The 71327-nt window shown below is 44.9% G+C and overlaps 2 protein-coding genes across 8 annotated transcripts in view; one reads left to right on the top strand and one right to left on the bottom strand.

The window, feature by feature from the left end:
• The window catches only part of TSHZ2 (teashirt zinc finger homeobox 2), a 208440-nt gene extending 191146 nt beyond the window's left edge, over positions 1-17294 (top strand). For 3 of the 4 annotated variants that reach the window (XM_068208062.1, XM_068208063.1, XM_068208059.1), the window contains exon 3: positions 13909-17294. Coding sequence is in view for 1 of the 4 variants with exons in the window: in XM_068208063.1 (XP_068064164.1) it covers positions 13909-13910 (2 nt within the window). In the remaining 3 variants the exon portion in view is untranslated. The remainder of the gene's footprint in view (positions 1-13908) is intronic. The other variant, XR_011004826.1, reaches the window with a different exon arrangement.
• A 14822-nt stretch (positions 17295-32116) lies between these two features.
• Positions 32117-59043, bottom strand: ZNF217 (zinc finger protein 217). 4 transcript variants are annotated; one of them, XM_068208054.1, is made up of 7 exons: positions 58938-58998; positions 45359-45444; positions 43324-45120; positions 41149-41274; positions 38745-40328; positions 35402-35525; positions 32117-34186 (listed from the first exon to the last, which is right to left on the bottom strand). In XM_068208054.1, the coding sequence occupies exons 3-6, from the start codon at positions 44720-44722 to the stop codon at positions 35416-35418; spliced, it is 3219 nt and encodes a 1072-aa protein (XP_068064155.1). In that variant the 5' UTR covers positions 44723-45120; positions 45359-45444; positions 58938-58998; the 3' UTR covers positions 32117-34186; positions 35402-35415. The 4 variants fall into 4 exon arrangements, with proteins under 4 accessions (XP_068064155.1, XP_068064154.1, XP_068064156.1 ...); XM_068208053.1 differs by lacking the exon at positions 45359-45444 and having other exon boundaries at positions 58938-59043; XM_068208055.1 differs by lacking the exons at positions 45359-45444; positions 58938-58998 and adding an exon at positions 58256-58394.
• Between the last annotated feature and the right edge of the window lie 12284 nt (positions 59044-71327).

Here is a 71327-nt window from a genome sequence, read left to right as displayed (position 1 = left end):
GCCCAGGTCCTCTCTGGAGACACATCCCCGCCTCCCTTCCCACCTCTGCCATGCAGGCTTGGTATTTCTGCTTGAAAATGTATTTTGTTATGATAAGCTGTGAGTTAAGGTGAAATTACCCACCCCTAGGTGAGGATCAGAAAGGCTGGTCTGTCCCACCTCTAAAATCAAGTGCCATGATGTCCCAAAGATGAGGCAGTGTGGGGGAGCAGGGCAGTGACAGTCCAGAGGGTGCTGGGTTTGAGCATCCAATGCTCTGCAGAAGAGGCACTCCAGCCCTTTGTGTGCTTCTCATCAGCATTCCCAGAGCTCTCTATCAAGAACTCCTCTAATTAGCACCACTGCAAGGGAGGAAAACAAATAGAAAATACAGTGTTACCCTCTTGTTAGTTCCTTGTCATTTCTTCCAAGTTGTTCAGCTAATGGAGTAATCAGCCTTTCTGTTAAAAAAGAGGGGAAAAAAGCCAAAGGGCGTTAGGTGCACTGATCTGCCAATAGGTGTGAGGCCCCTGCTTCCCTCTGGCACATTTGGAAGGCTCAGTTTCAGTGCAGATTTGCATGCCAGAGACTGTGAGATTGAAAAGGAGTGAGACATGAAAACAAGTTGGGTCAAAGACTGCCTGGAAATGGTGGCTGGTAACTTCCTGAACAGCAGACCCACCTCGAGTGTTGAGCCTCTGTGGGCACTGTGCTGCACTGTGCTATCTCTCACACCATTTTTGTGTATCTGATATCAAGAACTCTCATTTTTACTTAACATTTAGCAGCATTTAAGTAGTGTCTCTGCGTGGAGTGAAAAAACCCTTTGATTAAAGACCTCCAGAAGATTAATGAAAGTCATTATCTTTATATGATAGCTGAGAGGTACTACCCACAGAATAAAAGGAATTTCTGCCTGCACATCTTTTCAGCCCTGGTTCCCCCATCTCTTTTCATACCCTGAAAGAGAAGAAGCAGCATGGGAAGGTGATGAGGGAATAGGACATGACACAAATCCCATTGAGAAGCCTACTGCTGAATCTCTGTTGGTGTTAGAACAAGTCACTGTGCCATTCTCCAGATGAAAATTATTATTTAAGGACAAAAGCCTAGTACTTATCATGAAACCTGAAGACACAGACTAGTTCTTAGGCAGAAAAGCCTTGTCATTGAACTGGTGTTTATGTGAGCAGTCACACATTAGTGTTGCTGCTTTAAGGGGCTTTTCATCAGAGTCTTTATTATTACAGACCTATTGAGCTGTTCCTCAGTTGCTGGGAATCAGCAGAACTCTCCTGAAATTAATGGTGCTACACAGTTTTACATCAGCTGAGGATCTGGCTCTTAATTTCTGACTGTTGAAAATTATTCAGCTGAACTCCTCCAGTACAGGCCAAACCTTCCGAGAAGGATCTGCCCTACAGGCCCAACAGTGAATCCTTGGTCTGTGTCTCCTCAGTCCCCAGCCTGGAAGACCAAGTGGGTGACAGATTAATTTAATTAAGCAGTTTTCAGGTAATGATTTGACTCAGTAGTTTTTGCAATCTCTGCTATGTTACCTGTAGCAGGGCAGGTGTGGGCTCAGGGATCTGGACAGGCTGCTGGCCCGTGTTGTTAAAAGAGAACAAAACATATGAAATACTGGCAAATAATGCCAGTGAGGGGGAAATCTCTGTATCTTCTGTCTGTGTATTTACAGAAATGCAGGTGAGGTTTGGGTTTCTTTGTTTTGCCACTTGCCACAGCCGTCTGTCTGGGCACTGAGCTCCGTGGCTCACACAACCTCGCCATGGCTGATCCTGTCACCGTGCTGCTCCTCCCGCTCACCCTGCAGAGACACAGACTTCAGCTCCTGCATTCAGCTCCCATAAAAACCATCAGCAGACAAAAGGGATCCAGAGGAGAGGTTTGGACAGAGCCATTCAGTGCAGAGACTGTTGAGTAAATGCTCCAGACAGCCCTACAGGGTTGGAGGCGCTCCTTCAGCGAGGAACAATGAGCGCACAGGGATGGAACACAATGCACACTGCCTGGGATGCTCCGTTTGCCATTCCCATCCTGCTGCTCCTGAGCAGAGCCAAGGGAGCAGTGCTGGGAGCACTGGCCCCATTTCCAGGGGCATTTCTGCCTCACTGCTGTGCCCTGAGGAGGAGGAACTCTGCTTAAACCTGGGAATTGACTCTGGTGTAGAACAGGAGCGAGCACGGCAGGCTCTTCCCCAAAATGTGAGCTCAAACTCACATTGCTGCCTCCCAAATACAGCAAGTATTTCCTAATTATCCACACGGGATCCTGGCTCACCTGAGGCTCAGGTTTGCAGCCCTGTTTCTCCTCCCTGCCTGGATTCAAAGAGCAGGAGCAGTGGCGTGCCCACCGCCCTCCCTTTATTTCTCCCATGGAATTGTTTCGGCGCTAGCTTGGTGTGTCAGATTGTAAGTCTATAAAACAGTTCTCTACCAGCTGGAAATCCAACATGCTACATGAATACATAACAGTGCCTAACCAAGAAGGTTTGTAATTCAGTAATTAGCTGTAATTAATGAACACAAAGTGAAGACTCATTTACAGTTTAAATTATCACATTAGCTCCTGTCACCCTCTATGTACACAAAACAGCAGGAATTCAATTATTTTTATTCTTCAAAGCTAATTTAAAATTTAAGGAATGCCATTACATGAAATAATAGGTAGGAAATGTAATAGAAATCGCTGAGAACAGTTGGCCATCCTTAGAATGGGAGGAAAAAAATGCTATCAGTGATGATTTGGAAATGTTATTTCGTCTGTGAGCAGATGAAGGATTGAAATCTACACTCTTTTCAGTGTATTTAAAAAGAAAACGAGTTTGGTGGTTGCTAAGTCTTTGTGCAGGAAGAGCATAATTGTGCATTGTGCATAATTGTAGAAGCAGTTGATACTGATAATGCTGTTGATAGCAACACGATGACAGCATGGAAATGCTCACACCATTATCTTTAATGGGGCTGAGCCGACTGCAGCAGCATCGAGCCCCTGGAATCCTCACCAATCTTACTTGGGAAACTTCAGCCTAGCAGGCCTTAAGTAATTGTCACTTTGCAATCTGCCTCCAGTTCATATGTGTACGTGGGGCTGTGTAAAACACTTTCATTGTGCTTTTAAACCCACCACGATGCTGCTCTCTGCAGCTGCCACTGATTATTTTTCCCTCATACAGTTCAATAGCAAGAGAATTCCAAACCCATCCGATGCCACATATCTGCATTCCCACTCTTCTTCTTTTTTTTCCTTTTTTTTTTGTTCTTTATTTCTTCTTCAACTCCCTTTTCATTTTAAATAGGCCACTGGAAGCTCCGGCGTCTAATTTTTCATAGGTGATCGACTGCTGAGTTGTGGGTTTATGTAGACAGAGGGAAGGTAGCGATAAGCCAAGAGAGAGGATTCTATTAGGGAAATGCAGCAGTAACTAATGAATCCTGCCAGTAATTGGGAAGGTGTAAGCCTCTGTAATATCCTAATGATAGTCATCCGTTGTGCGCATCCCCCGGCAGCGGCAGCGATCCCTCATCGGCTCCGTGATCTCAGACACTTAGCCATGCAAATCTTCCTGACAGGACTCTATGTCTTTGTCTCCCTAATTGGACAGTATAGAGTTGTTTATGGATATTGCAGACATTTAGACCTCAGTTGGAGGTTGTTCAAAAATCGTTAGCAAAGTTGCCTTAACAGCGTTGTCAAATATTTATTCCCCTGTTTCAATATCTGTTTTTAACTCAGGCATGGTTGGAGAGAGAATTAACATTTTGAAGATAGAGCGTCTCCTTCCAGCCTCTGGTTGAGATTTTTATTAAGCCATTTTCTTGCAGAAAGAGAGAACAACAACAACAACAAAAAAAATCTACCAAAAGTCCTCATTTCTTAAGGATAAAACATGAGATTGAAGGGCAAATGTGCTGATTTTTAATACCATTTCCATGGGGAAATATTAGGAATGCTGACAAAGGCAGTTCCTTATACTTACAAGAAATTACAGGAAGCTTATGGGGCAAAAATTCCAGTTTAGTGTAAGCCAAAATAAATGGAGAATATTCCCATTCATTACACCACTTCAAGTGAGTGCAGCTTCAGGGCCTGGCTCAGATATATTAGAAAAAACATGGTTTTTCCTTGGTCAAGAGTTGAGGGGTTTAATTCTTGTCTCTAATCATCTCTTGGTAGTAGGTGAAAAGTAAGATATAATAAATACATCCAATGCTGTGCTTTACCAAAAGGAATTATTTTTTTCTTCTAAAAATTTGATACTAGGGAGATTTTACATTTTTGTGCATAACACATTTCTTGTAGAGGGTTTGGGTTTTTCTGAGCACAAGGCAAAGTCTTACAGGCACTTCCTGGGGCCACGAACACAAGGAGGAAAGCTGAGTTTAGGAGAGCAGGCTGGGGATCAGAGACAGAGTCTGGAGTAGCCATAAATATTGGAATTTGTGAGGAAGAGCTGGACCAGGCAGCTGAATTTTACTCAGGTTGTCCCACAAACCAAGGGGATTATTTGCTTCAATGGAAGCAGTCAGATCCCTCCTTTTTGTAACTACTAAATTAATCCTACAAAGAGTTAACTCCATATGGACTTCCATTGCCATCTTGTCTCCCAAGGCTTCTTATTCTAAACTGCATATATTTTATAAATATTAGATAGAAATATATATAAAACCAGAAAAAAATATATGCAAGAATTTGCCTAAAATAATCATTTGGCTTTTTTTTTTTTTTTTTTTTGAGCCAACTCTTTACACAAATAGAGGGTGTGAAAGCTTCTGTTCATGGGAATATTTCTAGGAACAATTTCTGAAAGTATTAATTTGCGCCTGTCTGGCAACTATCTTGAAAGCTGTTTGTAGTTTTGGAAATTATTCAGCCAGGGAGCAGTAGAAATGACACATTATATCGTTGATTAATGTAGTAAAAAGCAAATTACTGAAGGGGGAATAATCAAAGCCATAGTTGCAGCAAATAGTTCCCTTATCCAATTTCTCTCAGGTTAGCCCAAAGTTTTTTTAGGTACTTCCCACAATCAGACCCAAAAGATAAAGAAAGAAATTAAAGGGGAACTATTTGTAAAACAAGGGAAGAAATAGAGTGGTTTTTTTTTTTCCTTTTTGTGAAAAAATTCTGCATATTTGTTACAGTTCTTTAAGTAAGCTCCCATTTTTTCAGTTTTTAGGTCTTTTTGTACAAAACTCCCTGTTCTCCTAAAGCACTACTGACACCATCTGTAAACCCATCAGCTTTCAGCCCTCTCCCTAAACTGCTGCGGAAAAAGTTGTGACTACAGAAAAAATTCCATCCAGTGAAGGTCAGAGAAGGCAGAGAACTGCCTGGATACAGAGCTGAATTCATGGAATCCTGGAATCATTTCGGTTGGAAAAGCCCCCTCAGAGCTTGGAGTGCAACCATTCCCTGTCACTGCCAAGGCCACCACGTCCCCAGGTGCCACAAGCACGTGGCTGTTAAATCCCTGCAGGGATGGGGATTGCAGCCCTGCCAGAGCTGAGCAACCCTTTGGGGAAGAAATTTTTCCTAATATCCAACCTAAACCTCCCCTGGCACAGCTTGGGGCCGTTTCCCCTTGTTCCTCCCCCAATTCCTGACCCATCCAAGCTCAGGATTTGCCATTCCTGAGCTCACTGAGGGGACAGGGGCTGGAGGAAGGTTGTCCCAGCTCTCAGATATCCCTTTTTTTGAAAATATCCCTGTTTCCCACAGATCTGATGGACTCTTGGCTGCAGGGAACATCCCAGTCTCATCCCATTAGAGCCACTCAGCCTCTGAGGTCACCAGGTTTCCACTCCCACTGGTCCAAGGTGGCCCAGCAGGACCAGGATCAGCCTCTCTTTTCCCTGTGGAAGCCATCCTAAGGGCAAACAGGCTCTGGATGTGTTTGCTAGAACCTTCTTCTCCAGAAAATGAATGTATTGGCATTTAGGGTTCTTTTTATAGACACACACTCACGTATATATATTTAAAACCCCAGCTTTACAAACTTATATTGGTGCAGCAGCCCATGACACTGAATACAAGCTGCTGTGCAAAGCAATTGCCAAATGTTTACTAAAACACATAAATAAGAGAAATAAATTCATTTTCATTATTCATATTTTCTGCTCTTTCTTCTCCTTTTTATTTATGCCTTAGACAATGGCTCCTGTAAATATTCTGATTAAAAAAACACCTGCAGTGGACAGAAAGATGATCAAAAAGCCCTGATAGAGAGCAATTCATGTTTCTTCTTTACAATCACTAACGAATCTTAACTTGAACCATGTTATGTTCCCAAGTGAGTGATAAGCAATGATTTATTATGAAGTGTCAGGAAATCAGAATGCCATACAGTGAGACATGAGCTAGTGGAAAATGTGTTCCCTGTTTCCCAGCCTCATTACTCAAAGATGCAGTGTCCCTTTCTCCAAGTCTAATTTACCTGGCTTTCCAAGGCACTCTGAGAGCAAAGGAAACGGCTCCAGGAGGGAAATACCTGATCCAGGCTGTGCCTCCACCTTCCAGCACCGCCAAACACCGCCGAGTGACCCGGGAAAAGGGTCTGGAAATGCAGAGCTCTCGCTGTACCAAACACTTCCAGCCCTAATGATGCTCCCCCCAAAAACAATCGCTCAGGATTACAGCATCCTTTGCCTCATCAATGCTGTCAGCGCCCGAAGAGGAAATAAAACAGGCGGCGCTGAGGAGACAAACGGATAAGTTTTCTTTATGTGTTAGAGTTCCTTCTACTCTCTAATGATTCCCTTCTCCCCGTGATCCTAATTCAAGTAACTGGCATGTGATATATTTTGTAGACAAATCAGCAGCAGAAGAGCATGTGCAGCTCTGGCACCACAGAGCCCGTGATTTACTCGCAGCTCGCGCCCGTTCGCCTTTTAAGGTGGGAATTTGTGTTTTAAGAGCTTCCTCACAAAGAAAGGAGAAAGCAGCAGATCCCACACTAATTCACAGCAGCAGCCTCCACTCCGACCCACTAATGCTCTCTGCAGAAAGGAACCCAAACAGGCAGAGTCTTAAAATTGAAACATATTTCTGGATGCCTCTTTAAAGGCCCCAATCCTGGAGGGGTTTGGGCTCAGTCAGATGTGGATGGAGGAAGGTGCAGGTCCCCAGGGAAAAGCAGGGGTGAGTGTGGTTCTGTTCTGCAGCAGCAGATGTGGAAGTGGGAGCCTTCCCAAGGAGGTTTGGCTTGGATGGTCTGGGCACAACACAGAGCCATCAGAGGCACTAACACCTGAAATGATGAGCAATATCTTGTTGGAAAGGCAAAGCCTTTATTTAAACAATATTTTAAAATAATATTTAAATAATATTTCTTAAATATTTAATATATTTTTAAAGTAATCTTATTATCCAAAAGCACAGGTTTAATCAAGCAGGTTTGACCAAGCAGATTGGTCAAAAAGCTACCAATGGTAGCATTTTCTATTTCAAAACATGATCCCCTTCTACTGTGATAAAATGGGAGAGAAGACCAACAAGTTAAACCAAAGAGGATAAACTTAAGAACAAGGAATTTATGTCCTGCAAATTCTTTCACATGAAAAAAAAAGAATCTCTTATCTAGGCATGTTACAACTAGTTCAGTCTGTCTTAAGGCAATGGTAGCTGTTGTTTTTCCTTGCAGAAAACGTGGAAATCATCAGAAAAAAATTAACCAGAACTCATCCTTGTCTGAAAGGCTGAGAGACTCACAAATTTCAAAAATGTCTTTTTTTTTTCCTCTATAGAAATGCTTTATAGAGAATCTTTGTGAAGTACAAACCAGAGAGTGGTTGTCTCCCAGCACTGACAATGTCTGCTGTTCCAGACGAGACAGTGTGTGATGTACCATCCTGAAATATTGTCAGCAAGCCTGCAAATATGAAGGCATTTTCATAGCAAGGCAGGGATGAAAGGGAAGAGCTTTGGGTTTGCTTTTTTGTTTTGCTTTGCTTCTTAGTCCTAATAAAATCTACCAGTGTGCTCTTAACTTCTCCCCTCCCGTTTTGTTCCGAGGAGAAAGGGAACATCATTCTCCTGTGAAAGTGCTCTGGAGAGAGGGAGGAGGTAAAAAATTCCCTGCTGGAGGGGTTTGCTGTGGCCAGGACTAGGTTTGTGTGATATTTAAGTAACTCAGAGTGCAGAGACAAATCAGCATCTCTCCACTGTCAAGAGGCCTTTGCTGCTCACAGTGAATTGAGATATTTCAGTGTCATAGCTCAGAGGTGGGGTTGAGGAAAAACCCACCCACAGCAGCCTCGGGTTTGGTGATTTAGAAATTCTTTTCAGGGTTTAAAAAATGTGGAGTTTACTCTTAGGGGGAATTGCACTCCAATGAAAACAGGGAGGCAATTGTGGATTATGCAACAGTTGAGTGAACTCTTGCAGATAATTTTTAAGCACCTTTTAAGCCTTTTTAAGCACCCAGATGAATGGAGGGATGTACCTTTGAGAGACCCCCGAGTTCCTCCTGACCTCCATCCCTGTGCACCTGGGTCTGGAACACACAGCCCTTGTCCAGATGGTTGGTCCATAATTGCTTTGTCTTACGTGCTGTAAATTCACATTTTGCAAGGTGTGTTCCAAAGGCTGTTTCTCGGCTGGGATCCTTACAGGTGGCACTTTAAAATGTAGCAAGCACCCAGTCCTACAGAACCTGCTTGTCACAGAAAATGGCACAGTTTGCATGTGACCTGTAATGACAGTTGCTAGTTGAAAAGAAACCAGAAATTCAGTTTTATCTTCCACACTTTGGTTGCAGCTGCCATCAACTAAATCTCTCTCCAAGGGCAGATGGTGCCCTGTACAATGAACAATTTAATCTTTAGGAAACTTTGCCAAAAAAATCCACTTTTTTTTCCCCTCGCCAAGAATAGGCTGTCAATAAGATGTGCTCCCAAATACATTGTGATTTGATGGCTATACTTTATTTACAGGAAGAAATAGAAGTTAAATGCTCCCTGTATTTTGTTTCTCTTTCCAATCTGTGATTCTTCCAGACACCCCTGTACTGGGGTGCAGGAGCAAGTGGGGGGACCAGTGAATGCCACCCCTTTGTGCTCTGTGTCACCTCGAGGCTCATACTGGGCTCAGGGGTGAAATCCTGGCCTCTCTCTACACAAGTGGCACAAATCCTGCTGTTTCCAGCAGCCCAGGATTCCATCGGGTCTCCCTGGAGCCACGGGGAGCTGCAGCCCCAGTTTTGTTCTGACCCCTCTGCAGCTTCTCTGGGCCACCTGTGGCAGCACCTCCCCACCCTCACAGGGAAGAATATTTTCCCAATATCCAATCTAATCCCCCTCTCTGTCAGTTGGAAGCCATTCCCCCTTGTCCCGTCACTCCAGGCCTTTGGAAATTGTCTCTTCCCATCTTCCTGTTTGGCTCCCTTCAGGACTGAGCTCCTTGTCCCTCCTGCACCATTGCTGCCCCAGCTCCCTGCGAAGCTCCAAACAATGGGGATAAAAGCATCATCCCAGGCAAGGTCTCTAAATTCTTCCAGCTGGTGTTGCAGCAGTTAACTGTGTTCAGGCAGAAACAGCTGAGTTAGAGCCCACATTTCCTTCCTCTTGCCCCACACTCTCACAAGCTCAGATCAGAAATGTTTTCCACACTTCCCTCTCCGTGTGGCTGAGGATGAATATACAAAGACTGGTGGCTTCTGCAGGGACATGAGTGGCTCAGGGAGCTGCTGGTGACATTGGTGGACTGTGGGACCCTTCAGTGCGCAGGACATGAGGGATTGTCCCTGCTGGCATCACGTGGAGCCTCTGCCTGCCTTTGGGTGGGTGCTGCACCCCCAGCAAGGTGAGAACTGAAAGATTTGGTTTTCTTGAGGGTTATTCCCACCTCTCCCAAAATGTTTTCCCATCCTATTAGAGTGTGTTTGCTGAAGCAAATATGTTCTGTTTATTTATTTAATGTGCTGTTAAATGACCTTCTGGAAAGCTATTCCTGCCACGAGGCTTTAAAATGGATGGGCAGGCAGAACTCCAGGGAGCATGCTCCTCCCAATCAGGATGAATCATTCCTGTAGTTACTGTTTAGATTGATATAATTTTAGTTATAATTATGGGTAACGAGAAGACGTTTAGAGCCTGTAACATTGTAATTCATGGTGAGAGGAGTCCTAAATGAAACAAAATATATCCAGATTTGCTGTTTCCCCCTTTCTAGGTACTGTGCACGTGGCATGGTTCTTTAAGGAACAGATTTTGTGCTGCTGCAAAAATCTAGCAAAAGTAGGTCAGAAATGACATCTAGAGATAACATGTTTGGTAACCACAAAGGGCCTGTCTGTGTCTTTCTATGTGGCCTTTAAAGAGTCCTGCAATTTATTGTGATAGGTGCAGCTGCAGCCTGGAAAAGTTTTGATCCATAGGCTCCCATGGACTGTGGTGGGTGGATCACAGAGGAATATTGTCATTTTTGTTATCCCATTGCATAAATAGGAGCTGGTAAAATGATATTAGCAAAGATATGGAAATAGAGAGAAGACATTATAAATGCATGAAGCTGCTGTCATCTGCCTGGCTCTGGAGTTTCATCCCACCTCAGCCTGGGCCACTGAAGAGGTGGCAGAGCCCAAAAATCAAATGGTGACAGCAATCCCCAAGAAAAGGACTTCAGATTCTGGAAGGGCCTCACAGCACCTTCCAGGATCTGAGAGGGCCTACCGGGAGGTTGGAAGGGCTCTTCAGCAGGAACTGGAGTGACAGGACAAGGGAGAATGGCTTCAAACTGAAAGAGGGGACATTTAGGTGAGATGTCAGGAAGAAATCCCTCCCTTTGAGGGTGGCAGGCCCTGGCACAGGTGCTCAGAGAAGCTGTGGCTGCTTCTGGATCCTTGGCAGTGCCCAAGGCCAGGCTGGATGGGGTTTGGAGCACCCTGAGTCTGTGGAAGGGTGGAACAAGGTGAGATTTAAGGTCCCTCCAACTCAAACCATTCTGGGATTCCATGACCTGAGAGCCACCCCATGATGGGCACCCCCGAGGAGGCCGTGTCACTCCGTTGGTGTGGCCTTTGGCCGAGGGGAAAAGGGGACACTGGAGAGAGCAGAGGAGCCCTGGGGTGTGGGAGGCGAGCCGGGCACTGCTGTGTGAGCCCAGCTCAGCTGAGCCCAGCTCAGCCGAGCCCGGCTCAGCCCTGGGAGCTCCAGGAGCCCAGCCCAGCCCGCGGTGCCGCTGCCACCGCCGGAGCCTGGCGTGCCACGAGCTGCTGACACACACTTGACAGTTGTCTGGGGCTGCAGACGTGTTTGAGAGCTCCCGTTTCAGAGGTTTCACAGCTGTGTTTTTCTGGCAGTGCTGGGATGAGGAGAGGGAAGCTGTGCCATGGACAAGGAGAGGGAAGGAGGCTGTTAGGAGGAATGCTGAGGCCTGACACATCCGCGTTAAAATAGATACGGCTTTTTACATCTGTTGATGGCTCGATAATTAGTGTTAAATAAAAGCAAAGCTTCAGTATCTGCAACTGATATTTCACATATGCTGTACAAGACACCAGTATAATGAACACCCTCAGCCACATTTTCAGAACATGATTTAAATGATGGAGTTTTCTTTATGGCACAAGGTGAGCTACATTTCAGCACATGCCCAGGAAGCACCAGACTCTGCCCGTCACATGCTGTTGGAATGTGCAGGCTGCTCTGCCCTGACTGCAGGTGACAAGCTCTCCACAAACTCCCTGAATCTCTTACAGACTTGATAATTAAATACATGAACTATGACCCTTATTGATCAGCGCTTGCACTAATTAATTTCCCAAAGTCCTATCCCAGCCTGCAGTGGTATCAATAAGAAAAAAAAAAAAAAAAAACCTTAACAAAACCCACAAGGATGGAGACTTCAGTTGGCCAAAGGACCTTAGGGGTGAAGTACTTATCCCATGGAAATCAATGCCAAGTCCCAATTGATTTGACTTGTGCATAGATGTTACCATTAGTCAAGTACGTGGACACTGAGCCTCAAAAGTTTATTTGTTGCCAGAAGAGTTTCTCATGGACCTTCCCTCTGATCAATGTGCCTCTGAAGTGTCTGCCCAGGCCTAACAGTGTCCTCAATGATGTTCTGTGACAGGGAAGTGACCAGGGATATTGCTATGCTGATTCAAAAGTCTCAGGGCCTTCCTCACAATGGCACAAAAAGAAAAGGAGGCAGGAGTTTGGCTTTTCATTTTTCCAATCCAAGCTTTTATAAATATTTCCCACTGGCAGGGAACCAGTGCTCTGCAGTAACTCCAAGATTCCTTCCCAGATTTAGCACTTGCAGTGACACTAATTTGGCTTAATTATCCTAATGATATTCTGCAGGCAGGGCTGACCTAGTGAAGAGTCACCAGTCCTGCTCTCCTGCTCTCACCACTGTCCCTCACCACAGCCATGGTGCCTGTGTCCCACCTCGGTGAGGGAGGCAGATGCTGCAGGGCCTGGTATGATCCAAGGCAGGACTCAGCTGGGATGTCACAGGGACTTTTCCATCCTGGAAACCTCTTGGAAAGGTAAAGCCCAGTGCCTCTTCCATGCCCAGTCTCCCTTGGATCATTCGCAGAGGTGATCCCACAGTGAGAATTTGGCTGCAGCGTTTGCTGTGTGTCAGCTCCAGGCCCTACAATAGCAATGCTTCTGGATTTCTTTAAGATTTAAGCAGGGTATAAACTGGCACACCTCTGCCCTTTTGCAGTGAAAAATAATAGCTTTGCAAAGTGAGAATTGCTCTGGAGCGTTACCTCTGAAATCTAAAGGCAACATCTTAAAGTGTCAACATGGATTGCTTTTAATATATTTTAAGTGGGAATAATGATCCAAGGTATTCACCACAATTTCAAACTGACTTCCATGCATCCTCAGTTGCCAAAAGTCTCTACATTCAGCTGCCAAAACCTCCTGTTCCCTTCCAACAGTTTCTCCACAGCAGGTCTGGGTTGCCAATGCAAAACTCAGCATCACTGTGAAAACTGAAAAGGTGAAGATATTGTAAACCAAACCAAATTATAAACTAACTAGCATGAAGTCAATGGACTTTTTTGTTTTCATATGGAATTTTTTGAAAAGCTGAGTTTATTTTACTTTAAATAAAGCTGCTACTGAATTTCCAGTTGATTTAGCCAGAACACAGAGAACACACTGCAGGATTTGAGTTGTGTTTGCTGAAATATCCATGGCCTTGAACAGATAATATATTTCTCTGTAACATATTTCTCTGCCCACTGCAGCTCTTTTTTTCCTCTGTGCTCTCTCCAGATTGCCTTTCACTCTACTTATTGCCTGCCTCATTTCTCACCCTATTTTTCCAGTTGGTTTTTTTCCTACTGCTTTCCTCAGTATCTTTCTCCCAGGTTATAAGCAAAGCAGAACCCAACTTTGGGCTGAACTTTTAAACCCGTATCTTGAAATTAAATAAAACAAGCCCCTTCTGTCTCTGTATAGCAGTAGCTTCACAACTTGAGTCACTTAGCACTTTTAGCAGCTGCAGGATGGAAAAGGTCCATTGGAAGATGGCTTTTAATGCTGGGGGAGTGCCACAGCAAGTAGGAATAATTCAGGAATATGGGGAATAGACACTGTGTGGGTACCAAGATGTCCAACTCTCCATGAGGATTTTAGAGCGTGTTCTTGGCTGGCTGCAGGAAGGAACTCCAAGTTTAAGGAACGTGGGGGAGAAGCAGACTGAGGGGCTCAGTGACCAGGCAGAGCCTCAGCACCAGCAGGAGCTCACCCGGTGATCCCTGCATGGCTGTGGAACCAGGGTTCCAGCCACACTTGAGTGTCCTGGCTTGTTGTGAGCCTGTGGGTGCACAAAATAAAGCAGAGCTCATTTGCAGGCATTTCCATGGCTGGAAGTGCCAGGTCGGTGGTGTGGCTGTGGGCAGACCGTGTAACTGTGGCTGTGTTGTTGTTGTTGTGCTTGCAGGACCAATGCCTTAGTCCAGCTCTCCAGCCCCGCTCCGCGCCCGGCCCCGCTCGCCACCGCGGCCCTGACATTGAACTCACAGCAACCCGGACCGAGGAGGCTGCCAAAAAACTCCTGCTATTCTTCTTCATCCTCACTAACAATTTGGTAATGAAGTATTGATTTCCACTCCCCTGCTTATGGACGATATTAGATTTTCATTGATAAACTGCACTGGGGCTGTCTGGTCTCCACTGTCCCTTTTTGCTGTCACTAAAACAAAGTGCCACTGAAGTAAGATAATGACTGAGAACATTGATGTACTTATTTCGTCAATTTGTAACACTTGACAGGAAAAAAAAATTCTTCATAGTTTAATGTCCAAGTGTGCTACACAAGATGCAGTCACATTGGAAGCTTTACTTTTCATGGTAATGTCCATTTCCTATTTATAACCCCTTTGGGATAGTTTGTCTAAAGGAAATGTTTCTATTCTGTGCAGCTATTACTGTTGCACCTGGGTTGCCCAATCCAGTCATTGCACTAGGGATCAATACATCACAGTAAGTACAAGAATTATTAAGTTAAAACAGATTCTGAGCCAAAAAACCTCTGAACAATGTTAATCTTCTGTGCAAGTTGTTCAAATAGTTATGCTTAACCATGTTGCTGCCAAAGATTTGTTTGAAATGGATTATTTTCAGTTTGTTTTATTCCTCAGATATATATATATATTTAAATCTCCATTACGGTTTATGACGAGACACATGGGATGGAGGGATTTTTAAACAAAAGTACTATTGTTAGATTATTGAACACTATATAAATATAGATATATCTATATATAAATATCACAATGTAAATATCTATATATAGATATAAAAGAATAAAAGTAGAATTCCTTTCTCAGTTAGGTGAGTGCAAATCTGAAACTCTGTTGTGGTCAACAGAGTGGCTTTGGATTTGTGCCACCAAAACTGGGATCAGAATCTAGTGTCTGAGCTCTGTCCGGCCCGGCCAGCACGGCCGGCCGTGCCTTCAAACCCACCCCGACCTGGGAGAAGGGGGCTACAAAAATGGCAATTTCAAATTTGTGCTTGTAACTTTTTTCATTAAAACTTCGAGGGCCCAATTTTAATTTGTGGAATATTCACGTTAATAATGAGATCTAATTAAGACATCCATTAAAAGCCCGTTAAAGTTAATTTAACGTAAAAATTCCAATAGAACTGTATTAGATTTTCTCCATTAAATTAACGTTATGGATTTTTAACGGATGTCTTAATTATACATTATTATTAACGGGAATACTGTATTACACAGATTAAAATCGGGTCCCAAGTCAACTCCCAGAACCTTCCAGGATATGCCAATGTCACGAGTCCCACTGTTCCTAGTGCACTGCTTGGAAATCCAGGCGCAGCCCTGCTTGCTCTCGCTCAGAGAAAACAACCTCCAGCAGACAAATCCATCTCTGCATTTAACGATGAACTTCCCCTAGTCTCCAAGGAAAAATAAGTCTGGATCAAGTTGTAAATCGCTATTCCGTGGCAAATGAAATATTCAAAGTATGCGAGGCACAAGTGGAGAAGAGGCTCTTTCTCAAATCAGAAAGGGCTTTGGAGTGTCTTTTCCTGTTGTTTTGTTCGTGATGTTCAAGGATATAACTGAAGTGCAGCAGTCACAAAATCAGACTAAATACGTTCCCTGCATTCCCTGTGGCCTGTGCAGAAGGGCCTGTTTTGGCACTGCTCGGGAAATTTTGACATGATCCCTAAACTCCACATGGAGGAGAAAAAAAGGCCCTTCTTATTTACCTCCTAGGGAAAGTGTTGCCCTTATGCCACATATAATCGCAAATTGCTTTTTTTATGGCATGCATAACCTAGATGGGAAAAAATATGGCGCTTGAGGGAAGGAGGGAAAAAGTAAATGAAGTTCCAGGAATGTCATTCTGAAGTAATGAGGCATGGACAGAAAATATACCCCTCACATCATCGGATTGAGATGGCAGTCGAAATAGCTTCATTGAAGTGTCAGCACTCATCCATCAATCAATCATCCACAAGGAAAAATAGCGACAGTACAACGGGGCGGCTTTTATGGGATTTACTCATGGGCATAGGGAATAGCAGCTCAAATGTAGTTCTGACATGAAAAGCAAGGTGCTGATATTATTTTTTATGATGGGAGGATCATAAAGTGAATTGAGAACAGTGAGGTCTGTCTTTGCTTAACCTATTCAACTGGAAATGAACGGAGCTCAACTGGAAACGAGCAGAGCCTTCAGATGGGTTAAGATTGAAGCCTGCACCGTGCTGAGCACTGGCCATCGACAACAAAATTCTATTAAAGCAAAATCAATGCATTAGCATCGAGCTCCTCAGAAGCTGTTAAATTGCACAGCCCAGGCCGGAGTTATGAGGTGAAGTTGCACAAGGTGGGGCCTCTGGTGCCGACCCAAAGGCCACGAGCACTGCAGAAAATCACCCAGGGGAGGAACAGCATGTGTGGCTCCTTTCCCCAAGCTTTTGGGTGCAGGGAGAAAATATTGGGCTGCTCGCAGCATCTGACAGGTGAAGCTCCCAGCCTTGATGCTCTCATGGCTGGAAGTTTGGCTGGTTTTTAATAGATTCTCCATGCAGGGTTTGTGCCTGTGGCAATGCCAAGCTGTAGGAATTCCCACACGGGGAGCTCTCAGGAGCCTCTTCCTACAAAAAGGAGGACTGGGGTCCCCAGCCAGCCCACAGCACCCAGAGCTGGGGCTATTTGGGGCAGCAGCTGCTCAGTTTTGGCAGGAGACAAGCCTTTACGGTGCCTCAGGGTGACCATAGGGTTCACAGCCCCACCCGGGACCCCAGAGCTGCAAGTTTGGGGAGATTTTGGAAAGGCCAAACCCCCTGAGGGAGGTCAGGTTTTGCTCAGGAGTTTTCACTGTGTGGGAGCAGCTACTCTGTTTAAAAATCTGGCCACAAACCTTTATCACACGGTGCTAAAGCTTGATCATTTTGCCTGCATCACTGTCCTCGGGGAACGTTTTAGGCACATTTGAATTAAGTGATTTTTGTTTTTTTTTTTTACAATAAGATATAAAAAAGGGAAAATGTACGTCTCTCCTCTCTTTTCTCTGTACGAAACTGGATGAGTTGATAGTTTTTCTGTCATATAAATCAGGTAGCACAAAAAATCATTGTATCTTTTCTCTGTCGTTGCTACTCGATATCTATCGTTCTGACTTTTATTCTTATTGGAGATCATCAAAACATTAATTAAAAGCCTGGTGATCAAACAGCAGAATATTTATGATTCACGCCCTTGCTTATTAACAAGTGGCATATTGATACACCACATATCCAAGCTGTTTATGCTCTTGCACTGAAATAAAGCAGGAAGAATTGTTACCCTTACACACTGCTTTGAAAGATTTATTCAGAAACCAGAGTTCCCTTCCCGCCACCATCCATGTCAAAATAAGCCATATCACCTGAAAAAAAAATGTTCTATTTTAAAACAGGGAGATGTAATTAGCATCCCTTTGGGGCCTAATATATAAGAATTTCAGTGGATCAGTCTCAGGTGTTTTTTCCAGGTTTTTGTTACTTAAGCTGAGAGGGAGAAGGACACTTAACTTTAAAAATGGCTGTCACATGTACAATAATAATTGTTGGGTTTAAAGAATATCTTTGAGAATCTGCTAACAAACCTGCCCAGTAATTACTTGTCAATGCAAGTTATTATGGGTTTTATTACCTACTTGTAAAAGTATTTACAAGACTGACCTCCCTAGCTTTTTTAGAGATCAGGGAGGATATAAAAAGTCATTTTAAAAATCAATAATTATATATTAGCACGTTAGGGGGTGAAGCCTTCCAAGCCAGTTTTACAGGCTGTGGAGTCAACTCTCATGCATTCAAATGGCAGGATTGTTTCCCTAATTTTTGGCTTCTTTTTCTTTCCTTAATCATGTTTTGATAAAGTGCCATATTTATTGATTTCTTCATACCCACAGTTCAGCTCCTAAACCAGAAGGGGATATTCCCACTGGGAAGCACCCGTGCAGGATTTGCGTGGAAAATGAGCTGCCCCTGGTGACCAGGAAAAAGAAATATTGGGGTTTTGGGTGGGAGCTGCTGAGGGGACCCTGGCTCGGTGCTGGTTCCCCACGGCCTGATCCGGGCTCATCCCAGACACTCAGGGTCGTGCTGGGGGTGTTCTTTTGGGATCCAACCTGTTAAGGACACAAGGGAATGAGGAAGGCAGCCTGATTTTTGGCAGAGATTGAAGTGGTGGCTCTGTCCCCTGTCCCCTCTCCATATTCCACTGTCACTCTGGGGCTGGCGGAGAGGGATCTCCATCACACAGGGCTTTTGTCCTCACCAACAGATATACGATGCAATTTATATTTAAAATTCTCTCTATAAAGACAGTATTGATCACAGATTCCAGATCAATACGTTGCAATTACAGCAGGCTTTAAAGGCCATCTGTCCCCAAGCAGGAGCACCAATAGAGCCACTTCCATAGACTGTCAGCAAGTGCTACTGGTATGTGTGCCCATCTTCTCCCAGCACAGCCTGACATGTCATTTCTGCTCCTAGGAAGTTGGGTTAGGAATTATGGAGCTGTAACACCTGGACATTGACCACCCCAGAGCCCCCAGACCAGCTTCTCGTTGGGTTTCACAGCAGGGTCATTGGCACTGGGGTTTTCCTCACCTGGGTTTTCTGCTCCCCATCACAATTTGTCCCACAGTCACAGTTTTTCTTGTCCTCAGCTGGAAATGGTCAGCAAGAGGTTTCTGAATTCACTAGAACTAAGAACATTTCCCTAATGGTGCTGAAAGGTTTCAGTTGGACATTGTGGGTGCAAACAGAGCCTTTTTTATGTCACAGAATCATTTAGGTTGGGAAAGATCTCCAAGATCATCGAGCCCAGCCTTTGACCATTTGTGTCAGTTTGGACCACAGCAAGTGTAATTTTTTAAAACATAACAAAAGACTAAAGAGCATGCATCTAAAGGCAGATTTCAATGACATTTCATCAATGAGGTCTTCATTTGTCAGCACCTGAACTCAAGATCAGCCTGTTGGTTGATCGCCCTGGGTGAGCCACTGGGTGGTTATTCCAGAAATGCTTCCTGGGTTTTCTTTTTTTCTTCATTACTTCCTGCAGTAGAAAGCACACAGAATTTAGAATTCCTATCCTCCAGTTGTCTTCTGAAGGAAAGTGAAAGAATAAAATAATAAAAGTAATGGGTTTGCAGTGCTACTGGAAGCTGACTCACCTTTGCAGCCCACACGTGCTGTAACCACCTCCCTCCCATTTCAGTCCAGTGGCTGAAAAGCAGAGGCCAGATTCTGGATGCATTTATTCCTGTGTAAATCCAGAGCCACCCTCTCAAATCCAGCAGATTTACCCTCTGTCTACCCAGCTCCAACCGCCATCCTCGTGGTCCCAACCTCAGATTCTGAAGATATTTAGGCATTTTTGAAAACAACTCCAGCAAACTTTAGTCCCTAGCTCCTGGAAAACTAAATCTCCTGCACTTGAGAAGGTTTTTAGTTATGTCAGGGAGGTGATTGCAAAATCTTGATATCGATGTGACTATGCTTGTAAAAATAACACCAGTTGTATCACTATAAAGCACTTTATACTGGTACAGCTCCTTTTGCTCTGCTGGACCACTTTTATACCAGTGCAAGCATTTTCATCCCAGTATCCTTCAGCCTAGTGGTGGATTTTTTGCTCTCATTCTGCCAGAAGAGATGTGATGAGTAGATGAAGTTTCAGATGACACTTATTTCTTGTACCAAAATGTTTGCACAGTATTTACTTGGAGAGTAATTTTAAAAGTGAACTCGCAGTACCGCTGGACTTAACTGCAGAGTAATAAACTTCCAGTTCATCATCCCTCTCAGCTCATGAAATGTCTTTAGGCCTTTGTAAAAAGCCCTGTTTGAGACAACAGATTAAACACTAATCCTGGCGGATCGCACAGCTCCAGTTCACACCATCGAGCTGAGCAAACTTTTTTTTTTTTCCTTTCCTTTTTTGATCTAAGTAAAGGCAACAAATTCTTTCATTAGATTCCTTAGATGAGATAGCAGGGGGAAAAACGATCAGTATTTCATGAAGAAAATGAAAATAACATCTTGCAAAAGTGCAGCTACGTTAAAGTCAGGGAATGCTTTCCCCATCCCCACACGGCATCACACATCCTCCCAGCTGCCTGAAATGTGGGAGATCTCTGTGGGCAATATTTTCACTTAGAAGCTGGCCCAGGTAACATTTAAGAATGGCATATCTGTGTGTATCCAGGAGGATATGCAGGTGCACGCAGACATTTCCCACAGCACCCAGCAGGCACGGGCACACAGGGGGGTGTGTGTTTGTGCATCCCGTCAGGAGCAGGCAGCGGCTCCGGGGCTGAGGCAGCAGCTGGGCACTGCTGGCAGCAGGAACCTGCAGGATGGGCAGGGCAGGATCTTGGCTCTACCCCGCAGCAGATGCTGGAATGTGCAATACAGGTTGCAAAAGCTGACAAGCTCAACAGATCTTATTTGGCTCAGGGTACTTCTCTGTCCTATGTCTCTGGTACAATGCGCCCTTTTGTCCTGTGCTCAGGCACCTCTTCTTAATCCTTTGTTGGTCTTTTACTCTGTGTGTTTGTTTTGGGTTTTATTACCTGGAACATGTCGGCACGAACCAGGAGGGACCCAGCCCCATCGCAGTCACGGAGCACAGTTGGCCACACTGGTGAATTTGGATGGGTTTGCTCTGCCCCAGCGCTGGTGGTTCGTCTGTTTGTTGTTGGCAGCATCCTCAGGTTACATCTGTGACCCGTGCTGTTAGGATCCTGTTTCAAAAACAATAAGGAAAATAAAGAATCAAAAGCTCATTTCTCTTAAAAAAAAAAACCCAATGTATATACTCCAAATGGCAAAAAAAGGCAAGATTAAACCCATTTTTTATATGAACAACGCAGACGGGACTCCCTGGCGAGAGGCCTCGTGGTGACTTTCCCTGGCGAATGTCTCGGTGCTCCTGCACTCATTTTGTAACCAGTGCATGCTGTACAGAACATATTGCCTGTAACTTAGAGAGGAGGGGGCCAAGCTGCTCTTCCTCGGGCACTGCAGCTTGTTTGGATGAAAAGTTGCGCCTTTGATGCATTTTTATACTGTACATATTTGTATATATTAACTATATTGCCATGTTATGAACACAGATTTTGTTATATTTGCTTGTTTCGGTTTCCTACAAAAAAAAAAAAAAGGTCCATAATGGGGGATATTATTTTTTTTTCCATAGAAAATACGCTTGTAATTTTTGTTTGTTTGTTTTCTTGGTCATCATCTTTTAATGGCTCATAAAGGTATTAAAGAGGAGTTTTTGGAGGAACTCGGAGAAGCAAGTCTGTGTTTGCATGAGACCTGCCCAGTTGCTGGCTAGAAAGGGGGGCGGGGGGAAGAGGGGAAATCTAAGTCAAGTTTTGCTTTTAAAGCATGCTGTGTCCCATGGGAAACTCATACATGTACAATTATTCCCTTTGTATTTTATCTAATAGTGCCTGAATTTTTTTTTTTTAATGTCTTCTTGGAGGAACAATTCATAATTGTCAAAATTTGAAACATTAGCTTAATTTTGTTTTCATGACCTCTCATTTCTTCTCCTTATTTATTTTGTTGCTGTTTGTAATGGGCCCCAAGGCCATCTCTGACATTGCAGTGTTCTTCTTCCACATTAAGGATGTTTTTAAAATTACCGAGATTATTGAGCCAACAGGCTGCTTTAATCAAAACCATGTTTCACTTGGTTTGGATGATTATGAATGGTCCTGGCATGGCAAAAGCCCTTTCTGCTGGGAGGACCATACCATCTAGTGGCCCCAGAGCTTCATCACACACAGGCATCTTCCCAATATTCCCTTTCTCCAAGCCTGCCTGGCAATTTGGCTTCCAATTATTTGCTTATTATAACTAACTTCAGCTAAACAAATTGATAATGTTAATGGCTTCCCCCCCTTCCCCCCTTCGGTTGATTGCTAAATAAATTCGTATAATTTATACTAGAGGAGATTATTGCTTTTATTGTTTTGGGTTCCCCCAAACCAATTATTAACAATCAGGACTATGTATCTCATTAAATTTAAATCAGGTCAAACCTATTTATCTAAGGCCTTTTCTGATTTACAGGAAGATGACTGCATTCCAGAGCATTTAAGATGTATTCTGTGTATGATTTTGTAGCATTGAAATCTATAAACGGTGATTTTTTTGTTCTGTATTTTCACCATGATTAATACATTGTATTAAAAAAAAATCCCTCAACTTTCCCACCGAAAACATTACTTTTTATGCCCAGGGACTTTTTTTTTTTAATAAAATCACTGCAGTTTTAGAACTGTAATTAAAGCCCTGAATAATAGATCACACATCTTTATCTGTTGTGTTTAAAAGGAAAAAAAAAATAGCCCAAACTGTTCACATAATCCTGAATACCTCATTTCCATAAAAAAGGTTTCTATACATATATTATTTACATTTTTAAACATGGTAATTCTTCCCTTTGTGGCATAAAATGTCTCTTTTCCACTGCAGCTACTGGAAAGCGACTGCTCACATCTGAAATGTTATCGTAATTTGCATCAGGAAACCCAACTGCAGACATTAAGGACTTGGGTGTGTTCAATTATGATTTTGCTGGAGGCTGTCCCTCATTTTAATGCTGCACTCATTGAACTACCTTTCTGAAATCTAGCTGATACGGCTCACCACAGACATGCTTCACAACATCATTAGCTTTGCAAATGGCTTCATTTCAGTCAATGCAGACTTCAGTTTTTTTGGCCAATTGTAAAATGGAAATTTGAAAAGGGGAAAAAAAAGAAAAAAAAAAAGGAAAAAAAAAACAGATGCACTTAAAACATGAAAAGAATTATTTATATGATAAAAATATATTTAGATTTTCAAAGCACAAGACTGAACAGAAGTGCTCTTTTTATGCTTTCTGAAGATGTTACTGTTAAAAGTCTTTCTACATCAGGCTTAATAAATCTGTAATGACATTTGATGGATTGATTTTTGTGTGGGTTTTTCTTTTCTCTCGTTCTTTTTTTTTTTGCCTTTCTTTCTCTGCAGAGAAAGAAAAAGACTGACCTGGAGAGGCTGTGGGAGTGAAAAAACCACAGGAATGTGCCTGTTTCAGTAAAACTCACGCAGGATTTCTACAAGCTCATTTTCCCTTTAATAATAATAATTTAAAGTGAGAAAAAGAGGCGGGGGGGGGAAGCAACACCACCACCCTGTGTCGGTTTGTCCCAATCTTTCCCTTTCCCTTCTCTGGCTCTGGGGTTATTTATGGGGTGGGGGGACACACCCATCCCATCCCCGTGCTGAACACACCCCACGGTGCCTCCGATCCTGCAACACCGACCTCTTCTCTTTTTTTTTTTTTTTTTAAAGTGATTAAAAAAAAAAAGGGGGGGAATATATTGCACACATTTCAAGAAACCCCTCTAGGGTAAAATAAAAAATATATAGAGATGGCTAAAATAACAAATGAATCATAAAACTTCGAGATGGAAAAGGACTATTAGATCATCCAATTTATCTTGCTGTCTGCCAATACAGGTTTGCTCCGTTCCCCTGGGCTTTGTCTCGCCTCTCTGGCTGAACTCCAGCTCTGGGTCCTCTGCCCCTTCCCTGGAAGGGCCCTTAATGGCTCGGGAATGTTTTATAGGGACGGGGCCAAACCCTGCCTGGAGGGAGGGACGCTCACCTGCAGCTCCGACCCCAAAGATTTCGGTGCCCCACAAAGCCGGAGTTTGCTGGGCTGGGAGGGGCTGTCACCCGCCTATGGCCCCCCCGGGCTGTGGGGCTGGGATTGGGATCCACTGGGATCAGCAGAGATCCCCAGAGATCCACAGTTATCCACGGAGATCCACTGAGATCCACGGGGATCCACTGAGATCCATAGGGATCCACTGGGATCAGCAGAGATCCCCAGAGATCCACAGTTATCCACAGAGATCCACTGCGATCCACAGGGATCCACTGAGTTCCACAGGGATCCACTGGGATCAGCAGAGATCCCCAGAGATCCACAGTTATCCACTGAGATCCACTGAGATCCACAGGGATCCACTGAGATCCATATGGATCCTGTGAGGTCCACTGGGATCCACTTAGAGCCATATGGATCCACGGGGATCAGCAGAGATCCACTGGGATCCACAAATATCCACAGGGATCCACTGAGATCCATAGGGAGCCGTCAAGATCCACAGGGATCAGCAGAGATCCACGGGGATCCACAAATATCCACGGGGATCCACTGAGATCCATAGGGAGCCGTCAAGATCCACAGGGATCAGCAGAGATCCACAGGGATCCATCGAGATCCACTGGGATCCACCGAGATGCCCAGAAATCTCCAGAGATCCACAGGGATCAGCAGAGATCCCCAGGGATCCCCAGGGATCCACGTCCCCCCTGTGCCAGAGCCCTGCTGCCCCCAGCCCAGCATTCCCAAATCCTGGAGACCCCAAAGCAGCTGGAGGCAGCTCCCAGCAGCCTGAAGAGACGGCTCTGATTTATTCCAAGGGTTTGAACTCGCTCGTCTCGCTTTTTTTGTTGTTGTTGTTTTTTTAATTATTGGTGATTCACTCCAGCAGAAGAACAAACAAACAAACAAACAAATAAAAACAACCCTTCAGCTTCTCAGATGGATGTTTTGGCTACAGGGCAGCTTTGAAAGCTGGTTCAGTTTTTTTTTTGCTTTCATTTTTTTTCGCTGCTCCTCAAAAACTGTCTTGATTTAACAAAAGTTAAATGTTTTCATAGGAAAATCAGGCTGGGTGGTTTGTGATTCTTTTATGTACGACACGAATATTACATTATTCAACAATTGAGGAATAAATTTAATTCTGCCTATCTTTGCCGACTGTTTTACAGTTGAAATGGTCTGGCAGAGGGGCCGGCGCTGAGGAGGGACCCAGGGGCTGCAGGAGGGCACCGGGCTCAGGGCACGAGGGCTCGGGGGGACAGCACCGGGAACGGGGCTGGGAGAGGGCAGAGCCTGGCACCAGGGTGGGGACACAGCTCAGGAGCATGAGGTGACACCTTCCTGAGACCAGGAACGGGCGGGCGAGACAACAGAGAGGGCATCCCATCCATCCACGGACAAATGTCCAAGCAGTGGCGGGAGGCGTGCCAGCCTCTTCCCAGGGGTGCCCAGGAACACCTGGGCATGAGGAACAGGGGTGGGGCATGAGGGATGGAACAGAGTGGGACGAGGGACAAGGAACATAAACTAAACCAAACAGGTTCCACCTCAGCATCAGGACGAACTCTCCGTGGAGGGGAGCAGAGCTCGGGAACAGCTCCAGGCAGGGCGTGGCTCTCCCCCTGCAGAGACACCCCAAACCCACGCGCATGAGTTCCTGTTCCAGGTGGGTGAGCCCATCCCGATCCCATCCTGTGCCTGTGTGAGCCACGGTTTGCTCTGCAGTCTCCAAGCACAGGAGGGCCCCTGGAGCTGGTGGCCCTGCACACACGGCCCCTGTCCCTGTCCCCTCTGCGGGTGGGGCTGTCCCTGGCCCAGGACATCTCCAGGTGGCCCTGGCTGAGCTTTCCTGGGAGCTGCAGCCCCGCACTGCTGAGCTGGGCTGGGACACCACAGCCAGCACAGGGGCTCTGTCACTCGGGGAGGTCCTCGGGCAGATTTCTGCCTGGGAAGACGAATGTTGGGAGGAACAAACCCCTCAGCATCTGTTCCCAGCTCACAGGGACTGCTCAGCCCCGCTCAGGTGCAGCTCTGGAGCAAACCAAGCTGTTCCCTGGGCTCCACACCTCAGGCTGCCCTCAGGGAAAGAGCAGCAACAAACATCACAAAGAACCAATCCAAAATTCAGCGTTAATATCAGGCTGCATCCAGTTTCTCCCTACCACTGGGAAGATCTTTGTTCAGGGAAGGAGTCGAGCCCTGAGGATGAGGATGATGAAGGGGATTCTCCTGGGGTGCAGCACACACAGGGCACTGGGCTGGGACTCGTCCCCCTCCATCCACAGATCCAGGGCTGTGTCCCAGCAGGGACAAACAGCCAAATAGAAACATCCCAAATTCATCTGCAGGCACACGAGGCTGACAGGGCCCTGTCTGCTCCTGTCCCCTGGCTCTGGTGATCTGCAGCGCACCTGGCACCACCAAGGAGTACAAAAAGGGATGTGCTCCTGTAGGATTCCATCCTTTGGGGGATAAAAAGCTCTCGGGGTGTCCCCACCTCCCCACGGCCCCGGTACCCTTAACCCCAGCCCTGTGCCCGTGAGCAGTTTTAACCAAGCTGTGCCTGGGGCAAACACCCTTCACATCCTGCCTTTGTTTCCTCTCAGCACTCCAGACCATGCCAGGCTCATGGAGCAAGGTCCAGACCTTGTAATTTTGTACAGTTTGGGCCTTTGGCAGAGTCTTCTGCAGCCTGAGTGGTAACCTGGGCTAAGGCCTCTGCCGCCTCTTCTGGCTGTCTACAAAATACCCCAGAAACCCTGAAACGTGAACTCTTGCCTGTCTGGGGGCCCTGGTGCTCGGCAGGCAGAGCAGGGTGCACCACTGGGGCTGGGCATTTCAGCTGGCACTGCACCACGGAAGCATTAAATTACATGAAAGACAGATTTCCCAGAGAAATCCACCTTCAATACATTTCTTTACTTAGAAATGGGTGCCAGCTTTAAGTTAATACTCAACTTTAATTTATAACGATGCAAGTACAGCTACAGCTCCTTGGTTACCAGTCATGGCCTTCCACCAAAAAGTGCTTTTTGCTGTCCAGCTATCACTAATTTCTACTTTTAAAGCATTCACAACCAAATTCACTGAATCTGGCTTTCTGAGCCTGCAGGCCAGTGGTGTGGGGCAGCTCAGGAGAGATTGAGGTGTCCTGAGACCGGGCTCTATAAATCCAGTGCCAAAAATCATTAACAAATCTTCACAAAAAATAAAAATCCAAAGTATTTCGTGCACCAGTATATTCAATATTCCCCTTTGACTGACAAAAGCTGAACGGTTAAAGCGTTAAAGAATTTTGTTTGCTTGTTTTTCCAAGCTAATAAAACACCAATAGCTCTGGCTAAACTCATCCAGAACATATTGAGGTTAAATTAACAAAAGGAGAAGCCCCTGAGCCCTGGCAAACAGCAATAATGCCTGGTTGGAGAAGGGGGAAATCACATTTTTATATGAAAAGTCCATCTGTAAGCAATTGTGCTAATGCTTTAAAGATGATCCACTCAGGCTTTTGGAGTCAAACAGGAAAACAACCCAAAATCTTATCAAGAAAGAGATTTTTCAACCTGAAAACAGATTCTGTCAAAATGTCAAAGGCCCAGATTTAGGTTCTGCCAAAAGAGACTTTAACAAGACCCACTTTGAAGAGATGCTGAGTTCAATTACCTTTGAACCTCATGGAACGGCTGGAGGGAGAGCAGAAATCCAACCCCAAACACAGCACTGCAGGGGAACCTAAAGGAAACTGAAATGAAAGAATGCCAAGTCTCATCCTCAGCCCCTCCGTGAGCACACGGAGTGAACCCAACACCAGCACGGGGCAGGTGCTCCACAAAGGTGGAAAAACCCCAAAAACGAGTCTGGAACTGTTCCCTGGACAATCCAGAGCTGTCAGCTGAGAGCAGGAGCCATCCCAGAGGTAGGAAATATCCTGGCCTGCTGCTGGAAAGCTGGGAATTTTCAGGAGGTTCTGGTGGGAGTGAGCTGTAAAGAAACAGAAGGCAAAAAAAATCAAGTTTGGTGAAAATGTATTTCAGCGTTAATTATCATTTCACTCAGTTCTGATCTTCTCTTTTCCCAAACTATTTATGCTCAACTTTGACATTAAAATTTCATTGGGTTTGCTCAGATCTACTTTATTTAGCACTGCTTAATTAGACTTTTGAGAGCATACATATATATATTAAAAATTCAGAACTACCCTAAACTGAAATAATATTTCATGACAAAATGTGGGTTTTTTTGTTTTTGTTTTGGTTTTTGGTTTTTTTTGTTTTTTTTTTTTTTTTGCTTTAAGTGCAAGCTCTTTCCTGATTTTCCACAATTATCAGTAAGCCAAGGAGCCTGTGGTTTCCTTGGCTTACATGGACAGCTCAGGCTCTGCCCGTTCACTCTTTCCCACTCGTCCCACTGAAGGGATGAAATCATGGCAAAGTTCTTTGTAATTACGCAACAACACAAAAAAATCAGTAATTAGGTCATGACTTTCAGAGAGGATTAATGAAAACGTTCTACATGAGCAAAATGAGTTTCAAATGCCAGTGTGCCCCACAATGATTTATCTGGCTGAATTTGCTCATGCAGAAGGTTCTGTCCTGGTGAAGTGTCCCACGTTACCACCACATCCCTTCATTAATTGTAGGATCTCCAGCAGGCACAAATAATGTTTGCCAGCAGCAACACATTTCAGGAAATATCGATGGGGAGAGGAGGGAAAATCAGGGATAACCTTTCAGCATGGACGGGTTTCCTCGTGTTCATCTCCCTGTCCCTGGGGCTCCCGGTGATGCCGCGATTCCCGATTATTGAACGGGTCAGCGCCTTTCTCCTGCGGGGCTGCGCTGGGTTTATTGGCCGCTTTTGTGCAATTTCGGATTAATTGGGGAATTTACAGGGACCGGGCGCTTGGGACGCGCCGCGGCCCCGGCTCCGCTGCTTGGCCGACACCGCCACCTAACGCTGGGCACGGCGCTCCGGGAGCCGGGCAGCGCGGAGCCAGCCCCAGCCCTGGCACCGGGAAGGCATCGGGAACGGTGTTCCCAGAGCCCTGGCACCGGGAAGGCATCGGGAACGGTGTTCCCAGAGCCCTGGCACCGGGAAGGCATCGGGAGCGGTGTTCCCAGAGCCCTGGCACCGGGAAGGCATCGGGAACGGTGTTCCCAGAGCCCTGGCACCGGGAAGGCATCGGGAACGGTGTTCCCAGAGCCCTGGCACCGGGAAGGCATCGGGAACGGTGTTCCCAGAGCCCTGGCACCGGGAAGGCATCGGGAACGGTGTTCCCAGAGCCCTGGCACCGGGAAGGCATCGGGAGCGGTGTTCCCAGAGCCCTGGCACCGGGAAGGCATCGGGAACGGTGTTCTCAGAGCCCTGGCACCGGGAAGGCATCGGGAACGGTGTTCTCAGAGCCCTGGCACCGGGAAGGCATCGGGAACGGTGTTCCCAGAGCCCTGGCATGGGAATGCTGCTCTAGATCCCTGCCCTGGCACGGGGAATGCTGCTCTAGATCCCTGCCCTGGCACCGGGAATGCTGCTCCAGAGCACTGCCCGCAGCATCCCCTGGCACCAGGAATGCTGTTCCCAGAGCCTTGGCACCGGGAAGGGTGTTCCTAGAGCCCTGGCATAGGAATAGGTCCCTGCCCTGGCACCGGCCACGGTGTCCCCAGAGCCCCGGCATCGGGAATTGGTGTCCCCAGAGCCCTGGCACCAGGAATGGTGTCCCCAGAACCCCGGCACCGGGAATGGTGTCCCCAGAGCCCCGGTACCGGGAATGCTGCTCTCGGAGCCCCGGCACCGGGAATGGTGTCCCCAGAGCCCCGGGAATGGTGTCCCCAGAGTCCCGGCACCGGGAATGGTGTCCCCAGAGCCCCGGCACCGGGAATGCTGCTCTCGGAGCCCCGGCACCGGGAATGGTGTCCCCAGAGCCCCGGGAATGGTGTCCCCAGAGTCCCGGCACCGGGAATGGTGTCCCCAGAGCCCCGGCACCGGGAATGCTGCTCTCGGAGCCCCGGCACCGGGAATGGTGTCCCCAGAGCCCCGGGAATAGTGTCCCCAGAGCCCCGGGAATGCTGCTCTCGGAGCCCCGGCACCGGGAATGCTGCTCTCGGAGCCCCGGCACCGGGAATGCTGCTCTCGGAGCCCCGGCACCGGGAATGCTGCTCTCGGAGCCCGTCCCCGCCCCTGGAGCAGCCGGTGCCCCCCGAGCGCTGGGATTCTTTGGGGATGCAGCACACACGGAGCGCAGGGAACCTCTCCGCATCTCCCGGAGGCTCAGGGACATTGAGAGGTGTTAAAACAACCCAGGTGAGCTCCTGGAGGCTGCAGGGTGGAGTTCTGGGTGTGGGGAGAGGGTTAAACGGAGGGGAAGCAAAGGGGGAAAACTTCTGGAGAGGGAATATTATTCCCAAAATGCAGATTTCCTGTCCTGCAGAAAGGGCTGGAGTGGATCGGGGTGCTTTGATTTCACACACGCACACAGGAGGATAAAAAGCTGCTGGGGCTGCCTGGGACAGCCCAGACAGAACTGATCCCACAGTGAGGCATGGTCTGGGAGAACACCTCACCTTCCCCTCCGGATCCTTCAGGAAGGAGAGCCTGGGGCAGGAGGAGAAGCCTGAAACCAGAGCATTTTGTGTTTTGCAGTGCCACGCTCATCCCAGCAGCCTCCTCCATGGAATTCTGCTCCAGCTGCTCCCCTAACTCCTGATCTTGGCCGTATTTCACACACCTGACCCAGTCCTGGACTCACAACAAAGAACTCCGAACGACATAAAACTTATCACACACCTGACCCTCGTCCCAGATACCACGCGTCAAAATGGGCATTCTTGCAATTAACACGTGATTACTCAATCTGCATAATTACACGTGGTAATCACGCTGGAGCCCGTTTGGAACTGCCAGCTCTCGTTTTCCCCAGTAATCCTGGATCACATGAATATCTTCAGTAGGAACTACTACTTTAGATGTTATGAATTAATATTAAGATGAAATTGAATTAAATGTACTGATTTTAATGTCATGAATGCACTCATAACTATTTTTTTCCCCTGAGAACCATCTGCAATTTAGAGACATGCTAATCCTAATTAAATGCACTTTTCTCAAGTGTGTGCAAATGAACAGAGAAATCTGCTCGGGAAAGCACTTGCATATTTTCCTCTTTCACAAAGGGGGAGAAGAAGCTGATTGCTGGTTTAATATTAGCTCTTCCTCCTCAGTGAGAACAAGCTGCTTGCAATTTCAGGACACAGAGCAGCCAGAGATGGATCTAAGGGGTCATTTGCTAAAAGCAGGGGAGGAAGAGCCCTCAAACAAGTGTTGGCGATGCTCTGAACATTCACTCTGGAGTTTAGCTGTGCCTTCCATCGTTTTGGACAGTGCTTCAAACCCAAAATTCTGCTTGGAGGCAGCAAACAGAGCCTGGCACCCACAGGTACCAAGCACCCAGAAAATTCTGTCCTGGGTCTTACCTTCAGCATCTGCTTCTCAGTCAGCACTGGAGCTGCTCCTTGGTTTGAGTTCTGATCACGAGCAGAGCTCACAGACCTCAGCCCTGGGACCACCAGGTCTGTGTGGCTGATCTGAAAGCACCCTCAGCCTGGGGACAGGCACCGAGGGCTCAGGATGGCTGCAGAGCTCACAGCCATGCCTGGACACCCCGGTGTCCCCTGCAGCCAGTGCCACCCAGCCCCTGTGACCCACACCAGAGGCACTCCAGACCCCACTTGTGCCCCACAGGCGCAGGCAGGACTCACCATTTCATTTCCACTTCGATCTGGCCGGCGGCTCCCACATTTGGAAGGCTTCACCCTCCCCAGCAGCGCTGCTTTTGTGAAATCAAGCACATGGCCCAGCCTATTCCTGCAGAGCAGCCCAGCCTGGACATGCAAGAGGCTGTGCCCCCTCGTTAGTGCCCCCAGACGGGGCTGGCTCACACTGGGGCTCTCTCCCAAGGATGAGTTGCCTTGGACCAGCCTCCCCCAGGTGCCTGCCAAGCTGGAAATTTCAGTTTTGAGATGTGGTCAGAGGTGCTGGTGAGGTCTGGCACCTCAGGAGAGTTCCAAGAACACAACAGACCTAGAAAATTTCGCAGAACATACGTGGTTTAAAAAAACTTAATTTAATACCAATTATGCAGTCTCACAATAAAAAAAAAACACAATTAATGTTCCTCTCAATGTTATTATCACAAAAACTGCATTTAATAACTCAGCTTCCTTTCTTGAAGGAAAATAACTACAAGAGAAGAAAGCAAAAGTTTCTTCCTCACTTCAAGACAGATTTTCTGGGGAGTGAGTCATTATTTTCATGCAACTGAAAATGAATTTGGATTTGGTTATTGGCAGCTTCCCCCTCTCCCAAGCAATGCGAGGATGGTGAAAGGTCAAGTGAACATGAAATTCCAGGCAACTCCTTTTGAGCCTTAAAAGCAAGACACAGAAACCAGTTTTGCAAAACACCAAGTCTATATTTACATCCACATGTAATAATATACTCAACTAAAGTGAAATACATCATAAATTAAATGAGTAATGTGTGCCTGCTGCTTGCCGACTTCCGGTTCCAACAATTAAAATAGAACAAAATGGAATGAAATAAATACATTTAAAAAAGAAAAAAGGAAAAAAAAATCAACAATTTGTACCTCTACATATGCACTGTTATTTCCAAAGGAACATACAAAACCAGTAGTATCCCAATAGTTAATACTGATGGGCAAAGTGTGGGGATGCTGCCATGGAATGGAGTCTTCAGGTCCATTTTTCCATTCCAACCCTAAAAAAAGCTTTGAGGGAAACTGTACCAGCATGAAGGGAGATAAAAAACAAACAAGCAAACAAAGGTCTGTTTGCTGCAACACGTTTAAAAGCAGCCCTGCCCCGTGTGGCACAGGCAGAGCAGCTCCAGCCCTGCACCTCCGGGACAGGGAGAGATCACACACAAAAATAGATTAACCCTTTTCCAAGTGAATTCATCTTCAAAAAATAGGCTATAAAAGTGCAAAACTAGGAAAACAAAAATCTAGATTATGTACATATGGCTCAGCTTATGAACAGGAAAACAGGTCAATAGTGTACAATTTCCTGATACACAGCACTTCATTCCATTGCCAGTTTACAGAGACATTAAAAACCAGTCCCATTTACAGGAACTAAGACAACTGGAACATCTCAAGTTGCATATTGAAAAAACAAAGAGTTTCTAGTTTTTTTGCTATTTTACATTTGCTGTAAGAGGAAAGAGAGAAAAACAAACAGTGCAAAATATTTAATTGTTTTGTTTTACTAAAATATATGGAAGTCAAAGCCAGGTACAGAAGGAATTAACTCTTAACTACAACTTCATGAGAAGAAACGAGGAAGGCAAGTTAAAATATGCAACAGTTCTGCTTTACTGGCTGGTAACTGGCCATCTTCCCTTTACAAAAATTAAACTGCATGTGCATTAGAAAAAAATCTTGTTGTCTTCACAAAAAAATAAAAGGAGATATTCTCCCATTTACAGGTTATTTCTCACTCATTTTAAACACCCAGTAGATGCTAAAACCTGACATCAAGAAGCTTCCAAGCACAGTCAAGTAGGCTCCATCACAGCCACATCCCTTTTGAAGTCTGCAGAACCCAAATTCATATTTCAAGGCTCTTGTTTGAGACTTTACAGCTTTGGACAAAGGTGCAAAGGAGTTTTTTCTGTTGAAATGTGACTGCGTGGAGTTTAGTACAGAACCAAACATTTGAAACATGGAGATTATTATTGTTTCTCAAGCAAGTCCCAGGGATTTTCTGTTTGGATGGTGGCAGAGGGATTTTTAAGAGGCTTCTCTGAAGAAGAGCAACCAAGGCCAAGAGAAGAATCCAGCCACATTTCAGGAAATCCAAAATGTCAAGTATTGCCTCATGCTTGCATTTAAAACCATGCTGGAAAGAACCCCCGAGCAGCAGAGCCCTCCAGCACGTCCTGGTCCTCACCCAGCCAAGGCAGATCAATGTCAGCACCGTTGCTTTAATGTTCACAACATTTATAAACCGGACAGTTTCAGACAGTTTATTTGGAACTTTTAAAAAACTAACATAGTTCAACAGGAAAAAAACCAACAGATGAGAAACTTTCACTTTTATGAAAAAGGAGCATTACGCCAACAGGATTTTCAACTTCAGTATTTACAGTTTACCTGAGGTGCAACGATATATATTCTTTCCAAGAGAAACTCTTCAGCAGCGCTCAAGTATGTAAAAATAGAACTCCTACCTAATATTTGGTCAATTAATTCTAATGAAAAATACTCAAAAGTCAAGGTCAAGATATACATTCTCCACACACCTTCATAACCCAACTGTTTAGACTACTTTTGTATGGCTATTTGGTACAAAATGTTAAAAGAACCAATATTATAAAACTGTAGTGTTTCTATATACAGTACAATCACAGCTTAGTTCAGTAGCTTTCACCATTTTCTCTTCCTCAGGGGATGAACTGCAGGTATAACTCCATGGAATATGCACTTGTGTCCTTAGACCTGGAGGGGAAAAAAAGAGGAGTAAGTATTAAGTTTGTGGTATACAGCTCCAAAACAGTACAGCACAGTTCTTGTTGTAAGGAGTGTCTTTATAACGAAGGGAATTCCTTCCACATCCTTGCTAAAGAATTGATACCGCCATGGAAGTTGGGATTGCCAGCTTTTATCTGGCAAATGAAGTCTACTTTGGAAGATGCTCTGCCCCAAGAAGGATCTCAGGCATGAAATCAAGTTAATAACACAACCAGACACATCTGTGCTTAGTAGGGGGACAATACGAGCACTAAGATTAGAAGAATACCAAGAAATAAAGTCTTTTAAAAGCTGTCAACTCAATGTCAGACAGCTCTGCTCCCAACACCTTTCCATAAAATCATGTGTGCTGGCCCAGGTGCTACAGCATTCCAGAAATATTCCTTAAGGATTCCCCTTAAGAGGGAAATCATCTGTAGCTCTGGGTTAGAAAATGGCAAACAGATCTATTTATTTCTAGTCCTGCAGAGCACTTCTGTCCTGAGCAGTGAAGGGTGTTGCAAGGCCAAGGGTGTTGAGGTCTCAGATCCAGCTGCAGCACTGAGGAGATGAACTCACAGCACCAAGGGCACAGCTTTCACCCGACCTCCTTCCCCAGGAGGGCACGCCCTCCCCTCGGCTGAACAGGGAAACCCATCTGGGATAACCTCTGGATGACAGAGAGAAGCTGCCCAGGAGCTGTCAGGAAGGCTTCTCCTTCCCTCTGGACTCAGCCACCCTGGAGCTGTGGTCTGAGGAGCCCTGGGTGCTCTGCAGGGGCAGGATGAGCAGGGTCTGCACCTTCAGGAGGGCCCAACCAACAAAGCCCCAGCACCCACAACTGTGTCACAGGCACTGCCTCTCACTTCTGCTCCTCCACCCTCAAGGACTGACTGAACTTCGACTTCCTGACTTTCACAGAGAACACTTCCCACTGGAACTGTAACTAATCAATGTATTTATCTAGTGTTACCCTGCAAATTCTCTTCAAAAAGGAGCATCCTGTACCTATCAAAGCAGCCATTACCACTACTCCAGCCATCAGTGCTGCCACCCCAGCAGCTGGTGATTTTATAAGGAGGAAATTTTTATCTTTTCAGGCTCAGACTTTCACGAGTTCTCCTCATGCTGTGCAGGAACCTTTGATGCCACCAGCACCCCATGCAACGTTTAAGCAACAATTAGTTCAGAAGGTTTGTGTACCATTCTTGAGTGATTCAGTTCTTCTTGTCACTGGGTCTGAAGGGTGTGCTCCCCACAAAGGGCTCGTAACTTCTCTTCTGCAGCAGGTTACTGGGTAAGTGTTGGTATGACACTGATCTCTTCCCTGGAAAAAAAAGTCATTTAAGGGAGTTAGCATTATTTCCTGCTCCTCTCAGGTCCACCTCAGCATCCAGAATCCAAAATACCTTGACAAATCATCTCACAATCAGGCCTCAAAAATCTAGATATTCCTATTATAGCAAATTCAGGATCCAGAATAAATACAAGGGGAATGAAAAGATAATTTAACAACTTTGTGTTAAGTTTTATCCAAGTGATGTCTTTGCTTAACTCATCCCACAGCAGATGCCCCACCTAAGGAGGTCTAAGTGCTGCATCCTTAATGCCTAATTCAGTTCCTGTATTTGTCTGAAAACTGCATTTTTCAATGAGTATTTGAGAGAGAAACTGGGGATACTTCATTGCTGCCATCAAGGATTACATGGAACTCGTGCCACTTAAAAGTGTGTTAATACACATTTACTTGCAGACCTTTGTTAAGCAATTTTCAGTCTAGTATACAGGTAGTTTTGTGTTTATCTGAGACCATTAATTCACATTTATAGATGTGAAATCAATGCCTGTTCCATATTAAGTCTTACTAGCTTAGGCAAGCAGTCAAAAACACTTCATAAAATTAAGGCAAGAAGTCCAGAATCATTACTCCCACAGGATCCAAAAAGCCCAACTGCCATCCATATTCCATGACCGCTTCCAGTGGAGCACTGAAAAAACCTTCCCGATCTTTAATTAAATTAAAATGGCACAGCCAAATTAATATTTCAACAGAATCCACGGAGCCATTGGAGTGTGTCACGAGCAATTGTCTTTAATTTGCAGCCTCTGCCAAATCAATCAGCCAACAGGTTATCCCTGATAACATGTTGCCATTGCAAAGGCAACTAATTTGAGAATAACACAAACTGAGTGGTTTCAGAATGTTTCTGTCTCTTCAGGGCAACACGGGATGGCAAAGCTTACAAGCAATAAGGGAAGGCATCATGCTTTAATCAAGTTTGCCAAGTGGAACATATTCTCCTGACAACTTGATCCAGCATTTAACATGCGACAGAACACGTTCGGGGCACCACGAGGATGCTGCCACAAGGCACACGGGCCCTTCGAAAAAGGTTTTGGCATTGTGGTTTATAAAATCAGCAGGGCTCAAGAGGAAGAGAGGTCAGAAAGCTGCAGGTCTGCACCTGCACAGCACTGCAGATGGCATCACACAGCTGAAGTCTAGAGAAATCGTTGTGTTTCAGATTTTAACAAAAAATGACAAGAATTTAAAGGAACTTTTATCTCTGCTCTCCACCCACAATAAAATTCTGACTCTGAGAGGTTGCTTGGCTGTTACCCTTCACCCTTCTCAATAAATATCAAGGTTTGGGTTGGGTACTTCTAAGCAAATTGGTTGAAAAACCAAGAAATTATCCTTCCAAAGCTACATCTTCCAGCCCAGGGCTTTTATGGACGTTGCTACAAACACCCAGTAGAGGGGGGCTTGTTTCAGAGTCTTTCCAACTGAGGTAACAGCCATAAAAAGTTGCTTTTCTTGCCCTGAGCCAGCACCGGGTAATGAACAATGAAATCCTCATTTCCATGACAACAATGCTGTCAAATTAGCTGCAGCCAGAGTTCTGAGCTCTAAATAACAGAACCGGTGCAAAGTTCTTGACTGCAGGGCAGTGTCTCCAGGCTGCCACCAGGGCAGAGGAAGCAAAGCCCAGCCTGGACACTTCCCTGGCACAGGTGGAGCTTCCAAAGAAGAACCAGGTGGATCCCAGTGAAGTCACTGTTTAACAATAGAGCTGCTCCTGCAGCAGGCTGCCCTGGCTCACACTGCTCACACCTCCCCATCCCTGCACACACTGTGATCCCCCTGTGCAGCTCATCCTCCCACAACCCCAGGACAGCAGCTTCTGTGCTCCTGGCCACCCCTGTGCAGAAGCCAGTGCCCACTGTGCATTTCTCACAGCAGTTCAGGGTACACACAAAAGCAGGAATTAACCCCATCTCCTCACCCCTCCAGTGACCCAGCCGTGGTGCTTTTCCTGCTCCACTCCCTGCCCAGCCTGGGCACACAACGGTGACACCTTCTCTCACCTTTCCCTATAACCTACTAGGAAAGCCTGCATATTTATATATAAATACAAATTTACATGTGATATATTTTTGAAGCCCACAACCTTAAAACAAACAAACAAAAACCAGAACAGAGTGAGCAAATACTTTTTTTTTTTGCCTCATAACTAAATGTGGATTCGGTATTTGCAGTTTGCTCTGACCTGAGGGAACACACCCCTGCTTGTTACCATCCCAGACTACTTCAGAGGAGCAACTTTACTGCTGGCAGAGAATGGGAGCATTCAGAGTTCAGCAACTTCACAGACTTTCAGACTACACAGCCCACACAGGCTATTCATTTTTATAATGGGATCTTCGTCTCAAAATTCAAAGTCCTGTATTTGTAGCTAAGTCCATGCTGAGCTCAGCTTCAAGTCATAAATACCACCTTCTACAAATAGTCAGACAACTGCTTAAATGTCACCCAGCACCTTTTAATCTTGGCCTCCTGCTGACTTTTTGAAAATGTTGACCAAGGACAAAAACACAAAAAGCACAGTATGTATTTTGTACAAGTACCAGAGTTCTCCCAATACATCACAAATCATCTATCTCTGCTAGGCCCAGAAGTTTCCACAGAGCATTGCTACACCATAATTAGAATAGCAGAAATCTGTTGTCTTGATTTAACAAAGTATTCTGTTCCTACCAGAAGTTAAACATTTAAAAAAAACCCACTGAAGAGCAGAAGCCTAAAATTTACATCAGTTTTATGATCTGCAATACATCCTTTTCTGCTCTTGAAGGGAACAATTGTCCATGGCAGCTTTTTTTTTTCTTTTTGGTAAAAGGTTTTATTAATATTCCAGATGGTCCAAAACTTCTGGCACATCAAGCACAAAGTCTCATTCCATATCCTGGATTAGTCAACATGTCTGGAGTGGTCTGATGAGTAAACAATACATGTTTGCCATCAGAAACCCATGGCAGGGGAAGGGGGAACTTGAGAGACTCCTCTTGAAAATTCTGCCCTTCCACACCTAATTCCCCAAGCCAGGAATTTGCTGAACCTGAATTTTAAGTTTGACATCAAAGCACTGAGTGAACTTGGTGAAATGCTAAGTACAGGCGTATTTTCAATGTTTCAAGGCGGGCACACACTCATTTATATCTCATTCCCTCCCTGTTGTGTAAGAGGGGGAAGGAGGGACTGTACCTTCTCCTGTCGAGCTGGTGACTTGGCCGTTGCTAGATCCACAAGAACCATAAAGTGATCCAGAGCTGTATGGCTCGTAAGGTTTGAGAGCAGTCAATCCATTGGGAGGATCAGCATCATCTGCACTGAGGAGCCCTTGTTTGGCTGGCAGAACAGAGGGCGTGGGTTTGGTGCGAGGGTATTCCTGAGGTAGCAGATTTGCATATCTGTTTCCAACACGAAATCTGCTCATTTCGTATCTCCTGTAATTAGCCAGTGGAGAGTCCAGGTGCTCCACAGCTACCACAGAGGGTTTCATCCGTTTGGAAGAGGTTTCTCCATAGTCCAGAGTTGCATTGCTCCCAGATTTACTACAGAGATAGTCTCTCCCTCGCTGGCAAGCCCAGCCAGGTTCACTGAGGTGAGACTCGAGAACCCCATTCATGCTGCTGCTGACCAGACCAGACTGAGTCACTGGGGCACCCAGAACTTTGATTTTATATTCAGATTTTTTTACTCTGTCCAGTACTGGAGAGATCCTGAAACTGGAGTGCACTTCTTCTTGCTGAGGTTGTCTGTAGTTGTTTGCCTGAGCTCCAATGTTACTTTGCTGTTTATGAAACTTGAGGTTACTGGGGGCTGTACTGCTCGACTCGCTCACAGAGAAGAGAGGGGCTTTGTTCTGAGGAGGGGCACACTGCTTGGCTTTCCCTGTCTGCAGTGGTTTTTGCTGTGGATTTGTGGAAGCCTTGTTTTTATTGGGATGGAGAGGCAGAGGAGGCACATCCTTGCCCAGCAGGGCCGGGGGGCAGCCTGTGCGCCGGGCCTTGGCCAGCGCCTTGCTCCTGTAGCCGTTCTTGTTCACGGTGTCAGGGTTGTACTTGTGCATCAGCCTCTGGTGCATCATGAGGACCTCGGGGTAAAATGTCCTGTAGGTACAGAAGGGGCAGGTGCTGGGGGCCAGCAGGCCTCTGCTTGCAATCACTGAACACTCCTGGGAAGTCTTACTGGACAAGTCCAAGGGCTGCTCGTGACAGTCCACGACAGGTCTGCGTTTGTAGTTCTCAGTGCATTCTTGCATATTGTTCACATTTTTCCCACCAATAAAAGCACAGATATACTGCACATCATCTTCTTCTGATGCCACAGAAGCCTTTCTCTCTCTTTTGTGCTGAGCCTCCTTGGTTTCCTTCTCAGCCTTTAGCTTCTCCGGGTAAGGAGCGGGCACGTTCTCAGGTACTTGATTCAAACTGCTACAAACAGAACCTTTGTTCGATTCCCTGGAATTGTTCTTTACTTTTAAAAAGACTGTGCTGCCTATTGCATTGCTCAAGGACAGAACTTCCTTTTGCTGCTTGGCAGGTGGGCAGCTCTCAGCATCTTTGGCACCATCAAAAAGCCTCTTTAGATTTTTGGTTTCTGGAGCAGCATCAGCAGCCAGTGACAGCGCTGTCTCCTGACCCCGCAGGGAACCTTTGCTGTCACCCTTCCCATCAGCTGCACTGTCACCGTGCCTGTCCTTGTGGTGTCTCTCTAAATGATACCTCAGGGAAGTTTTCTGTGCTGCTGCATACTCACAGAATTCACATTTGTACGGCTTTTCACCTGCAACACAGATTTATCAGTAAATCAGTCTGAGATTTGAAGCCATGATCACAAACGCAAGGGAACACTGTGGACTCCAACACTGAAACTGATTTCCTCTCCCACACACTCCCAAGTCCCAGACTCATGTAAAACATTTAAACAACTGTATCTTAATGCTTTTACTAACTACAGTGACATCTTCTGGCTGCGCTGGGATGTTTCCACACGCTGGCTATGGATGGAGATGGGAGCTGACAACATGTTTGGCAGAGATAAGCAAGCAGTGGAACTCTGGGTCAACCCCAGCAAGCTGCAGCCCTTGATCATCCCACAAGTGTCCTGTTCCCAACAGAAACGAGACAGCTCAGCTGCAAACAGAGCTGCCTCCCAAGAACACACAGGCAGCAGTAGGAAGGGCTTCTCTGGCTATGCAAAACAAGGAGCTGAGTTGAAAAAGAGACTCAGCTTTTCCCCAGGTAGCAGCAGCTGGCAGACAACCAACTTCACACTTGAGATATTGGTTGGTTTTTAAATTAAAACCAAACCCCAAACTTTTGCTACACCTCTAAACATAGAAGAAATTAAAACTTTAAAATATATGGTTTTAACAATACTTAATGCATTTAGCATTATTCAAAACCATTTATACTTATGTAAATAATTCAAATAAATTTTAATGGTCATTATTATTTAGTTTTGTTTAGAATTAGAGAAAACTGTTCTTAACATCAGCAATTTTGAAGGCAGTTTCTGTTTTTCATAAGCAAAATCAAACATTCTATCCAAGTGGATTCAGCAGATTTCCCTCCCCTCCCCAAAATGTGTAGCCCCCATTTACCTGTATGAGTTCTGAGATGAATATTGAGGTAATAATTGGACCGAAAATACTTTCCACAGTAGCTGCATTCTCTGGAGGTTCCAAGGGTTTTAACTTTTGTTCTTTCCAAACTGTCTTCATTTTTATCTTTGGGAGAAAATACAGGCATATTATGAAGAGCAAATGCAAGTTTGCAGTCTTGTTAAAAACAGTAACTTTTTAAATTATAAACATAAAATTCTGAACTGCAGTCAAATCTTACACTCTGCAAGTAACTTTTGCTGTGTTTTGCTGCACTCTTGAGTAACAAGAGCACAAGACATTAAAGAGATTTCTGTCCACAACACTGTGGTTGGGGACAGTGACCAAGGAGCCCAGAAAACAAACAAGATTTCAAACAAGATTCAAAGAAGAAAAAACTTCTCTTTATTGACCTACAGAACCTTGACAGAGAACGGCCCATCTCAAATACTCACACAGGTTATAAACTGTATGATTTTATTAAAGGGGATGCTTGAGTTAGTCTGAGTGGGATGATTCAGACTAAAAATGTGCTCTGTACCCAACAGCCAAACACAGAGAGGTGGGGAAGGAAGGCAAATATGCTTTTTCTTTTAAATTAATTCTAACAACGGTATTATTATTTATGTGCTAATCAATGGAATGTCTGTAGAGACACTCCTAGGATTCGATGAGGAGTATTTCACTGTATTAATAAGGATGTATTGTGCCAGGGTGTCCCAGTGGGTGCCCCAGGTATTCCAGGAACAAATCCAGGGATGAGCAAGCAGTTGCACTCCAGTGCAGAGGCAGGAGGTGCCACAGGAGGGCGGCAGGGACAGCGGGATGGCAGAGAATTCACCCGAACCCCACCAGCAGCCACAGCGACTGCAGCTCCCATTGAAAATCCACACCACTCCACTCAACCCCCAAGGCAAGGCTGACTGGAAACCTTGGGAGGAAGGAGACCTTCGGCGTGACTAAGTCGGATATATAATAGACTTGAAAGAGTTCTCTGAGGTTCCTGCCTGCTGGAAAGTTTCTCTCCTGGAAATGCTGCGCATGGCTCAGCGCTGGCGAGTTAAACAAACAGCTCGTGTCTCCAGAGGTGTGACTCAGCAGCTCACACCGAAATCTGCTCTGCTTTAGGATAAAGCGCTGAGAAACAAAATAAGCAACTTCACATTAGGTAATCATTTCATTCCTTTGTTCCCGCAGGCAAAATAAAGGGCTGCACATTACCAGAAATGGCAAAGTCAGGCCTGTGTGGGTGCCAGGACATTCTGTACGCCGTGTCTTGCCCTGAGATTATGCAAGTGTCTGTTCTTTAAAGCCGGCTGGGAGCATGTCACACACAGAACCACAGATTAGCTGGAGACTTTCTGCCAGGCCTTTTGTCCCCTGACATGCAATCTTTTTCAATTAAGGAATCATTCAGTATCACTTGCTTTTCTAAGACACCGTGACATGCAGAATTAATCCTGGGTAATGTACAGATGGAGTCCATCCACGCTGTCAGCAATCCTTCCAGGCACAGGAGTTAAATATACACCTCTCTTACATACAGGTCCTCATAGTAACAGCCTGTGTCCTTACACAAAATTATTCAAACATGCTGGTTCTGACATTTGGGCTTTCAAATTACTGTTCAAAACAAACAGTGAACTTGCAGGTAGACAGAAAAAAAAATTTAAATTATTCTTTACTTCTCAGAGTCTCAAAAACTGCTGGTGCTGAGCACTGAACATTTTTTGCCCTTACAAGATAAAAGGGGAAGAAAGTGAAACTGCAATTATTTCTCATAAAATACTTTTTGTAGAAAACACATGCTGGATGAGAAGGGTTATGGAACACTCCAAAGCATCCAGTAAAGTTGGAGATAAGGGATGATTAAACAGAGACTTTTTCCACTTGTTAAACTCATTGCTATGAAATCTACTTCAATGACTGCAGGAACTGCAAGAAGCCCCAACACAACTTCAAAGACATCAAAATGGCAGCATCCAAACCTTCCTTACCTTATTTTTCTCTGCTCCCTTTCCCCCACCATAACATTCCCTATCTAGTTTTCTAACATTTCCTATCACGTCCTGCAAAGATAACGGAAAAGCACGACACATTCTTTGGCTCTAAGGAATTCCTAAACAACTCTCAGTAACAGCCACTTCAAACTGAAGTGCTCCCAGTGCTACTCACCTAAATTAATTGTTTCTGGAAGCCCATCCTCAGAGCCATCCTCAGAGCCTCCCTCCATCCTCTCTGCTGCCCCGTTCTCCTCCAGGTTCCCAATGATGTCGGCACAGTAGGTCCTGGCAGCAGTGGAAGTCTCTCCATCACCCCGCCGGTCCCTCTTGTGCACTCTGGAGTGAAGGACCAGCTGGTGGTATGTCCTGAAGGCTTTCCCACACTCAGAGCAGTGGGTTGGCTTCTCTTTGTTCTGGGATGATTTAGAATCCATCTCCATAGAAGGCACTTCACCAGCGGGATGTTTCAGTTTGTCCTGGGTTAAGTTACCATTCCCTGTGAAACTGCTGTTTTTATTTACCTTTGACTTCCCTGTAGTTTCAGCCTGGCTACCTTTATTTGCATTCCAAATTTCACAGAGTTCTTCTTTATCTGAAGATGACTCATCGTTGTCTGTACTTCCTTCTTGCCCTGGCTCTTTAATCTGCCCGTGGCCAACTGCAATTTTACCTTTGGTAGCCAGCTGCCATGCTTGGTACGTGGTGAAAGGATCCAGCTCAGCGATCCACTTCGCAAGCTTCTGCAGTTTGTCCTTTTCTGGAACTGAATTTGGTCTTAAGTTCAAGAATTGGAAAAATTCCTGGTTTTGAGATGTTTCTTCTGCATTGACTTCAGCAGTCACTTGGGGGCTTTCACCATTGGGAACTGATTCTTTGGTATGCACTTTACTGTGCTCAATTAGAGTCTCTTTATTGTGAAATAAGAAACCACAAACCATACAGATTTTGTAAGGTGACGTGACATTTTCAGTTACGTGCTCCTGCACCACCTCATTTATTGTTATAGGGCCTTCGGAACCCTGCTGATGCTTGTTTCTAGAACCCGGTTTTCCAGTGTGTGTTCTCATATGATTTTTGAGGAACCAAGGCTCTTTAAATCTTCGCCCACAAACATTACACCAATATGTGAAAGAATCTTTGTGCTTTTTCATGTGCGCCTCAATGTCAAAAGCTTTATCAAACGTTTGCCCACAAACTTTGCAGCTCAGTTCCTCGCTGTCCTGCTCGTTGCTCGGTGAAGGTGAGCTGGTTCTTACCTGACACTTATCCAGAGGGCTGAGATACTCTGCCTCCACCCTGAGCACAGCCGGTTCGCACAGCGTGGGCCTGTGCTGCGTTAACACGTGCTTCCCCAACTCCTCTGGGTGCTTGAAAGTCTCGTCACAGAACATGCAGTCCAGGGGCATGCAGCCCTCGGCCTGCAGCAGGAACTTCTCCTGCAGGCTTTTGTAGGAGATGGTGTTTGTTCCTTTGATGGTCATGGAGGCATCGCTGGTCTCCATCTGGGCTCCCACGGCGCTGGCTATTCCCTCGGGTCCGTCCATGTATGCCAGGAGGGGCTGCGTGGGCATCTTTCCTCCCTTCTGCTCCCTTTTACATCTCTTAGTGGCAGCCTGCACTTCTCCGGGGGTGCTCCCTGATCACAGTAAGGACACTTGTAGAGTTCTCCAACATGTGCTCAAAACTCTGCTCAGATGGAAAACCTCTGCCAGGAAAATTATTTTTTTTTTCCCCCACCAGCAGAAAATTGTTTCTTCTTCAGCTTTATGTGCTTTCACACATCCCAGCAAAAGTATCCAAAGATTCGCTCAGTGACGGGATGAGGTGTTTTTCGGATTGCTTCTTCAGATTTTTCAAGTCTACAGATACAGTCAGTTGCACTTAGGTTTGTTGCACAAACTTTTCAAATAGTTGCATTGGGTAAAATACACTCAAGGCCAAGTTCAGTGCCACAACAAAACTCCAGCACCTGGGAAAGAGAGAAAAGAGTGAGTCAGAACTCTCAAAAGAGAAGTATTGTCTCCCAGATAATGAAAACATTAGGGCTGAGAACCACAAAGCATATTTCTAAGAGCCAACAAGGGATAGGCAGAAGGCACCTGGGTCACTTTTCTACCTGCCACAGCTGAAATAGTTGGAACATCCCTCTGTTTACAAGTGTTATTTCTCTGCAAGACTTTGTCTGTCCTTTCTAAACCTGCACTTACCCAGTTATATAAAGCTGCTGAAACCGTATTTCAGGGCACTCCTGAACTCCTAGCAATGCAGTAGCCCAAGTAACCTTTCCTTGAACCTGTAAAACCACAGCAGAACTTCACTTGTTTGTCCTCTAAAGGCTGTTAAGCAAAAAGCTTTTTTTTTTTTTTATTTTTTTTTAAGACTAGATAGCTTGGCATCAGCTTTTATAGTTCTGGTACACAGGGAGTGTCAGCATAAATCTGTGTATTAAGAAACATTCACCAGTCCCACTACTCAAAGCTTTCCCTATCACCCACAAATTTACAGTATCTGTGACAATTTTAGGTTGGTACAGTAAGAACATCTCAACATTTTGTATGAACTAATGATACTGTTTCTTGAATAGTATTTAAATCATCCAAGAGGCCAACTATTACATTATAAAACCAAAGTTCTTCTACTTTCAAAGTGGCACAAAACAAAAAATTATTTATTGATTATACTCACAAAGGAAGGTTTAAGATTCCACAAGATTAAAAAGGGTTATAATATAATTAATCACAACTCCAATTTAAATCTCTAGGTCTACTGAGTTATAATGCCTCCTAGCAGCAACTCATGGGCCACAGCTTTGGGCTGACAAATTATAGTTTTGTGGAGTTCAGGACTCCAGCTGATGAAATTTCTGGGTAAAGGAAAAGTCTAGCAAACTAATACAAGACTAATATAAACTGCAGAAGAATCATTCAGAGACATTTCCAAATAAAGTAATAACTAATGAAAAGAATTCATACAAAATCTGACTCAAACTTTGGCAAATTATTTCCTAAGAGCCAGCTGGCCAGTGACCACATGACTTGAATTAATATGGCCAAAAACATATTATGCTCTATAACTCTTAGAGCAGAAAACAGCATGGACACAGTTGGGGTTTAAAATTCACCTCAATTTCCACCTCTGCCTTGCTTTTACTTGGAAAAAAATGAAGCATTTTGTTTTATTTGACCCAAAGAAAGGACAATAATTCAACCACAGCCCTGCAATAATAGTTCAGGCTGTCAGCTTTCCACGATAAAGATGATTATCATTTGACTCTCAGCTATTTCTGATCAGAGCTGGTTGGACAGAAAAAGTGGTCTTGAGCCATTAAATGTTAAACTATTTCAGCAGGAATCAGCCCAGGCAAGAGAAGCAGCTGGGGAAGGAAGCCTCAGCACACACTGGCAGGAGTCATAGATCCAGCATCTCCAACACTTCATCCACTTCCTGCAGCCTTGCCCTGAGAACACTCCTTGCTTTTAATTTGAAAACTCAGCACCTCCTTTCCCATCATGCAGACCACAAGATCCTGGGGCCTAATGAACATGGGTAAAAATAGAAAATAAAATAGAAAATAAAACACCACCACACCAGAATGCCAGTAACAGGAGAAAATTATTGTTGCCAGCTACTTGTTTTTTATTTTTTTCTGTTTCTCCAAAGCTTAAACTCTCTTCACTGCCCAGTCCTCTAACCCAGGTTTACACAATCAACACAATATCAAGAATTTTCTAGAGGTTTTTTTATCCCAAGTTTTTTCAGGCCTGGGCCAAAGACTTATCCCAAGTTAAACACAAGTGCAGGATCTTGCAGAGTAAGGTGGAGTGTAAGAGGGAACAGATCACTGCTGATGGCGACAGAACCTGCATTTTCTGCAGCCAAAGTCTCTTTTCTAACTACGCCCTTTATCCCCATTTTCAGTTTCATCACTGCCATGATTAACACTTCCTCTCTGCAGAATGAATCAAAAATCTCCTGAAACAGGCAGGTTCACTTCAGTGTGGGGTGACACTTCTGCTTTGCCTTTCTCCCTTCCCCACTCAGCTCAGACCTTCCCTCACTCCCTACAGGCAGGTGAAGGAGCCAGAACCAAAGTTTGAAGTTCAATTATTCAAAAAAACGTTTTTCCTTTTGTAAAACATCAGGAGAAAACATATCAAAGGCTGCTGGTTAGCATGTTTTATGCTTCGTGTTTCAACTTGCCTTTTTGTTCTATTTCTACTGGAGTTTTAAAAGGTATTTTTTACCCAACATGCTACAGCAAAGCTCAGTGAGTATCTGCCTGAAAATAAGTTTCAGATTTCAAAAAAAATATCCAGTCAAGATTAAAAAAGTGGAACAAACTTAAGAGTTGAGTGCATTTGCTTTCAGAGCCATAGAGAAGTGCTCTGCAGGAAGAAGTGTGAAAATCCTGCTCCAGAGAGGCCAGAGGCATTTCTGGGGCATGAAGGCAGATCCAAAGGGCAGTGCCTGCAGTCCCACAAAGTGAACTGCTGGGATTCAGCAGCCACTACTTCCTCGCTCATGTCTACAAACAGAAAAAGCCAATTAAGGCTCCTTACACTCCCACTTTGTGCCACTACAACAAATACACGACAGAGCAACAAGAATTAAGTCACTGGAGAAAGGAAACAGATGAGAAGCAGCAAAATCCACCCTCAGTGCCCTGTGCTTCATGGCATTCTGGGTGAGGTGAGGGAGAAGAGAGCGCCTTCTAACATGGGCCACCACACATAGCCCTACCCAAACCCAGCCTAGGACAAAGCCAACACTGTGACAGCCACAGCTCCAGGAAGTTTTAGAATTTAAGCGACAGGCAAAGATCACACCTAAGGAATGCCCCGGGCTGGTCAGTGATGGGTGAAAAATCCACCTGAATCAATCAATAACATTGGAAACAGGGCTGCTTCAATCCCATCTCAGCTGTCTGGCAAACAAAACCTGTCCTCACAACCACACAGTGTACAACCAACACCGGAGTCACGAGAGGAGCTCAACAGGAGCTTGGGGCCAATTGTGGTGGCTATCAATAGGTTTGAAGCTCTTTGGAGACTTCATCAGAGCACTCTGCACCCTCCACCAAGCTGTGCTGGCTGCTCAGTGCTCTCACTGCTTTTCATGGAGGTTCTGAACAGTCCTAAGAAGCAGCCACAGCTCATCCTCTAGGCAGCCATGCAAACAGAGCAAGATATTCCTGTTTCAGGAATCTGAAATGCCTCTTTGCAGCTCTTGCTCTTGGATACACAGGAGAGAGCAGCTACAGACTGGGAAAAAAACTGCAGGTAGCATTTCAGAAGGAAGTGTAGATACAACTAGACAAGAATGTATTTAAAGTGAGAAGAAGAAAGAATACAAGTACTAGAGTCAGAAGGTGAGATAGAAAGCTCTAGTCTTACTCCGTATCTGGTGATTACACACTTCACTCTGATTAGATCCATGCCTTTTACAAGTAGGCAGGATTTTTATGCTGTCCCTGTTCAGACAAGCCAACACATGCCAGAACTACAACCCAAATATCCCCACCAGGATTTTATCCATTAGTAACAAACCTTTCTTCCTACTGAAGATAATATGCCTTGGATTTGAGGACCAAAAACGCTGATTAAATTACATTCCTGTCATTCAAAACCCTGTAGGCAGCAGGAAAACTGTCCAGAGCTGCCTCAATTCTGCTGCTTCCTTGGAAAATTGGACAACCTGCAACACTGTGACTACGGCCGAAGGTCTGTGCAGGAGCTCAACAAATAAAGTACAGTACCTGCATTTCTTGTACCTTCTTTCACTTTCAGAAGACAAAAGGACACACCAGTATCAGAGATACTGAGTAGAGGAACAGAACAAAACAGGAAATCCTTCCTTCCAACAGCTGAAAAACGATAAACTCGCTACAGATGAACTCAAGGTTGAAAATAAAAAATTACTTATCCCCCTCACAAAGCAAGTCAAGAATTGCCACTTGTGACTTCCCTGCCCACCTGCAAACGCCCCCCTGTCCCTCCTGCCCTGCCCAGGGCCCACAGCTTCCAGGGGCTGCTCCGAGGGGAATGAGCAGGGCAGGAGGAACCTGCACAGCTCCCCTGGACTCTTCCAGGAGTCACCAATTATCTCAGTTCCAGGGTGCCACCTACTGCACTTGCTGCAACTAGAAATATATTTCAGCTGAGAAGACAGAATAAAACTACTGGAAAAGTTTTAGCCTGAGCATTTAGCACACTTCAGCTCACAAGTGAGTCATCCCTGGCTGAGTATTTCAGCAGGTTCCCAGCGATACCCATTATATTTATAAACACCACAAAACACCCATAAAGATTCCACTGGACAGATGAGAACATTCTGTTTTCATTGCACTTGCCACACAACCTAAGAACCACACCAAAACCCTGCTGCATATAAATGGATTATTAAAACAGAGAAAAGTTTAATTAAGTGCCTGTAGAGAAATTTAATTTATTTTTATTAAATTACACAACCCAAGACAACATATTACATAGTCTTGAAGATTTCTTTGGGAAATGACCTATCAGGAGTAATTTTATTGCATTTCTACTTCCTGCATTTCAAAATTTCCATAAATATGTAACAAAAACTCTAGACACACCTTTCAGAGACTAGCACAGCCTAACCATTGAATTTCCCATTTTAAATGCATTACAGAGGCACTGGAAATAAAAGTTGCATGGCAAGTCTCAGGATAAACAACTATTCTTTGCTAATTCTGAGCTGCAAAACTATTGTTAAACTGTTAAAAGCAACCTGGAACAATTACAGAAGTTAAAGTAGTTGCTGCAACACTTTCTGAAAAAGAGAAGTGAGAAAACTTGAAGAGTTACAGACAAATCCAGGACACTGAAGTTACTTTTCTTCTCTGGCAGATAAAAACTCAGACACAACTACGTCAACAAATCCAGATTCTTAAATTCAAGGCCAGCAGCAAAATTATCACTGCTTAGCTGACCAGCTTCTCCCAGCTGCTGCAAATCAACCACTTTAATTTTTACTGGGTCTATTGGACTTGAGAAACTTCCATGCAACTCTCATTTCCACTTTAAAAAAACCTAAAAAAAAAGTTTTCCTCGTGCTTCAAGAAGTTTCAGGATATTAAGAGTCATTTTACATGAACTGTTCTTTCCTCTTGGTGTGTTTATGTCCCAGAACAGATTACTGATAAATAGATTTTACACTGCTGGTTGCATATTGGAAATTACAAGTTTAACACCTTTTTTTATTTCCAATTTCAAAGATTTACACTAGTTGTTCCAGTCCTACCTAAGGACCACAGATAAAACAGACCAGTTAACATCACTTTTAACAACACCTCACTGGGACCACAAATAAAAACTACCTTATGTATGTTATCTATTTTATCTGGGCACAGCTGTGTTCAGGTGCAACACTGATCACAGGCAGAGCAGCTCTTGCATAAATAAATACACCTTCAAATCCTCCAATAAAACCTGCGCTGAGGCTGAACTTAAACTTATTTAGGACGTTTTTTATTATACATATACATCATTGCATAAAGCTGAGGCAGCTGCACTACACCTACAAAGTGAAGCACAAATAGCACCCCCTAAAACAGTTCCTAACAATATTTAGGAGCTCCAGATTTTGGAGTGTCCCGGCTGAGTGTGGTGTCTGCACAAGCCACCAGCGACCGCAGCTCCGTGCTGGCAGCAGTTCTGGTGTACCCTGGCATCCCTAAGCTCCCACACTTAGAAAATGAAGCCAAGTGTCATCGTGAGGTTCTCACTCACCAACTGTCCCAAAAGGTGAGTCAGATTTCCAAAGTCCACGGCGTGAAACTTGGGGTTTGTCTCTGCAGGTAGCAGGGGTTTATGGCAACCGCGGGACTTCCTCTGTGCGCTTCAGCAGAAACCTGTCACACTTGGGGCAGGAGGGGCTTTCCTCCCTGAGGCACAAATGCCCCTGCTACCCCAATCTGACACAGGCATAGTCCCCAATTCTAGGGAAGATGCTGCAGTATCTGCTCCACAGACCATGACCTTATCTCTCAAAGAATACAAGTGCCCATTGCCCACGACTCCAGTGACAACACCAGAAAGTTATTTAAGTCAGCCCAGATAAAACCTGACTTTGCAGAGCAGCACAGAAGCCAAGAATTATTCCTCATTACTGGCCATTCTGCTGCTTTCTAGGGAGGGAAAGAGCTACTCCCGTTTAACAGTAGATCATTTCACACAGCTTCCCAGAGTATTCTGTGTTAGTGGAGGAGCACGTGAGTGATCCCAGTGCTGCTTCTCATCCACACCGAGCCTTTTATACTGACTGTGCAAGCACAAAACTGTTTTTTATACTTTGTTAACAGCTCAGCCTGATAAAGAACTAACACGAGCACTTGTAAAGGAAATGGAGATTCAGGGGGAGGAAGGGGAGGAAGAGAGTTGTTTGTTTCAGTTGCAGGAAAGATCAAAACGAAGATGTTCAGGTTGAAAAGAGAACATAAAAGATGACCCTAAACTGGAATTTCCACTCCCTCCATCTGCAAATTTAAGTCCCCCTTGTTAGTCTTCATCCTTCAGGCTTGAAGATTTCAAAGTTATCCTAAACTTAAACTCTTTCATGGCTTATCCTTTTTATCCCCTCTAAGAGAGACGCTCAGTTATAGTTCCTTCTAACACCACCACAGGGATTTCCAACACAATGATCCTAAAACAATTCACAAAAACACAACCAGAACATACACAGAATCCATACAGCCAGACATACACAGAATTCAAGACTTATTATCCAAGCCTTTCTGCGCACACTTCAGAAAGATTTTGTGTTGAAAGCCCTTTTGCAGTCAGATAAAACAGACACACATGCGAGTCATTTTCTCCCTGAAAGCCTCGCAAACAGGATTTCAATCACCAGTGGAAAATAACTCATAGTTAATAATGAACAATATTAGGAAAACTCCCTGCCCCCATCTCAGACATCTATACTAATAAAAACAAAGGATATCCTCTTTCTCTAAAAAACCTTTTCCTGCGGAGTCCCTTTTTCTTGAAGGCTAGATGTCTACCAGGGGTTTGGCAGAGGATGGATGAGCTGAGTGTGTCTCCTCAGAGAACTGAATGCCTCTTCTATCAAAAGATGTAATTAGGCCTTTTAACGTATAAGCTTGCAGCATTCTGCACATGTTTTTCCTCCACTGAGCAAGAGCAAATATAAAAGAGACTAATTCTTGGCATTAAAGGAGGAAGCACTACAAGTAAGTATTGACTTTTAAAGTTCAGAAGGACTGCTCAAACTGCCAGATTTTTTTCCTTTTTCCCTCTGATTAGGAGAGAATTTCTCAGGAGCCACAAAATCAAAGTGTACTTTAGACAACAGAAGTGGCCAATACCTGTTGTAGAAGAGCAGAAAGATACAAGAATAATCCTATTTTAAATAAGTCTGGGACACATTTCACCACTGCTGCAGGATGATGCAACTTCATTAAATCAAGAAGTTACATGCACTTAAACTGGCAATGACCCCTTACCTTACAAAACAGTTTATTGTTCTCTCCACAGCAGGTAAAGGCTCTCGGTGGAATGACTGATACATTTTTATTGTTGAGTCAGTCTCACCTTACACAGACTGCCTTGTATGTTTAGTCTTGGTTTTCATTTAAAAGAAGGTATTTTCAGAGACCTTAAAAGCAAATTTGACTTTTTTACTTCTTGGCAGAGGGATGTAAGGTCTCTCCAACAGCCGCAACTACAAAGAAGTGGCAAATTCAGTTTACCAAATTAGACTTAATTCCTTATTACTCAAGAGCCAGGAGTTCCTCTGTAGCAATTACAGGCAAGTTGCATCCCTTTGGGCAGCATAGGTGAAATAACAGGAAGAGAGATGATTTTACTACTCCTGAATTTGAGAGAAGTGGTCACTTCCAAGGAGTTCCCTTTGTTAAGGCCATTAATGTGCCCTAGTGCTCTCAGCTGGCTTCCAGTTTGAACCCAACTCTCACCCAGCACAGCTCAAACTGCTGCCCCTTGGAAGGAACAGAGCAGTATCTAATCCCTGTCCTCTGCACTTGGAAGCTGTCACTCTCAAACACAACCACAATTTGGTGCTTGCAAAAGGTAGTCTTGAAAGATGGAAGAAGGTACAGAGTCCAGGGAAAAGACATTTCCTTGGAGTTCAGTCATCCCCTGGAGTAGCATCTGAAGGTACTAAAATAGGAAAGTGATAGAGACAGACACTTCCAAAAGCTGCCACCTTTCTCCCATGCAGGTGGGAGATCTCCCAGAGACTGATGGAGACTTTTTACCTCCCCTGCCTTACATTACCCCTCACCAGTGGGCTGCAGGGATGTGTGTGTGACGTACCCAACAGCCTGGGCTGCACAGGGCCAAGCTGGCCTGTAAAGCAGAGACCACAACTGCAAGAAACTGAGCTAACAGGCAATTTCAGACCCCAATTTTACCAGCATAAGAACAAAAAAAAAAAAAATGTTAGAAACAAACAGGAGAAGTGAACAGAAATTGAGGCTTCTCTGGGCCACGTCTACATCCATTTTCCCTACACTGTACCAAACATCAGTCCTTGGTGTAAATCTAAGCAAATCTAATTTGCTTCTTCCTGAGTACCAAAGGAGAGAGGCTGAGAGAAGCCCCAGGGTTTCACCCATCCAGTTCTCTGCTATCACAATAAAGTGTAGGCACAACACAAAGGCCTCAGTTTCCCTGATGCAGCTCAGTCAGAGCAAACTGCACTCCCTTTATTACAGTGAGAAATGCAAGTGTACCTATTGCGCATAAACAAACTCAGACTTTGATACTTTTAGTTACATAAAATCTGCAGCACATAGAAAAGCACCCTCCAGTCAATTATTCACTTCTGCTTGGATGGTTTTCTGCTCCAGTCTTGAAGTCTCCCTGATCTACATAGATTTCCCCACATTTCCCCTTGTACTTTCTTTTGAAATCCTCAAGGCCGCCTGATAAGCAATTCCATCTCATTGTCTTTCCAAACATTTATGTCACCTGTATTTTTAATTTCAAACTCATTTTTCCCAGCATGTACACTGCTCTACTTTGAAACTGCAAAGTCTGCTCTTATCACACTGCTTAAAAAAAAAAATGAGGAAGAATCAAGAGTGCTAGATTTATGATAAGCTATAAACTATGCTCTGACCAAAGTCATATGATTGTAACAGTAGAAGTTTTTATATATTTTTCCCATTGACATACACCCACGTTTGGCATAAACAAGCTTCATCAGCAACAAAAGGAGATTATTTGGCAATTCCACTGAAGAAAAAAAAAAAGTTAATTTCTAACAGCAAATTATTTCGAGAAAGCAACTTTCTGTTTGGAAGCACACAAAAACCTAGGTAAGTTTAGGCTGAAAAAAGGCTTTTTTAATCCTAAAATACAACATGTGATGAGAATCTTACATAGCTTGGTCATATCCTTTTCCTTACTTTTGTATTCAGTTGCAAATCTCTTGTGGAATGAGTCACATCTCTCTCAAAGCACGCATACAGTAGTCAGCAGAATCCCCTCAGCGCATTCATGCACCAGGAAGAAAAACTTTTTTTTTCCCTAAAGTCACCTTAGAAAGGCACGGAGGGGGGGTGCGCTGATCAGAAATGCTTAAAGTCGGTTAAAAGTTAAAAGCAATTTGCAAATAATGCCGATATGAGATGTGGGAAGGCTCTGAGGGGGGTTGGAAATGCAGAGTGTCCCCAGTGAGAGCTGAGCTGGCACATGGCAGCCCTGCTGCAACCCAAAGGCTCCGTCCTGCTATATTTAAAGACAATACCTCAACAGTGAAGTATTACAACATTTAAAGTGAGATAAATAAGCATAAGACACAGGCAAATATCCTTGGTTATTTAATCATCCTGAAAGCAGCGTGGAAGTGTGAGGCTGAGTTCAAAGGTCAAACTCTTCTTTCAGCTTCTTGCAAAGAAAAGAAAGCTCAGCCCATTTTACCTTGGGGAAAGGGGGGCTGCTCTTTCCATATGCCAGCATTTCATAACACAGGAAAGAGGGAGTGTATTTACATATACACTGGATGGAATCTTTTCCTAGGACGATGCATTCCAAATCAAGATTCAGGTTAGAAAGAGCTGGGACAACAAAAGTCCCAAAGAACAAAGGGAAGTTAAAATTTACTTAACGTTTCCCCAGAGCTTCTTAATTGCAAACTCTCAGATTTTCTTGTAACTAAAAGTTTACTGTAATCACTGCTTTGAAAGTCTAAGTGAAAGCCACAGTTCCCTTTTGAAATCATTTCCCTCTGATTACAGTAATAACTTAGCACTTTGTATAAAATATGGTATTAATCTATCAGCATAGCTCTAAATGAAAATACAGTGGCAAGAAGAGATATTTCTGAAGGTTAAAATAAGTGCTCAAAAAGGAATTTCTGGAGTGTGATCTAATGAAAGGGGAAACCAGAATCAACTAGCCTTTTGTGTAAGACAGTCTGATAAATAGGTGCTAAAGTTTATTATCTTCCTCTCTTTTCTAGCCCCTACCCTAAATCTTGCTCTCCCCACCCCTTCACCAAAACAAAGCAAAAGCAAAAAAACATTATTCACTTAAAGAGGAAAAGAAAGAAATCCTCTAATGTAAAGCCTGGAAGCCATTCTCTAAAGACTACTTAATATGAAACTTTGTTTACAAGACACCAATATAGCCTCCTTACCACACTCAAAACCAGAAAACATCCACTTATTTAAAGAAATGCTTTTTCTATTTTGATCAACAAGGACGTCGGTATTCATTTTAATTTTAAATTCGGCCCCAACAGTGCCATATGAATGTTTTAAACTCATCTATGATATGCACTGTTTGAGAATGTTTAAACAAAGGAAGTAGGAAAAGCCTTAAAATACACAGCAAAACTTAATGGCTTCAATTTTTAAATATAGCCTGATTGCAGCATGGCAAAATTATTCTCTTATGCTCACAGTCAGCCTTCAGAAAGAATAAGTGCAGTCAGTGGAGTAATTTGTCCCACTGGAAATTCTGTATAAAACATCTACCGAAAATAAACAAGGCTTCGCAGCAAGAATCGTCAGTTGCCATTAAGGACACACCTTAAAGTTCTTACCACACAGTAACTAAACAAGTACAAACTAGTGGGGACTGTTTGCTACTTTTGTCTTAAAAGTTAATGAGATCAATTCACTGCTCAGTATCAGATCCTCAGATCATTTTCTGCAAAATGCAGCAGACAAACAACCCCCAAAACACCAACATCCAGGCTTTGAGTGGCTGATGTGTTATCAGCAAGCCTGAGCTGCTCGCAAAGGCGAATAGAAATATTCACATTTAAACCTGACACCACGTAACAGAAAAAGGTAAAACGCTGAACTGCTCAGAATCTGGAGCTCTGGTACTGGAAGGCAGCTGTTGTTCCCCTGCCTTTTCTTTTGTTGTGCTTAATCTCATGTCAAGTCATTCAACCAACTCCAAAGCGATGAAGACATAATTGAACAACCTTAACTAAAAACTGATCTACAGTTCCTCAACTGCCATATATGCTGTTTAAAGATTAAAAAAGGCTAACTTATGAAAAAGAATCCACAGAATTTAAATCAGCAACTCTGGTGCATGCAGAAGAGTTGCTTGGCTGAAGGCCAAGCCAATCAATAATCACTGTAAAAACCGTGGTTCTAAAGTTATTTGTTTTTCATATTCACCACCCTGAAAAACTTAAAAGGCAAAACTTGAAAACTCAGATGTTGATTTCAGGAAAGAGCCTAGAGATCGAAAATCCAAGTATTTTGCTCAGCATGACGAGATTGCTCATGAAAGAAAAAAAAAAAAAAACACGTTGCAGAACGATCAGTGATCACAAAGCCACATTCCTGCTACAGATCTTAAAATATTGACTCAGTTACAGAACTAGTAAAGGGGAAGAAAAAAAAACCCTCCTCCACCCTCGCCCTCTTCCCTCCCCCTCTGCCAAAGAATGCAGTTTATCCTACTTATTTGCAACTGTCCTTTTCTATTATCCAAGGAACGGCTGAAACCTCAGTGTGGACATCCCAAATTAAAGTCTTAGTCGTATTCCCAAACCTCCAGTTAATAAGAGCTCCTAAGAGCAATAAAACATGGCGTTAAAGCATTTGCAAGCCATTGTCATAGCCCTGTGCTCTGCTACCTTTGCAGCCCCAGAACCAGCCCCCAGCAAGCATGGAAGCGCTGGTCAGCAAGTCAATGCCTGCTATTCAACTTGTAGTTAGGCGTTTTATTTCTGTGTCTTCCAGATCATATCACTCCTGCATTTCACGGCCTAATAAAATGTGAAGAATGATATGCTCCCTTCTCTCCCCCCCTCCCTGCATCTGAAACTGCGTTATTTCCCTCTCTTCTTTTTCACACATTCTTACAAAAACTTCCCTTTTCACATACTTCTATAAGAAAATATTTCACTGCAGCTATACTTCAGTTCCTATTTCTATTTTCGATTTTCACTAGATTCTTCTGCTCCTGCCTCCCCCTCAAACCCACTGGTAAGAAACTGATGTAGTTTTAAAGCTCTCAAGGTCATTTCAAAAATGAAAAAAAAAATTGTTGCCTTAAAAAAAAACCTTTAAACACGCAACCCCCACCTAAACTAAACCCTTTTCACATTCAAACGCCTTTCATCAGCAGATCAATAACCCAACAGAAAGATTTTTGTTCCCCACCACTTCAAAACTATTACACTTCAATTCAAATACTTACTGGGAGTCACACAGCACATTTTATGGGATGGCTCATTACAGAACACACAGACCTTACTTTGGGTGCAGGTTTTCTGTGTGGGAGACAAACAAACAAACAAAAAAAGCCTCACACTCCAAAACAGAAAGTCCAGGGGGCATCACGGAACAGGAATGAAATCCTATCTCTGGATATTCTAGAATTTTATTGTCCTCGCCTGGCAACCTCTTTTGTTGCTCAAGAAGTCAGTTGAGGTTTATTTATTTATTTTCTAAACTTCCTATTCTCCTTAAAAAAAAAAAAAAGAAAGAAAGAAACACGATGCTAAAGAAATGATCGGGAAGGCTTTGGTCTTTGAAAGACAAAGGTAAATGAAACAAAAACTGGCAAAACGGATCAATAAACTTTTCATTAACAACCCCCCCCCCCTCCGCCCCATGAGCCACTTACTACAAATCCTTCTTCCAGGAACATCTTTGACTCACAAAGAAATAGTCTCTTGTCGCTGCACACCCCCACCCCGGCCGAGAACGGCCCCCGGGCCCGGCCCGGCGCCTCGGGGGGGCCCAGCGACCCCCCAGGTGTCGGGCGGCAGCGCGGCCCCGCGCGGGGGCGGCAGGGGAGGGGGCGGCGGCGGCGGCGGCAGCGCGGGGCCAGCGCCAACTTTGGGGTGGGAGGGAGCTGGGGAAGGGCTCCGGCCGCCGCCGCCGCTCCGCCCGCCCCGCGCTGGGGAGGGGGCGGCGGGAGGGGCCGCTACCTGCGGCCGCGGGCGGGGCCGGCGCGGCCGCACACACCTGGACCTTCCTCCGCCCCCCCGGCCCCGCGCTGCCCTTCCTCCTCCTCCTCCTCCTGTCCCCCGCGGCCGCCGGGACAGCGCGGGGACAGGGGGGCTCCGAGCCCCGCTGCAAACCGGGGGCGGGGGGGGGGGGCTGCGCCCCAAACCCTTCAGACATCCCGGCGGCAGCGGCCCCCCCCGCGCTCACTCGCACAACCGGCCCCTCACGGCAGAGGCCGCCCGAGGGACGGGGCTGCGCCGGCCGCCGCAGGTGCCCCCGGGGGGGCGGGGAGGGTGAGGAGGAGGAGGAGGAAGGGGCCCGGAGCCCCCGGCAGGTGCCCCCCAGCCCTGCCTCACCTGAGCCGAGGCGCCGCGGGGCAGCGGCCGCGCCGCGCTCGGGGCACTGTTTGTAAACGGCTCCGCGGCAGCTGTTGCTCGGGCAGCCCCGGGCCACGCCCCTCCCGCGGGACACGCCCACGCCGGGGCGGGGCCTCCGCTGGCCACGCGCCCGGCGCGTTTCAATCAACGCTGGCCACGCCCCCCCCCGGGGCCACGCCCGGCGGTGGCCACGCCCCGTCCCCTCAGACAGGACGAGGCGTGATGGACGCGAGCCACCCGAACACGGGCCACGGAGCCGCTGTCACCCGGACACAAACGTCATTATAGCCCATACACCTCATCAGCATCGATCTTCGGCATCCTTGCGTGGGTCACTGCCGACATGATGACCACAAGCCTTTTTTGTCGTGTGGCTGGAGCCCCGATGGGCCCGAGTGCTCAGCGATGGGCCTGGCACACATCAGGGCTGCCCAAGGAGGACGGGGACAGAATCCACAGATTGACTGTGGAAACTGCCCCAAAAGAGCCGAGGGTTCATCTACTTTTCATTTTTTTCGAACACCCACCTGCTCTGTCTGCTCCAGAGGGATGGACGCTACAGAGGAATTCAGTTGAAGACTTAAAGTACATTTCCGAGTGTTCCACTTGGCACTGAGGAGGTTTTTAGGAGTTAAATGCAATCTGTAATGCTGTTAGCAAAGTGCTTAATCTCCTCTAGACTCTGAGGTTAGCACCTCCCTCAAGTAAATGGGATAAGAAGGAGGTGAGTTTCCATGTGGTCTCTGCTTTTTCCCCCAAAGAGACACCGAGACCTGCTAAAGTCAGTTCAGTTCACATCACCACATTTACATCGCACCCAGGGGCTTGTTTCCTTCAATATAAAAATCACCCGGCCTGAATGGGGGACATTTCTAAAATAATTGCAGCTAAAATCATCTGGGTTTTGGTTTTTTTTTGGTTTTTTTTTTTTTTTTTTAATATGTTTTTTTAAAAGTTCTCAAAATGTTCTCCCAGTCTAAAATGAGCAACCCTACCACGGCTGAAATTTAGGTCACTTATGTGGTAAATAAAGATTAATCAAAACCATTACAGAATGTGTAACATGTACAAGGTAAAATACTTACCAGGTAATTCTGGAAGGTGAAATATCTTCATTGGCAGATTTGAATGTTGCCTCACGCCCGACTTGAAGCAGATTTATCTTCATTAAGTGGTCAAACCTGAAAAGGCCAAACTTTTAAAATACAGATGTTTAAGACCTGCCCCTTCAAATGCTCCTATGGGTTGATGGAGCCTTGTGAATTTCCTGAAGTTTAAAAATCTCTGTGTGCATCAGCTGTGTGAACCATGAGGAAAAGATATTTACCTTGTGCTCCTTCACAGATTTCCAGGTGTTAAATCCCGGCCTTCCCACTGCCCTGGATGGAGTTTTGAACGGACAGAGGAGAGTTTATTGCACAATCCCTGCTAGTTTAATGGGAGCTTTTTGCAGTAGGATGTATCGGAGCCGGGTGTTTATCCGTGCATGCAAAATATTCCTTTGTCTTGCAAGAGCTCTGCATTTCTTTGGAACTCGCTGCACACCACCTTGCACTATGTGACCAAACCTGATCCCACAAACACTCCCAAGTCTGAAGCACAGGAGGGAGCAGTTTAAGTATTGATTATCTCCAAATGGCAGCGAGGCCAGGAGAACAAAGCAGAATTTTGCTGGAAGTGGGCGTGGGAGTGACCAGTTTTTGCTACCCCAAGTGACTCTTAACAGTCTGTTAAAAATGTATTCTTTTTGTTATGCTCTGATGTTAGCGTTTTGAAAGACCTTGTATTGCAGAGTTAAAAACAAATTCAAGGCACACAAACTTATAAAAAATATTGAATTTGTATTTTTGCTCTTAACTCAGTGTCCTGAAAGACTCCCTGAGTCAGGTGTTGTGGTATTTCTTGTTCTCATGACACGCCAAAACACATTATTTGCCCCCTCCGTCTTTAAATTTTTTTTTTAATTTTACTTTTCCATGTGAAATCTACTGACCCCCTTCATCACAAGGGCTGCTCCCTGGAGCCAGGGCTCTGGATAACTGTAAACATGACTTAGCAGAGAACACAGGAGCCGCGTGGTTTTTATCCACTGAGATATGGGACCTCTGTGGAAAACATAAGAAAAGTAAAAAGACTGCTTCAGGAAAAAAGGAGAGGCTCGGAGTATCTTAAAACTCCTCTTCTTTTGCTCAAAATGCATCATATAATATCACATTACAGGAGTGAAATGAAAACACCCAATTTATTTTTACAGATTAGCCACGGTGACCTCTGTGATTTATGCTCATGGAGCTGGAATTGTTTGATACGAGGCAAGGGCCAACTTGGAAAAATAAATCCTAGATTTTCTTCTCCCTCTGTTTTGCCCCTTGTTGAGGACATTTGCTGCCTTTCTGGAGAGTCGATATTTTATGTATGAGGCAAAAACTTCTACACCAAACGCCCAGACAGACCTGTGTTTACTGCTCTGCACTATATGTTACTCCACAGTCTTGCAGTATTAAACCTAGCCCCAAACTAGAGTTTAGAACCAGGCAGCACGCCCAAAATTGTGATAATCTCCTCCAGAACAACAGAAAGAAATAAAATAACACTGCTGAAAGCTGACAAGTTTCATTGCAGTCCCCAAACTCCTAAGGTACTTAAATGTCCGAGTCCTTTTAAATTACATTATGTACAATTACATTATGCAAAAATCCAGGCTGGAAGTTTTGTGATCTGGCTCAAGTCCTGCTCTTCTCAGAGCAGACAGAGGGAAACCCTCGCTGTCAGGGAGAATGAAAGCAGAGCTGAGCAGGCAGCAGGAAGCCTTCACCTAAATTTAAAATCTTTCCAGGGTTGCTGTGGTGTTTGTCTCAAACAACTGACCTGAGCAGCAAAAGGCCTGGGCTGCCCCTGGCAGCAGATCGGCCAAGTTTCACTCTTCTGCACAGGGACTCTCTCATTTTAGATTCATATTTAGGCAGCTGTGAAATCTGGCCTGTCGTGTGATTAAAACACAAATGGGATTTAGGGGAGCTGGGCCCAGTCCCAGCTCTGCCACAGACTTTTCCTGCGTGATCTTGGGCAAGTCTTCTCCCAGGACTCCCGAAATTTGGCCTTTTTGGGGGTTTTTTAAAGGCCCTGCTCTAGCAGTCAAGTAATTACATGAAATTCCCTGTTTGCTGGCATGAATAGATAAATAAAGTAAATACACAGTGTTTTAGGCTTTTAAGGAGATAAGTTTGCCACCACAATCAGAGTGTGACCTAATGGCTCGAGAAGTCCTTTTTAGAGCTGTTTGGGCTGTTGGGCCACGAGCTGGAATATAAAATTCGACACCCTCCATTTCTGCACAACAACATCTATTTCCAAAATCAGGACCATGTTGCTCCTTCGCTTACAAAATAAATTGTTTGAGCAACACTCGGACGAGAGCGAGGCCAGAAAATGGAATCGCTTATGAGAAGCTTTACCGGCGTTTTGTGGCTCGGTCTGTTGTTGCGTTTCTTTGCACAAACGCCTCTTTCAGCGCGATTTGGGAGCAGATCCCGCGCCGGGATCGCGCTGTCGGGGCGGCTGCGGCAGCGCGTGTTTACAGGAAACGCCTGTGCAGGGGCTGCGCCGGCACACTCGGCTCAGATTTGGCTACCACAGGGCTCCTGCGCTGCCTGAGGCACGGATGAGCCACGAGGTGACAAACCGGGTGCTGCGACATCGCGTCAGGCACGGGGGATGCGCAGCGAGCGCGGCGGGGCTCGCCCTCCCCCAGGAATGCGCCTGGCGCTGGGTCAGCGCCTATCTGTGTCCCCAGCCTCCCCCGGCAGCATCAGCTCTGCCCCTCTGCCCTCTAGCCCAAACTGCCTCGTTCTCTAACGACGCCCTCCGCCGTATTTGGGTGCTGCTTGGAGGTGTTTTGATGCCCCGCTAAAATTTGCTGTCTGAGCAGCACGTTGAACGTAGAACAGTTTGTTTTTGTAGTGATAGAGGAGTCGCAGGGGGGTTCTGTCCCTGTTTTATACATCCTGTCTGTGTAAACTCATAGATTTCAAATCCTGTGAGGCACATTGACAGTCCAGCTATGAAAGATTTTCTGTTTGACCTTGATTTTGTTTTGTTTTCGCCACATATGAACTTTAACAGACTTCGAGAATGACGTCTTTTCTTTTTCCTTATCACAGCTCACTAGGGTAGGAAAATACAAGTAAACAGAAGCTTCTTCAACAGCACACAGATTTCTCAAAGAAAACATCTCACTTTTTTCCTCTTTTTACTCAACCTGCAGTTCTGTTCCTGTACTTTGTTCTGCAAATGGATCATTTTCAAAATGACAGCACAGCACCATATGAATGTTCTCTTTTCTTGTAACTCGTGGGGTGAAAGATCTCTGGGATCCTCCTGGTATTTATTCAAGCCCAGGGTTGTTGTCTGATAGGCTCTATCACTACAGCAGTAACAGAAACATTGTTGCTACTCAGTGATAGAGAGAAGAAAAAGATTTACATGGAGAAATAAAATCTTTTCTGAGATGTGGCTGGAGGAGAAAAAAGAGCTCTTCAGCATGCAGCCCTTCTTCTGAAAGGGCTGGAAACAGAAATGAGCTTCCCATGCATCTGTGCAGGGCAGTGAGGGAAGAGAAATGCATTGGTGAAACACAAATTCTATCAAAAAGGCTGCTCAGGAAGATAAACAGCCCTGGATGATGAAGTCTCTGCCTAGAATGGCTCAGTTATCAGCACCAGAGGCCTTAAACTTCTGTTGTAACTTTCCAAATTGTCCTTCCCAGTATCACATGGCTTTTACTCTGAATATCAAGAGTTAGATCTAGTGACTGGCTGTTAATCCTCTCCCTTCCTTGATTAGTTTGAGCTTCCAGCCTTCTCACTCTCAATTTATAAACTGCTTCTTTCTATGGCTTGGATATGGCAAAATAAAAGCACATTCACTCATGCTAATTAGCACCTGACACCATTCTTCAATTAAAAACAAGTCTAATATTAAAAGCCCAACCCTGTGCTGACTACTCACATACAGAGGTATGTGTGCACTGAACTGGTTCTAAAATGGAAACCTAAATGTATTGTTTGCACAGGATGACATTCTTAAATTCTCTATTTGTTAATATAATTTTCCTCACTCCATTAGGGAGTTCAGTGCAAGCCAGTTACAAAATAAGTTGAAAAACTTTGTTTTACAGACTTGTGAACTCTATAATGTGTTGGATTCTTGGTGTAGATAAAGCAGAATTTTACAGCCATTTTCCAGTTCTGACACTTGTATGTGTAATTAAAATGTCACCTTTTTTCCACTTCTCCTTTTTGGGGCCATTTTCTATTCTGCCTTCAATTATAGAAGTTTTTCTCCTCTTTGTCTCGATCTTAAATCAAAATTTCAAGCACACCAATAGCATTTGTTACAGAGTCTGTCATCAAAATAATGGAAGTAGATTCTAATAATGGAAATGGAGTCTCACAAAATGTTTCCTAACTGAGGAAGGCATTTCTAGGTTAATTCCTTTACATCCTATGGCATATTCCAAGTGTATTCAGAGACTAAAACTGTCTTTAAAGGTGGCAGTTGTAAAGGTTCCTTGTAATTGTGATGTGGAGGCAGATCCTTAAGAACTTCCCATGGGCAAGGAAGCAAAATTATCTGCCTTGAGATAACAGAGACTGAGGCATCCCTGCACATTAATTCAGAGTAAAGGAAGTGTTCATTTTGTAAAGGTTTTACTGTGAGATTACCCAGACTCTGTCAGGTGTAACCTCTCAGAAAAACGTGGCAGTTCAGTTCATTTTTGAGCCATACTTTTGCAAAGGTATTTACCTCAGAGTGTGTCCTCACTGGGCTACAGTCCTACTACAGCATTTAATTCCCCAAATTATAAAGAAGAGAGAAGAGGATACAAAAAGTGGCTTTGTGATTCTTTTCACGACTTTCATGCTGTTAAAAATGATAATTACCTCTCATAAACTGAAGGTGCTGATAACATTAATAATGGATGGTGGGATTCTTGTTCATGTGTTTATTAATTTATAAACACCACAGAGCCTCAGAATGAAAGGTGTTCTATAAATAGAAAGCTAATATTGATCAATCCTGACATGGAATTACCATTCTTGGAGGGCCTCAGCAGTTTTTTTTCCCTTCATCCTAATCTGCTACCAGAAAGAATTCCCTGATCTTGGGCCTTTGTTATCATCATTTGTTTCTTCCTATTGTACTCGCAGCAGCACTTCCTCCTTGTATCAGAAATGCAGGAAGAAAAACCTGAGGCTTCTGGGTTCTGAATGCAGCAGAGCTGGTATGGCACAAAATGTGCATTTGAAAGGTGCTAGAAGAGAGCAGGAATTGTTTCCAACCAGGAATTAGCATGACAGTGGACCAAGGCCCGCCAGAGCTCCCTGCTTCCCAGTGCCAGTTAATGGGGACAGAGCTGCCTGGTGTTCTCACTCACAGGGGATTGAGAATTACTCTTCAGCCCCAGAAGAAAATGTCATTTACCATTTACCTCCAAACACATTCTCCTTTTCCCTTTCACCACTGACAAGTAACCCGACCCCTGTCCTTGCATTTCTTGTGTTTGAGTTACATTTTCTGCTTCCCTCTTCTTGCAAAAATAAGGTTTTACAACTGCAGGAGGGTGCTGGGGCAGGCAGGTGAGGAGCATTTGCCATCTCTGGACTGGTTGGAATGGGAGGGGAACACAAACCCCCACAGTTCCCAGATCTAAGAAACTTTCAACTAACTTTCAGCACTGAGCTCAAAGTGCAGCCTCTTTGTACCACTTGTGCCAAAACTTCCCAAACAATCCCACCCGGGAATTTTGGTCAATACTCTGCCAGTATCACACACAGCAGCAACTCCTGAGAGCCAGAAAGTACCAGCAAAACCAGCCAGATTCTAATTCATGTGTGAAATTCTGAGCTCCTGCTTCCCCTGTGGGCCTTCCCTCCCAGTCCTGGCACTGCTGGGATGCAGGAGGACGGGGATGAGGAAGAGGACGAGGACAAGGATGAGGATGAGGATGAGGATGAGGATGAGGATGAGGATGAGGAAGGCTGGGGCTAGAGCAGAGCTTCAGCTGGTGCATATCAATATCACACTCCTGCCTTTAATGCAGCCACCATAATTTCCAGCAGCTGGGGTTTCAGCCCAGCATTTTAGTGGCTTAAGGGGAGTTTTGTCTCTGAAACCTCCTGCTCTGCTGGGGTGATGGGCACGGTGCTGCAGGGACACTGCAGCCCCCTGAACCCCATCCATCAGCAACCCAGAGTTCCACTCACACGTGGAAATTCAAAATGTGACATTTTGTGCTTTGCACAATGGAAGTATTGTGTATGGGATACAGGAATATCTTCCTGCGGGCTGCTTGGGTCAGGAAATTATTCAAAGTAAAGAATCAGATTTTGCTTCATTTTTTGCCATTGTTACATTATTTCCTGTATGGCTATTTTTTTTTCTCCTCAAAAGAAATTAGCTCTTACTTCATAATGAAGTTTCTGAGAGCATTTATTTTTAAATTAACATAATGAATTTTTTGTCCAGTTGAAAAGGATATTTTCAAACAAGACAGTAAGTAACACACCCAACTGAGGACACTCTAAGCTTAAACTACTGACAAGAGACAAAGGGGAAGTGATTTACTCTGTGCAAGCAAAAGTAGAAATTAAACAATCAAACATGAAATGACAAATGTAAAACACTGTCAGTTTGTCCATCTGAGATGGTGTCACTGCAGGTTAAATAGGAGAAAAATTTGATATGGGGCTTTTCAATAGGAGAGTGTTCTCCCAGGATTATAGGATATTCTAGTTTTATAATGATGAAATTTTTGTAACAATTTGGGCAAAGACAGCTGGTTCCTGTGGTTAGGAAAGCAGAATATTTGGGATAGACTATGGACAGAGGCAATGGGGAGCTGTGGGATTGCCGACCTCCCTCCCAGGTCTCCCACAACAGCTTTTGGTGCTGACAAAATCCTTGCCCAACAGATGCAACCGTGGCTTTATCAAGGACTTCTGGTGCCACTACAACCCCTGTGCATGAAAAAGCCCTTCCTGCTGCACATTTCCTGCTGCTGCCCTGCCCAGGCACTTTGCTCTGGGCTTGTATCTCTGTCAGGCTGAGAGGTGAATTAAAGCCCTTAACGAGCCCAGAAAAATGTGTAACCTGCTAGTGCTGCTTCCTCTGGTGTTGTGTGTGTAGGTTTAGATAAATACCTCCAGCTGACATTGGAAGGTGATAGTGAGTGTGATTGTTTCGTACAGAAAAGCACCAGAATTATGCTGATGTAGAGTCCAATAGGTGGATTTTCAAGAGAAATTAGGAACTCAAGGAGTATTGCAAATGTGTGTGGAGCTGGATGGCTGCTTTAGGCATGTAATTATTCTAATTCGGGTATGTAAACCAGATAATTGTACATGGAAGCAGCTAATTGAGCAAATTTTAATTTGCTTTTACCTGTGCAGACACTCAGGAGAGATGGGAAGAGCTCACTAGGAGAACGTGCCCTGTGTATTTCTACTGCAGGCAGATTTATCTCCTGCTGTGGATCCCCCACAGAACTGCCTCTGGATCCCCCACAGAACTGCTTTTGGATCCCACACAGATCTGCTTTTGGGTCCCACACTGAACTGCTTTTGGATCTCACACAGAAATGCCACTGAGGGGATGAGATCCCATACAGAACTGCCTCTGGAGGGAGGAGATCCCACATTTCAGTGCCCCAGGCCATGCCAGCATGCTGAGCCCTCCTTCCCCTTCCCCTTCCCTTCCCCTTCCCCTTCCCCTTCCCCTTCCCCTTCCCCTTCCCCTTCCCCTTCCCCTTCCCTTTCCCTTTCCCCTTTCCCTTCCCCTTCCCCTTCCCCTTCCCCTTCCCCTTTCCTCCTGGACTCTCCCTCCCTGCCATCCCCTTTCCCAAACCCATTCTCAGTGCTGCCCCTCACTCTGGCAGTTTTTATCCCCGTTCACAAAGGCAGAAGGAAGAGAGGAAGGGCAGGATGTGCTTTCTGCCTTCATCAGGAGGATTTATTTTCCTTCCTGGAAGTTGCAGCCAGTGTGGAGAGGAGGGATGGAGCGAGCGTGCAGGAGTACCGGGAGATCCCAGAATATCTCCCCAGCATTTTCCTCCACTCCCAGATTCCCATCCCATAGCAACATGCTGACAAATCAAGAGCTGCCATCCTATATCCAGTGCTCCAGCTGTCAGCCTGGAGCAGTGCATCTCCTAGCTGGAGCACAGCCTTCCCTTTGTTTCAGCTTTGGAAATAAAATCGTACATTTGTAAAATAAAAGGGGAAGAATCCTTTTCTAAGGTAATAAAACCATTAATCCTTTTTACAGGTTCAAAACTGCATTAACTGCTTTGAGCAAGGAGGCACACAGTGAATGTTAATGGATTTGTAGTAACAGTACACCTTGTATTTAATATAATAACCAGTTACATAAAGTCAGCAGGCTCACTAAACTCACCCATACTTAATTTGATAAATATTTTCATTGATTTAAATTACTCTCAGTAAGAAACATTTGTCACCCGAACAGCCTTTGTTTCTACTTGACCATTTTTCATGGGAGGAAAAAGACTTTTTTGAAGGTAGCTCTGAATAATCCCATTTTTGATGCTGGCTCAGAGAGGGTGGAGCACTGCCCTAATGTCCTTGACTTTCATGTCTGACACAGGAAAAGGTCCAAGGTTATGTGAGTTTGTGGGGCTTTTAAAAACCACATTTTGTAGGAGCGAGTGTCTTAAAGAGGCCCAGGCTGCAGAGGTAGCAGGAGTTCATTAGTTAATTAGAAGTCAGAGATGGCCAGGGGAACAAGAGAAACAGTGATGTGTTCACACCTCCTCAAACAGAGCAAGGCATCACCACACCCATTGCACAGATGGAGAACGTGCTTGGAAGGGCACAGGATTTTCCCCAAGACACAAGTGTGGGACACAGCCACTGAAGCCAGGGAATAAAACCTTTAAAGAGCACCATACAATGGCCACGTGACAGCCAATGAGCCAAATCCATGGATCTGGCAGTAATTAGCCCAAGGAGAGGGAAAATGGGAAGATGCAAAACCCTGGGATTAGCAGGGCTGCTCCAAGCTTGGATATTTGCACACACCTCCCTTTTTATTCACCAAAATGGAGAAAGTAATTTTTTGTCCTTTCTTTCCTCATTCAAGAAAGATCCAAGGGCTGGATTTGCCCCTCAGCTGGGATTTCTGGCTAAAGGAGCAGCACAATTAGGATTTCTGTGCAGTAATGTTGGGTGAATTTCCATACACCCCGAATTCCCTGATGTGTGAATGGACTTGGAGATCTTGTGCCACTTCCTGGGAAATGTTGGATGTATTTTGAGCACAGGGTGCAGGGCTGCTTACGCACCTGCAGCAAGGCTGGGGCAGCTCAGGTACCCCAGGTTCACTGTGGATTTTGTTCCCTGGGCCATCCCACAGCACATGTGCCTGAGTTTCTGTCTGGGGAATCCCAGACAGAAATCCATCAACCTCAGATTAGCTCCTCACAGCCAAGGAGAGGCTGAGTGGATTTGGGAGGTGATGGCTGGCAGGAATATATTGACTCATGGCTTTGGAGACAGCACCTGCCACCCCCAAAGCCAAATTCCACAGGGAAATATCAGAAATTCCCATTAACCACTCCGCTTCATTTGCCCCCCATTCATTGTCCTGCTTTCTTCAGACTGAACATATCCAAAGCCCTTCACCCAGGAAACCCCAGCCAGGCTGTTTTCCTTGGGAAAGGCTGCACAGGGTTGCTGAGGGCACAATTTGGGATGGCAGTCAGATGCAGACAACCTAAATCCGTATTTTTCATCAAAATGAAACAAAGGAGTCCTAATGCCATGAAATATCAAACTCTTATCAGGGATTCCCTCATTGCTGGCAAGCCAAAGGTGCTCAAGGAAATTCCATTATTTAAAAAAACAATCCTAGAACTGTTACTTAAGTTTGCAGGAGCTGCTCATTTACAACACAATAAAAATTGTCTGTAGCATCCCAAAATCTGCTCTAAGGATGTGTCTTGGGCTGAAATATTTGTTAATACAAGAGTTCAGCCAGTCTGCACATGAAATGAATCCAAACAGAAACGTAAACCCAAGTATTACTAATATAACATCATGCAAAGCAATAGGAACTTATTTGTAAGGGCAGCAAAAGCAAGAAATCACTCAGGAATATATCTGTTGTTTCAAGACTGAAGTTGAAATGAATTCCTAGGATCTTAAACTCTCTCTTGTCAATAGACAAGGTGTAAGCAGCACTAAAGCAGGTGTTAAAAGCAGTCACAGGAATTAAAGGCAGTTCACCCCAGGAGCTGAGAAGAATTCAGATTTACTTTGTATTCCTCTGGCTCACTTGGGCTCACTTGTAGAATTTGCGTCCCCTGTATCTTTTAATTTGCTGAATGATTCGAGAGAATCCAACGCACCTACGTTTAATTAGCTTTATAAATCAAAGGTGACAATTCTTTAGTAACCTGTATTATTTCCCAGTGTGGCAAGCTAGAAAAATGCTGACAAACCTATTTATTGACCTGTTGTGCTTTGCAAGGACAGCCAATGTTGTATTGATCCAGCCATCCCAAATCCTGTGGCAGGGCAATAACGTCCCAGAGTCTCCACATCATCACTATTCTGTGCTCTCCCTACAGGAGTGATATCCCCCCCCCCTGAAAATGCAAATGTTCCCATCCCCCTCCTCTGCTCTGGGGAATTATTGTTAGGAATTAAAGGAGAGGAGAGCAGCAACCTTCACATTTCCTTGGTTTGCCTCTTTCATCAGCAGTGCTCGTTTGGAACTTTGCTTGCAACTTTAATTATTTCCTCACTGAGCTCGCCCACCCCAGCACCGCCTAAATTCCCTTTGTGTCACCCAGGAGCCCACAACCCCTCATGGCAAAACCTGCGCTGAAGTCACCGGGCTTGACTGCACATCCCTCTGGTCCCCTCCTGCAACACGTGGATTTAAGGCAGATTTTAAAAATCTGAAAAGCCTGAATGCACCAAAGTCTTTGCAGCATTTCCTTTTGCAGTTCATGGCAAAATGAAAGAAATAAATGAAGACTTCAGCATTTGACCTGCTGGGATCCCTCACTTGACAATCACTCATGAGTCAGGGTGACAAGGTCACGTTCCTTATTCTTTACTCATTTAACCGTTTGATAATTATAAGTAGCAATGGAAAGCAAGCAATCCTCACAGTTAATCATCTTCCCAGACCCCAGGGTACAGGGCTGGAAAACGGAGGGAACAATGGGGAAAAGTTAAAAATTGTTTCCATTATCTAGTACCATCAGGTAAAGGGGGAAAAAAAACGTATCTTTGGAAACACATTTTCATTTACATTTCTAGCAAAACCCACCCTGAACATATC

Source organism: Anomalospiza imberbis, chromosome 17, assembly GCF_031753505.1.
Source record: "Anomalospiza imberbis isolate Cuckoo-Finch-1a 21T00152 chromosome 17, ASM3175350v1, whole genome shotgun sequence".
NCBI lineage: Eukaryota > Metazoa > Chordata > Aves > Passeriformes > Viduidae > Anomalospiza > Anomalospiza imberbis.
The sequence above is the reverse complement of the archived record's forward strand: the minus strand, read 5'-3'. Positions and strand labels throughout refer to the sequence as shown.

What these genes read in the sequence shown, in the direction of transcription:
- ZNF217 (XM_068208053.1), bottom strand. Translation starts at nt 44,722, where the DNA reads ATGCCCACGCAGCCCCTCCTGGCATACATGGACGGACCCGAGGGAATA. An exon ending in TCCAGAAACAATTAATTTAG is followed by an intron (nt 41,275 to 43,323) that starts GTGAGTAGCACT and finishes TTTCTCCCAAAG; the next exon opens with ATAAAAATGAAGACAGTTTG. An exon ending in TCATCTCAGAACTCATACAG is followed by an intron (nt 40,329 to 41,148) that starts GTAAATGGGGGC and finishes TCTGTGTTGCAG; the next exon opens with GTGAAAAGCCGTACAAATGT.